The sequence below is a fragment of the Prunus dulcis genome, chromosome 3 (assembly GCF_902201215.1).
Source record: "Prunus dulcis chromosome 3, ALMONDv2, whole genome shotgun sequence".
NCBI lineage: Eukaryota > Viridiplantae > Streptophyta > Magnoliopsida > Rosales > Rosaceae > Prunus > Prunus dulcis.
The window spans coordinates 12,993,321-13,065,409 of NC_047652.1; the positions used below are offsets into that span (position 1 = coordinate 12,993,321).

The 72,089-nt window shown below is 37.9% G+C and overlaps 4 protein-coding genes across 4 annotated transcripts; 1 reads left to right on the forward strand and 3 right to left on the reverse strand.

Annotated features, from left to right (window-relative positions):
• Positions 1-24,267: 24,267 nt before the first annotated feature.
• Positions 24,268-25,436, reverse strand: LOC117622513 (tryptophan synthase alpha chain-like). The gene has a single exon (XM_034353206.1). The coding sequence runs from the start codon at positions 25,393-25,395 to the stop codon at positions 24,445-24,447; it is 951 nt and encodes a 316-aa protein (XP_034209097.1). The 5' UTR covers positions 25,396-25,436; the 3' UTR covers positions 24,268-24,444.
• Positions 25,437-27,179: 1,743 nt separating this feature from the next.
• On the reverse strand, positions 27,180-28,175 carry LOC117621783 (zinc finger MYM-type protein 1-like). Its single transcript, XM_034352333.1, has one exon. The coding sequence runs from the start codon at positions 28,173-28,175 to the stop codon at positions 27,180-27,182; it is 996 nt and encodes a 331-aa protein (XP_034208224.1).
• Positions 28,176-57,359: 29,184 nt separating this feature from the next.
• LOC117622230 (plastidic glucose transporter 4) lies at positions 57,360-64,250 on the forward strand. Its single transcript, XM_034352827.1, has 14 exons — positions 57,360-57,672; positions 57,973-58,243; positions 58,905-59,019; positions 59,240-59,307; positions 59,678-59,810; positions 59,895-59,994; positions 60,086-60,198; positions 61,328-61,421; positions 61,564-61,717; positions 61,798-61,944; positions 62,040-62,113; positions 62,996-63,084; positions 63,188-63,302; positions 63,817-64,250. The coding sequence occupies exons 2-14, from the start codon at positions 57,979-57,981 to the stop codon at positions 63,997-63,999; spliced, it is 1,650 nt and encodes a 549-aa protein (XP_034208718.1). The 5' UTR covers positions 57,360-57,672; positions 57,973-57,978; the 3' UTR covers positions 64,000-64,250.
• Positions 64,251-66,817: 2,567 nt separating this feature from the next.
• LOC117623537 lies at positions 66,818-70,165 on the reverse strand. Its single transcript, XM_034354554.1, has 4 exons — positions 70,000-70,165; positions 69,252-69,312; positions 68,976-69,165; positions 66,818-67,837 (listed from the first exon to the last, which is right to left on the reverse strand). Exons 1-4 carry the CDS (start codon positions 70,117-70,119, stop codon positions 67,795-67,797), a joined length of 414 nt encoding a protein of 137 aa, XP_034210445.1. The 5' UTR covers positions 70,120-70,165; the 3' UTR covers positions 66,818-67,794.
• Between the last annotated feature and the right edge of the window lie 1,924 nt (positions 70,166-72,089).

Sequence of the window (72,089 nt, forward strand, 5' to 3'; positions counted from 1 at the left end):
CAATATCGCCCGCGAAAAACGAAATCCCAAATTTGGGCGGACTGCCAACATTGCGCGACGAAGTGCCTGTCCATGCGTCGCGCAAGGTTTCAATATCGCTCGCTAAACCCTAAATGTCAAATTTGGGGGGAGTGCCAACATTGCGCGACGACGGTATTTTTCGTCGCGTAATACCCATTTAAAATTTCTTGCGCGACGTATTGTTTATCACTGCGTCGCGCAAGATTTCATTATCGCCCGCTAAACCCTAATTCCCAAATTTGGGCGGACTGCCAACATTGCGCGACGGAATAAACGTATTTTTCGTCGTGCAATACCCATTTAAAATTTCTTGCGCGACGTTATTATTGATTCGTCGCGCAAAAACGAATAAAATTTCAGAAACCACGCGATGGCCTCCTTCTTCCCCAGATTTCAGAAATCTTCAACGCCGCCGTCTCTTTCCCGTCACCGCCGCTGCCTCCTACCTTGGTGGATTTGGACCGCATCCGCCACATTGCTGGTGCCCTGGAGCTCCCCCGCCGTCACCATCGAGCCAGCCGCCTCAATTTCTTCGGTTTTCACCGAATCGGCACCGCCGTGATCCTCCCTCCTCCGGCAACCAATTCCGACACTTGAGGTATGGTTTCTGTCCTATTTTTCATGCTTTAGCTGATGGTTGGGTAGGATTTGTTGGATTGTTGCTCTAGGCCGCTTAATTTGAAACCCTAAGTTTCGGCCGGATTTTGAATTTCAATTCCGGCCACTTCTGGCCATTTTTCGGGCTATGTCCGAGAACAAAAGTGGCCCCAAATGATGTTTTCAACCTAGGGTAGGAACCTTGGCCCTTAGTTTTACGAATTTTCCGGCGATTGGTATCGCTTTGGGGCGGCGCGGCGCGTGGGGTACTGTAGCAGCCTGAATTAGGTCCCAGTGCAATCCTTTTGTTGTCACGAGCGCATAGGTGTTTTCGGATTGGAATTTGGTTGCCGTTTGCGTCTCGAACGGATTTTGCCTATTGTGCGATTTCCGGGGTTGTTATGTTCGGACCGTTGGATCGAACTCAAACTCACGTATGGTGTAGGTTGTATTTCTTAGATCGTCTAGGATTCGACGGATCGTGGATCGGAGTCCCGGATACTCCGAACTCGCAAACCCTAGGTCAATAATCTGAATAAAATTGTATGTGTTTTCAAATATTCGTATATTTTATTAATTTGTATGTGTATTAATGAAATTGTGCAGATGTCAGACCTGATTAGACGTCGTAGGGCGGTGACGACCACGCAGAGTTCGGAGCCCCCGACTCAGCCCACATCTGCTGCCACTGCGCCAGCACAGATGGACCACTTGGCAGTTGGACCTGCGGGGTCCCAGGCGCCTGCCTCATCAGCGTCATCAGTGGCGCAGCCTGTTAGCGCCAGGCGGCGTCATCGGCCCGCCAGCACCACCGACACCACATCCACGGATGCGTCGGGGTCACAGCCAGGTATAGCTTTCCTTTTTATCCAGTTAATTTTTATTTTTATTTCTTCTTGTTGTTTTTTAATTTTTGTGTGTGTGTATTTGATTGTTAAATTTGTTTTTTATTTAACATTCATGTCATCTTTCTTTGCAGCAAAGAAGAACACCCGAGGGCCGTGTCGGCAATTGAAGACGGCGAAGGTCACCCGGGTGACCAACAGTCGTATCAACATCGGATACGACGAGCGACATCGGGCTGCACCGACGGCGGAGTTGCATAGCTCCTTGGCCCACGACATTGGTCATGTCATTCGGAGCTATTGCCCGATGCAATGGAAGTCTTGGAAGGTGATGCCTGACGAGACCAAGACTGCGGTTCACGGCCAGTTGTCGGTATGTAGGCCTTTTCATTCTTTTTCTTTCAAACGTAGTTTTTATATTATTTAAATGTATGTAATTAATTTATTGCAGACGAACTACAACTTGGAGGACCTTGACGAAGAGTCGTTGGCGTACGTCAACAGACTCTTCTCTGAGAGGTACAAGCAATGGAAGAGCGACTTGCACCACCATTTTGAGGCGTTCGATGATCCGCAAGTCGCTCTTCAAGAGGGTTGCCCGAAAGAGCTTGAGGGGCGGGAGGATAGTTGGGCGTGGCTCTGCGCTCATTTTCAGGCGCCCGCTTTTGTGGTAATTTTTTATATTTTATTTTATTTTATTACAAATGTTTTTTTTAATTTTTTATATTTAATTTCAATTTCAACTAATACGTTTTATTTTTTGTATAACAGAATAAAGCCAAAGTCAATAAGGGCAATAGGAAGAAGAAGACTCTTCTCCATCATTCGGGTTCCAGGCCCTTCTCCTATCGGATGGATGCACGGCGTCAGGTAATAATAGAATAATTTTTATTTAATTTTTTACTTTTTCATTATTCTTAATTTATTTTGTCGTTCTAATATTTGTCTTCTTTTGTTAAATTTAGGGGGGGTCCAAATTCCCAGAGATCGACGTCTTTGGCGACGTTTATGTTCGGCCTGGGAATGAGTTGGCCGAGTCCCTTCATGTAAGTATTATTTAATTTTAGTTCTTATGTTACGATTCAACTTTAAAGTTCATTATATGAGTGTTTGAATTTATATTTTATGTTATGCTAAACAGATGATGATGGTGGAGAGGAGCCAGTTGGTTCTTCAGGAGTCCGCCTCCCAACTTCCTCCCGATACTCCGATCGAGTCTGTGGATCCTCCACAGGATGCTGGGTTTCAGATCTTGACGGAGACATTGGATCAGACTCTAGGGAGGAGACCGGGGACATATTGTCGAGGGATGGGGAATGCCAGGCAGAGGGAACCCAGACCCCGTTCATCAGCGCAGTCAAACAGTAGGTCACTGCTTTGACAGCACAGGTGGCCACTCTTCAGAGCCAGATGTCGGTCATTCTGCAGTCCCTCGCACAGTCCGGCATTCCAGTCCCGCATTTTGATGCGCCGACCTCCGAGCCCGTCCATCCCGAGCATCCACACCAGATGCCGGCCCCTGTAGACCCCCAGACCTCTGAACCGCATGTGCCAGACGATAATGTAGATTTTGGAAATTTATTCGATTAGTTTTTTTATTTTCGTAATTATTTTTTAAATCTTTCTCTTGTAGCACACATTTATTTTATAAAATAAATTTTTTGTTATTGGAATTTCATTTTGTTACCCAAAAAAAAAAAAAAACCACATTTATTTTTTTATAAAATAAAACAAAAGTAGTATTATAATTATATATTAATTATATATATTAGTTTTGCGCGACGAATGGTTTTCCATCGCGCAAATGTATATATTCCGAAAAAATAATGTTTCATTTTTTAATTACGAATAATTATTTTTGCGCGACGAAAGATTTCGTCGCTAAAATAGATTACTGCGACAACAGCATTGCGTCGCGCAAAATGTTTGGGCACGTGCCGCGCGACGAAGTTCACCGTCGCGCAAAAGATTACGCCACAACATAATTTCGTCGCGCAATACGTGTGCCAATTGCGCGACGATGAACTCCTGGTGCCGCAAATGTCTACGGGACGTCTTGCGCGACGACATCTATTCGCCGTGCATTGTTTTGGCGACGAATCAGGTTTCGTCGCGCGTAATTTTGTGCGACGAATGATTGCGTCGTCTCTGAACTTTTTCTGTAACGAAGGATAACCGTCGCACAAAATGCGCGACGAGTGGTATTATCTGTCGCGCAAAGTCTTTCTTCACGATCTTTGCGCGACAGAATATGCACGACGATCTTTCTATCGCGCTTTTATTTCTGCGACTACATGTTAGTTTGCGCGACAAAATTATGTTCGTCGCGCAAATACTAAAATGTAGTAGTGATCTAGTTCAGATTTGTGTCGCGCCAAACTTGTTTCATGTTACTCTCTGGGCTTAAGTTGCTCATCACCAAGTCTTTGCATCTTCATTTCGAATTGCTCATTTTTCTTCCTTTGCTCCTCAAGTGCTTCTCCCAAGGTATGAACCTCTCTTGAAATCCCTCTTTGCTAAATTATTATCCCATGCACATATGCCCATAACACCCCAGCTCCAAATCCTTTAATTCAATTTCGTTTCTCTGGGCCCAAACACCTCACAATACACCTCATTCATTACTATATCACTCATGTCTATTCCTTCATGAGTTCTTTTTTGAATTCGTCTATTGAAATCAGCTTAAAAACAAATTAAAAAAAATGCTTACATCAGTAGCATAAGCAGTTTTTCAAAAATAGTACGTCATTGGTTGCACGCGACTGTCAATGTCAAGCCTCGTCCACTAGTATTCAGTCTCTCCATCAGTGTGGGTTAGTTTGAAGAATGTGAACCTGTCCAGTTCCTTCCGAAGCTTCTTCCTCTGTACAATATTTTACAGATTATGGGCGTCACTCATCATTAGCCATGTTATTGCATAATGCACAAAAGATGGGACAGTAATCTTGATCAAGCCATTTGGTTACCAAAACAATCAAAATTGGATAAATATTATAGGTAGTAATCTTAACCATCATGTTATAAACTACTCCCCCACACTCATAAGTTATGATATAAACTTCTATCTGCTATCATATATTGCAATCTTGTGAAGAGAACTACTGTCATTACCAACCACCATACAAATTTATATCAATGTATATCTAAATATTATATTTCTGGTTAGCCCAGAATATAGTTGGATCGAAAAAAAATTAAAAACAAGCCCACAACATAGTTGGTTCATTGCCTATCAAATAACTGTGATGCTTGGTATATGTTTTTAATTACTAGTCCACTCGAAGTAGTTATATGAGACAATCAAATGAGTTTAAACATGTCATCACTATCACGCCCCGATTCAAGAACAAAGAATATTCCCGAATTAGGGTTTAAATCATACCAAAGTTATAAGAATAAAATTTGACCACCATGATATGATGAGAAATGAAGCCACAAATACAAATTTATTTAATAATATAAAATTAGAGTCGCAGTAGCTCGTAGTTAAATATATACTAAGATCCTTATCAAACAATTTACTACTTACAAATACTAATTATAAAATTCAACAAGAAAAGCCTAGTAGCTTGGTTGAAACCCGCTTCCTCAAACTTCGCATTGAATCTTGCACAATCTATTAGGGTATGAGCATTCTAATGCCGAGTAGAGTATCGTCAAACCCCTCAAGGTCAGCTATCACAGTTAATCAAAGTGTCATCCATCGAACAACACAAGATACATAAATTATGCAACCATACCAGATAAATAAAATTATATATGCGGTGATGCAATGAACTCACTCCCTTCTAATCCCACAAATACATACCTTAGGGCAACAAGCCTGCATGTCCCATACCATGCGTTTTACCACTGTGGCTCTGAATACCCTAAAATATGAACTAGCACCCATTCGTCCCTTAACCCCATTTTATATTTATGCATTTCTCAACTTTCACTTTTCATAAAAGGCCCTGCTCCCATAACCTAACTATATTCAGGCCCTGCTTCCATCACTTGAATATATTCCACATTTTTACCCAGCTATATCTAAAGCCTTCTCCCACCTCTTAGGTATACCTCGACCCAAACACAAACTTAAAACACAAGCGTATTTATGATGCATATGTAATGCAGCTTAAACATCATTTATGTCTGTGGAATAATAATACAGATAATATTTCAAGTTTAATTACATGAATAATAATATTCACCCAACATCAAATAAAATCCACGAAGCAACATCAATAATAATATTCATATAACATCAAATAGTATTCATCGAACATCAAATAATATTCCCCGAACAAAACAATAACAATATTCATATTTATAGTACTATATATAATCACCAAGACTAAAAGTGACATAGCCAAATCATCGGGAAATCAGGAAACCCTACCTCATGTCCAGCTAGCTAAAGTTCCAAATTACCCTTCAGAAGTTCTCGAATTTGTCGAATATACACTTTTGTTCCAATTCTTGAACAAATTCAAACCCAAATTATTATTGAGCAGTCTTGCTCTATTTCACCTAACACCAATAAACCACAACTTAACACCTTAACCTTACGCATTTCAAAGAATTTGAGTAAAAATGACAAAAATGCCCTTAGGACCAACTCGGGGTCCAAAGTGGTCAAATCTCGTCCAAACTAATCTAAAACTATGTCCTACGCCATGTTGACACCAAAACAAGGCAAACGACACCCGTTGTCCAAAAGTCACCATTTGGGTCCAGTGGGCCCCACATCAAACGACACTTCAAACAACAACCGACTCGACGCACAACCTCGATTAAATCAAAACATATACGATCAGACTCGGATCGAGAAATCAAGTCAGATGAACTAAAACTGTGGCATCAGAGGCTGTCAGAATAGCCGCCACGTGCCGCCTCTCGCTGGAGATGCGAGTGAGCGTGGCAAGGGTTACTGTTCATCATCTTTAAAAAAATTCCGAAAATTTTCCCCTTTTTTTAAGAATAAAACCCAGACTTAGTGAGACAATTTGACCAACCAAAAGTTAACGAAATTGAGCACTTGCAGTGGTTTAGAAGCTTATTACCTCTAGTTTCTGACCCAACAAACCATACTCCAAACAGAGCTGAAACGAATGAGAAACCCAGCTCCAAATTTGGGTTCGTGGCTGGTTCTCTGCATAAAACATATTGTTTTTCAAACTTTTGTAGCCGTGTTTAACACAACCAACTTAACCAAATTCGACAAAACTAATTGTGTTTTGTTCCTTGCCAAGTTTAGCTTAAAACCCGACAAATGGTTTCCTCAAACACTCAAAGGATTGACAGAAAAAGAGATTCAAAATGAGGCTCGCGGACTAAAAATTTTCAAAAAAATGTAATTTTCCAGATTTGGTTCTAAATCGTTTTCAACCATTCTATCATCCCTAGGCTGTTCCTAAGGCTTCTAAAACTCTTCTAAAGTTCATACCTATCATTAGAACTCATCAAAGACTCAAAATGAAACCAAAATCATAAACACCCACACTTGAAAAATTGCTCTATCCCCCCAACCCGAAAATGAAGATTCAAAACTCTTCTAATTCAATTTCCTTATCACTCATGTGACATCAAAATGCTCTTCAAAGGACTAGAATCAATTTAAACACAGGTTAAAAAAAATCATCACTCTATAGGGTTGATGTGTGAGATCCCACATCGACCAAACGGAGAGGGGGTGATGTGCCTTATATGGCACACCTCGCATCCATCTAGTGGGAGGCCTTTTGGGAGCTCACTGGCTTCGGGTTCGTAGGAACTCCGAAGTTAAGCGAGTTGGAGGCTGGAGCAATCCCGGGATGGGTGACCACCCTGGGAAGTTGCTTCGTGAGCTCCCAGAAACAAAACCGTGCGGGCTGGTGAGAATGTAGTCAGGCCCAAAGCGGACAATATCATGCTACGGCGGAGCCGGTCCGGGGTGTGACAGTTTGGTATCAGAGCCACTCTGCCGTGTGGTGCGAGTATGCCGACGAGAACGTCGGATCCCTTAAGGGGGGTGGATTGTGAGATCCCACATCGACCAAACGGAGAGGGGGTGATGTGCCTTATATGGCACACCTCGCATCCAAATAGTGGGAGGCCTTTTGGGAGCTCACTGGCTTTGGGTTCGTAGGAACTCCAAAGTTAAGCGGGTTGGAGGCTGGAGCAATCCCGGGATGGGTGACCACCCTGGGAAGTTGCTTCGTGAGCTCCCAGAAACAAAACCGTGCGGGCTGGTGAGAATGTAGCCAGGCCCAAAGCGGACAATATCATGCTACGGCGGAGCCGGTCCGGGGTGTGACATGATGCCCTCCATATTTCAGATTCTTTATTTTTTTTAGCCTACAAGGGTATTTTAATGGTTATTTGGTCATTTTGGCCCAAAATTCAGAAACGATTTTCTACGTGTTCGTTGAGTCAACTAATATCATACTACCTAAGAATCATAATGGTCTCACTTCAATTTATTAAATGTCCTTTGAAAAATTCATAAAATATTATGTAAGGGCATATTTATCCAACTTGAAATTAAACACAATTACTCCATTAGTCTCAATCCAAAATCACTTGATAAAATACCCATAATCATTCTTCACTATAATACTATTTTCACTAAAATACGAAGGTCCACCTTTAATTTTATGCGGTATTACAATCAAATTAATATAATATTTTCCAATTTGTTCCATTTATATGTTACTAGCATCTCGGCACACGCTTCCGCACTTGGGAGAAAAAAAATTTTTAATTTATTTTAGAATTAAAAAAGATAATGGGTAGTTGTGTTCCATAAAAATAGGATCCATTATCTAATTTTTCTTTTAATTTTAATTTTTTTAAAATATGAAAAAGTATGAATTTACCATATTATCCTCATTTAATTAATAATTTCAATTCTTAATTTTTGTATTAACCAAGGGTATTTTTTGGTATTTTGAATTTTTTACCATTCTCTGCCTTTTGGTTTATATATATAGATAAAAGTATGCATCTACTGTATATAGGAAGTAAGAATCATTGTAGTGCTTATGACTCACATAAGCATACCAGTACTGCACATAAGCATGTTATACACAAACATAGCCATCAATCCACATTACTTTGAGTTATAGGTAAAGTAGTATGCAATAGTTGACGATGCAATTGATAGGGCTGTGTATGTATATTTATGAATATACATAATTATCTTTTACAAGAGTCCTATAGGACTAAAACCAGAATTCTTATAAGATAAAACATATAACAAAGCTTGGAGATAAAGTTATGATAAATACAAGCAGATGTATATTCAGGTTGGATGTCTATAAAGAGGGCTTTGTGTGTGTGTGTATATATATATAAACAGAGGTCATGTTAAATATTAGGAAGGTATCATAAAATATAACTCGTTATTCAACTTCTTACTTGACCTTTAGTCCTATCCCAATAAAACACCAATGCATTCCAATAATCCTTGTGGACACGTTTGTCTCCACAACTAAACAGTTATTGACTCCCAACATAGGGTTCATACCAATTCCTCTATAAGGTGGCCTTAAAGTGCTTCAAACGCTCACTTAACTTCTTTTCAACATTAAATCAAATCTTGTCCTCAAGGGCTTGAGTTTGGGGATCAAACTAATCATGTGTTGCTTGAGACAACTAGTTCAAGCACATTATTGGGTTTAGTTTATTAATTGAACTACATATGAAGGTATAACTATTTAGTTGTAATAATAAAATTATAGAATGCATTACTTTTACATACTCCCAAACATCCCTTACTGCAAATCTTTTCTAAATTTTCTCTAATATACTCATTGAAATCTCAATTTCTTTAGTGCATACATCGTGATGAACCTAGAGAATTGTGCACAAGTCCTTCAAGGTGCTTCATCTTGTCATTTTGATTAATATTGTACATTCCCAAGGTTAGTTATCACGACTCAAGCTTTGCATTGTCCTTTGTGGAATTTTTGGTACTCGAACTTCTATGCTGCCCAAGCTTTGCATAGCCACTCACTCTCCCAAATACAAAGAACAACCAGCATGTCCCTCTAGTAGAATTCGTTTATGCGTGGTAGGCATGGTTTATTTGACTTCATCAAGTAGCTTAGATTCATCGCTCCCCCATGGCTTCCAATTAACCTGTAATACAAAGTGGTTAGCTTTGGATATCATACTTATTTTTGCAAAGGAAAACCTGGTTGAAGAGTAAATGTTTTGTACCAAATCATTTGGTAATTATTGCATCATGACTCTAAATTGTACCAAATCATGGTTCAAGTCTTGCTTTGAGTTTGCACCTGCCCACCTCAAAACTCATGGCCATGTGTTTAAGGTCCCGGTGGGCCTTGCTAAAGCAAAAGGCTTCAGGTATTCGCATGCCCATACCTAAAAAAATAATTATACGAATGACCAATTTAAACAAATTAGTGCGTTGTAAAGTGGGGGAGGTCCAATTCAATTAAACCAACCTCCCATGCCCATTGCCGCCGATGCTCGACCAGATACTCCAGGAACAACAATCTATTGACCTGTACAAGCACGACAATGTGGCACCACCCTAACTGTGATTATCCATTTTTGACACTATTTCAAAACTGGGGGTATACTGCAGGCACATGTATTGACTCTTATCATTTAAGAAGAATGAGCCAATGAAGCAAACTACGAATGCCCTTGCAATTTGATTCACTTCTTTATAATCTTTGGGTTTCTTTTTCCAGTACATGGTAAAAATGCTTTCACAAAGCACCTTCCTTACTCATGCCACTGGGTCAACAATTGGTTTCCCACACAATTCAACTAGCTTTTTTTTTTTTTTTTTTTTTTTTTTTTTTTTTTTGGGCACCCATGTCTACCTTTAATCGCTTGCCACCCACACGCAATGTTGTGATTAAAGTGAAGTTTGTGGGAGTCATTGTCATCTCCCCAACCTCATCAAAGTGGAATGTATGGGCAGTATCTCACCATTTCTCTACCAAGGCCACAAGTAATGGCCTATCCATTTTCTTTCCCTCGCCCAAAATTGAGACAAAGGGAAAAAATCCAACTTCTTTGATCTGATCTTGGATACTCTTGTGCATTGCTCTGTGAAACCATTCAACACAGCGGTTCTGGTTTCCACAACCTCTGATCTTTTTAAAATTCTGCTACGCAAAACACAATACATCAAAGTCAATTAAGCACAGTCAGGTTTACATAATCTCTGATCTTGTCCCATCTAATTAACAAACGTTCACAGGATCCTATTATCTTGAACCAAGAGCAAAATACCTTGAAGGAGACATGCTCCTTCAATTCGACATGAAGCAAGGGTGAAGACTGATTTCGGTTATCTGGTATGAACACACATACACCTGACAAGCCGGTTCATTTTTGGTCGATTGTTCAACTTGGACTTTGTAAGTGCTCTCTTCACCAGCACTGAGGAACCATCATCGACCAACTCATCAGATAGTTCAACTTGGGTTGCAATCAACTTCTTCTTCGCTAATCTCTTTAACCGCATCGTCGAATTTATGTTTTAGGGCTTCGAAGATGAAATGCGAGGGTATTTGACGGAATTAGAGCAAGGGTTTTTGCAGACTCGGAAATTTTGAAGGATTTTGGGCGAGGGTTGAATAGGGTTTATGGGTCGATTTGGGGGGTTCGCTTTGGTTGAGGCATAGTGGGAAGAACAACAAGTGTTTTGTGGAGAATTTGGGGATTTTGTGTGTATTTTGGAAAATTATCAGGTATTTAGATTTTTTTGTTGGGTATTTGGTTTTGTTGAATAATTTTGGGCCTAATAATAGTATTGGATTTGGTCCAATTAAAAGTGTTGACACATGTGGTGGGTTTAGTGAGCTTGCGTGTATTGAATTTGGGCCAATTATTAGCTCTCTTTTTTCAGGAAAAAAAAAAAATGCATTTCCTGCCCTTTTTTGTGAAAACATTATGTTTTCCACAAATGCTTTTTCAGAAAAATTATGTAATTGTTTCCCACTTTTTACAAAAAATTATGCATTTGAAAATAAATTTTAACCAAAAATAAATTTGTTCTCAAAATATATATATTGCTTCCTTCCCATAATTTAGAGTAAAAATGTATCTCAAAAATAAGTTTTTTCAGATTTTATTAAGTTGACATAACCAATTTGGGCGGGAAACTCATTTTAGTCTTTTTCTTAAAATATGCATTTCAAGTAGACAATAAATTTATTTCTAACTAGATTATTTAAGTTGACACAACCAATATATAATTTTTTAAATAAAGAAGACCTTAACATGATCAACTGCATTCTTAATGTTTTATTAAACTGTAATGACCCAAACCCAAAATTCATATTTAATTAGTAATTTATTATGAGGAAAGACAATTTTGCCATTCGAATAATTTATTAATAAAAAGTTGACTTTTTGAACAAAAAGGAATTTGACAATTCCACTTACGCCGTTGCGTAGAGCGCGACGAAACGAGTCCGTAAACATTGAGTGAGCTCAAATCGGAGCTGTAACGAAGAAAATACGGTTAAAATACCATTAGGGGCAAAACGGTAATTTGGAAAAATCAGATTTTTATCCCTTTCTCTCTCTCTTCTCCCTCAATTTTCCTCTCTCTCTCTCTCTCTCTCTCTCTCTCTCTCTCTCTCTCTCTCCTCTCCCGCTGCTCCCTTCCCGTCACCTTCCAGCCGCCAAACCGCCACCAGCCACGGCTGTGGACGGGGCCGGTACCAAAATGACCGAGGCATCGTCCTATTCCAGCCCCAGCCAGCTCCCGCCTCCAGCCGCCGTGATTTCGACGGAAAATGGAGAAGAAGCAGCCGATGTCGTCCGATCTTCACAGTCGTCGATCTCCCTCCTCCGGCCACCGTTTTCGTCAAGTCAGGCATCCGAGGCCAGGCAAACCCGAAGGAGGGACCTTCAGGAGGTCTAGCTATCTCGGACCAGGAGTGAGTGGACTTTTATTTTATATGTGATTTTATGCAAATAAATTCCATTATTTGATCTTAAATAAGTTTTATTGATTGTGGTTTTCCTAGCATGTATTGTTGAAGTTAAACCTCTTTATTTATATGTTGCCTAGTTAAAATGCTAAAACGAGATGGAAAGTAGAGATTGAGATTTATATCAGATAAAATGGCAGCAGAGTTCCAGATTTAACAAAACAATTCAGTTATTTATCAGATTTTTCAGAAATCTTATATTTTCGTAAGCCACCATGGGTACCCAGTTACAGAAACAGTTTGCATTCGGTATATGTTGCCTTCGGATATGATGATGTCCACGGACATCCAGTTTGCCTTCAGTTTTGTCAGTGCACTTGACATTTGCCTCACTAGTTTCGGGGACGCCCAGACCGTGAGAGCCAGGAATGCGGATCAGGCTGACTACGGTCCCCTGAATCCTGCCAGTTTGCTGCTCGGGTTGACTTTGTGTCACCGAGACCTGCCAGGGGAATTGACGGATATCAGAAATTGACGGAATTAAAGTGGTACACCTATGTGGTAGTTTTAAATTGATTACAGTGCTTTTATGCGAGTTTTATTGATCTTGAATATGATTTGCATATGCGTATATAAATATGTGAATGCATTGATTTCAGTACGAATATAATGAATAGGAAAATTTAGTTTTTACATAACTGTTTTCACAGTGGGGTTAGTATGTTCTTATGCTATTTTCTAGACCTTTATTTTTTTTGTCCACTCACATTTTTGAATGTTTTGCGCCCCCAGGCTGTAGACGTGCACAAGAATCCACCACCGGGCCATTTTTTCGTCTTCCACGTCTTTCCTTCTATAAAGAAGCTTTGTTTTGTAAAAGGATTAAACTCTTAGTAATTGCTCTGATATGTTGCCCTAGATTGAGAACTGAACTGTTGGATTGTATATTTAAGTACTGGCAGTTGGTTGTATAAATATACATGCTCGTTTTGACATGTGTAACTTTGGGATTGAACAAATTACAGGGGAGACTCTGCAGAATTTTCGGTAGAAGTCAAGGCTAATTTAAATTAAGTCTGTCACTAGAAGGGCATATTGGTCATTTATGCCCGACATTCGCCAAGTGTCAGACACGCACAGGATTCGATTCGAATTCCAAAGCGGATTTTTTGGATCGGGTCCTGTCATAAACAACCCTTCACCTCCACAACTCCATCAACCTATCAATCTCACTCCAATTATCATAGTTCTCTTAGTAGTAGATATAGTTGCTGGCCAGTGATTTTGGTGACATATAACCTTCCTCCAGAGTTGTGCATGAAGAGGAAGTTTATTATGTTAACATTGTCAATTTTTGGCTCTAAACAACCTGGCAATGATATAGACATCTACTTGGAACCATTAGTTGATGATTTAGCATTACTATGGGATGGGGTGGAGGGAGTCTATGATGCTTTCCGGCAAGAGTCATTCATTTTGAAAACTATCCTTTTATGGACAATCAATGATTTTCCGGCATATGGTAACTTCTCTGGGTGCAGTACGAAAGGGTATTATGCATGTCCAATATGAGATGATCGGACATATGCGGAAAGGTTGGAACATGTGGAAATAAAATGGCATTCACTGGCCATCGAAGATTCTTATCACGTTATCATCCTTATAGAAAATTAACTGAAGAATTTAATGGTAAGGAAGAACTTGACCCGACACCAACACCTCTAATCGAGGAGCAAGTATGGAAAGAAGTCTAGTCCATAAATTATGAGTGGGGGAAAAGAACTGGGAAGCGGAAAGATGTAGGTTGTACTAATTGTTACAAGAAAAGATCAATTTTCTTTAATCTTCCTTATTGTAAATCACACTATGTTTGACATTGCCTCGATGTTATGCACATTGAGAAAAATGTATGCGAGAGTATTTTCAGTACATTGTTGAACATTCACGAGAAAACAAAAGACGGTGGGGTAGCCCGTGAGGGTCTTGTTAAATTGGGGGTAAGAATTCGTTTGGCGCCACAAGTTGGGGAGAATAGAACTTTTTTGCCTCCATCAATGTGTACATTGAATCAAAAGGAGAAAATTTCAATGTACAAAGCATTGATGGGTATAAAAGTGCCTGAAGGCTACTCTTCAAATATAAGAAACCTTGTGTGCAAGAAAGAGTTGAAATTACTTGGTCTTAATTCACATGACTGCCACATATTGTGGTAACATTGTGTTTGCGTGAACAATTTTTTCCTCCATTTCTCTTTGATGTAATAGTTCATCTAACTGTGCACCTTATTAAAGAGGTTCATTTGTGTGGACCGATTTTTTATAAATGGATGTACCTTTTTGAAAGATACATGAAGGTATTAAAGGGATAAGTACACAATCTTGTGTATCTGGAGGGTTGTATTGCTGAATGCTTCCATGTGGAAGAATCTGTACTATTTTGCTCACAGTACATGGCTAATTTAAGTGCAATTTGGGGTCGCAATTAGATCTAGCAAATACTAGCACTGGTTTATCAAGCGCTGTTATAGAATCAGTGTTGCATGACAAATGGGAGCAAGCTCATCAAACTATCTTGGATAATACAACGGAAGTTTATCCTACATAAAGTAAGTTATCTTTGAAAACAACTCTCTACTTTTTTTATTTTTTATTTTATTTTTACTTTTGTTATTAAGTCAGCTTAACATTAGATTATTATTTGTGCATTGTAATGTTTTATAGTGAACATAAGCACCATTTGAAGGAGACTAATCCTAGGAAAGCAAAAGATGAAAAATGGATACAAGACATGCACAACCAAAGGTTTATTGGCTGGTTTCATCATTGACAGTTGTGTTTATAGTACTAATTTGTGTTGAAATATTTAATTGGTACCACAAACGAATTTATTTTATTTTATGGGGTTATTGAAGAAATATGGGAGCTTAAATATCATCAGTTTTAGGTGCCCATATTTAAGTGTGCATGGGTTGAGAATGAGAAAGGTATCAAATATGACAATGACACCGGGTTGACTATGGTGAACCTTAATAGGCGAGGTTATAAAAAGGATGAATTTGTTATAGCCACTCACGTGAGTCAAGTACTTTACATTGATGACCTTGAAAAATGATGGTTGGTCAATTGTGCTTCCAATGCCGAATAGAGTCTATGCTCATGGTGATGAGTTAGAAGACACCGTACTTGAACACCAATCCTTTACCAATGGACTACCACCGGTTGAAGAATTTAATGAGGGAGATGCGAAGTACATTCGAACATATTGCAAGGGTATATGGTCACTAATCGAAAAAAATGAGCATAGATGTTGGTTTATGCGTGTGTAGAATTCCAAAAGTACTGCTCCATGAATTTAAGACTGCTCCATGAATTTTCTTAAGTGAGAATTTTCTTTCTTGACATCATATTAGAATGCATTTATAATCTGATTTTTTATTTTTTTATTTTTTTATTTAATTTTTTTTTTACTGTTACCACCATGAGTGAAGCTAAAAGAAAGCGTGGTCCAACAGAAATGTATAAAACTAAAAAGAAAAAAAAAAGAAGGGAAAAAGTTAGTAGTTGAGTTTAACCCAAAATGAGAAGCAATGGGGAATGTGGGCAAACAATATGAATCATACATGGGTGCAACAGCTGGAACCATAATCCCAATTCATTTAAGCAATTGGGCAGTAGTGGATGACCATTTGAAGGAGAAAATCTAGACAGAAATGACAGTAATATTAATTTATGTATATTGAATAATTCTTCTATACTAATTTTACTCATTTCTCATAGGATCAAGCTTTCTAGTTTCTCTCATCTTCTATTGCATTTCTCTGGGCAGCATATTTGAAGAAGAAAATTGTGGCATTGAATCAAAGTCTTCCTTTTTTTTTTTTTTTTTTTGTGCAATCCGTCTTTGAATTACCACCCAAAAGCAAACAGTCTACTTTGCAATCTACTTCAATCAAATGGAGGCAATTTAAGTGTACATTAACATGGGAGTACGTACTTCCACATAGAAATGACTGAGAAGCCTTGAAGGAGCCTCCTGAAATGTATGACTTCATTGAATTATCAGATTGGCAAAGTTTTGTAATCTCAAGATTAAGTGAAAGTTGGCAAGTATGATTAGATTGGTAAATACCATCATAGGACTGTAAATATGACATAAACTTTCATAGATTTGTAAATATGACATAAACTTTTTGTTTATAATGTAGGAAATCCATGAACTCCAAAAGGAAAGGTGCAATAAATTGTTGAAGGAGAAAGAAGAAGGCCTTATAACCGTATCTGGTTATCATGATGTCTTGGCTATGGCTTTGGGGACCCCTGAACATGCTAGAAAGGTGAGGGGTGAGGGAGGCTTTGTGAAGCCAAGTGTGTTCTTCAACGTTCCTAGGAAAAAGAGGGAGTTTGTGTCAAAGGGAATGTTGAAACAACGAGGAGCTTTGTTGGATGAGACAAAAAAGATGATGGAAGAACACAAAAAGCATGAAGCTACGTAAGAACTTCTTAAAAAACAAATAGAGATGCTGAAGGTGGCAATTTCCTCTCAACCCTATAATGTGTCTACCTCACCCCATAATCCAATATTTATCCCATGTTCGAGAAAGCATCAACAAACATACCGTTAAAATTTGTGGATGTCGCTGCTGGTAAAGATGTTTCTGAGGATGGTTGTGCTGATGTGGTGGAGCAAACTAAAGTTGAGGCAAACAAGGTAATGTTTATTTGAATTTACTTTGATATTATGCACTTATTAATATTGCAGTATTAGATTTAGCCACTACAAAGTAAAAAACAGATTTTGAATTTGATACAAAGACTGAATATATGCTTGATGATTTTCATTTAGTTTTATCATATGCATATGCTTAATTTAGTTTAACGCTAGGATATAAGTAAGGCTAGGGTATGTTTGATTGTATTTTTTTTTTTTTTTTTTTTACATATCTTTTATATGTGTATTAGGGTCAGGATTGCAAATTGGCTTTTGGCTCAAAGGACAATATTGTTGTGACATCAATGTGCTTGGCTAGTTGCTTCATAATGTTCCTTTAGGAGAGGGAAGTATAAGAGTCTTTGTTTATTGTGCCATAAATGCAGCTTCTCCACTACCAATACCAGTGAAAAGAGTGTTGAAAACTGTTGAGGATGCCGTTGAGTCTCAAGTAGCTTGGCTTGAGGATCTTATTGTTTTTAAAGATGATATAGTGGTAACAATCTTACTTTTGAACTTGTTTTATTTCTCATTATCCCTAATATATATGTGACCTTTTGGTATATGCAATAATTGTAAAAGAAGAAAACTACGAAGGAAAAATTAGCAAAGTCATTGTTTCAGTCTATCTCGGAAACAATACCAAAGTCTTACAAGATTTTATATGGCTTTGCACAAAAATTGATGTCCCAAGGTTAGACTCTCGCTTCATATTGATGAGACATATTTGGGGTAGAAAGTATGATATACGTCCTAAAAGAAGATGTTATCAGCTTTGTTCAAACGAACGAAATAGGACAAGCTATAATAACCGCTTACATTAGGTAATAGTCACTTTGTGTTTTATAATTTTATGTTTATATTTGGATATTAATCATGTGTTTTAGTTTGCTGACTCTATGATAATGGATAACAGCTATTTATATAAGTTGGTAGAAGACCAAGAATGGGAACAAATGATTGCATTTATGGACCCAAGTCGTACCGCACGTGATCCAATGTCACCGGATGAGGCAGGGAGGGTTCAATATATTGTGAAATCTTTGAACCAAGCTAGTATTGACAGTATCTTTTTGATCCCATACAATCCTGGGTAAGTAAAGTGGTTTGTTTTTTAGAATAAATATTTATGACTATTACTAATGTATTTCCAAATAACATGTAGGGGTTATGGGATCTTTACAATCATTGACGAAGAGAGAGACAATGTGTATATCATGGATCCTCTTGGGGTTCTTCACCCTCATAATGTGTGGAAACCTATTGTAAACGAGTAAGTCGTTCTTTTTTAGTTATTTCCTTAATATGTCAACGTTTTCATTTGTTTTACGACCTACAACAAGTGTTTCGGTATGTATGTATTTGACAATTTTAGTAAGATTAATTTTAGGAAACACAAGTACTAAATGTTGAATTGTGTTGTGTGCATATGTAGGGTGCTCCTAGGCAAGCTGATGGAAAGACATGTGGTTATTGTGTGATGCGTTACATGAAGTTAGTGAAGATTCATCCTTTGCATTTCGAACTAAGGTACTTATACAACTTCTGTTTATAGCATGACGTAATATGATTATTGAATGTGGATATTATTGCAATTGTTGCCCTGTTGGGTGATTATTTGTCTTGCTGAGAGATTCTTTGAAGGTATGGTTGTGGTTAGGCAATTAGTATATGGAAGGTTCTTTTATAATATGGAAATTGAAAATTTTTCAATGATAACTGGTTAATTGATTATAGTCTTCACTTTGGACTTCAATTTCTTTAGATTTTAGAGATCTCTGTTTAGGTTTATTTGGTTTGACTGGAAAGCTGGTATTTGATAGATTCCTGGTGAAAGTAATTTATACAGTTATTCTTAATCTTATATTCTCTTTTCATTTAATTTCAGTATGCGAGAAGTGGGAAAAAGAAGGGATTTTACACCCAATGCAATTGGATGAGGTTCGAGATGAATGGGCATGTCATGTGCTAGGGTGGATTTGAGTTTGAACATTCCCCTTCTTGTTTTGTAGTATTTTGCTTATATATGTATGGATGATGGATGGATTTTGGTTTAATGGCAGAACTCTTAAGTTTACCTATATATGTATGTTATTCGATGTTGCAATGGCAATATATATGAAATGGATGTGATGCCTCTATATTTTGAGACAGAAACTAAGTAAAATGTGATGTGAAACGTAGAAATTGCTTACCATAACAACTTAAGTTAAAAATTTAAAACAACATCAGCACTTCATGGGAACCAAAGCATATAATCAAAAGGGTCAATAATATTTGTAGAAAGTTAAACTATTTGTAGGCTTTCCACTTCAGCATAAGCACAAAAAACGAAGGCATAGACCATAATTTGCCACAGCAATAGCATCTTTTTTGAAGTGGTAAGTCATAACATGCTTCAGTATAATCAAAACCCTTGATGCTATAATGAGTATTTAGCATCAGTGGTAACATATTCCCTGATGCTATTAAAGGTTTAGGTAGGGGTGGAATAGGTTCAATAATCGACCCGATGGGCTCCAACTGATAACCGACCGAGGGTAGTCGGTATACCCAAAATTGAAACCGGTGCCGACTCCGACTTTGTCGGTTTACCGGATTTCGGTTGAACCGAAACCATAGGTTGGAATGGTTCGATGATGATAAGAAACTTGATAGATCGATAGATAGAGAAAAAAGAAGGAGAAGAAGAAAGATGAGGAGTCATTAAATTCAATGTATCTGAAGCTAAAAGTCAATTTTCGCATAGCGATTAGTCATTAAATTCACTGTATTTGTGACCATTATTCATGTGGTCACAGGGAAATTGGTCACTACTGACCTTTTTTCTTGTAGTGTCAACATCACCCATGGCCATTTACGTTTGCAGCATCTGAAGTTAGATCATCTAATTAATGTTAGAAGGATAATAGTTTCTAAAGTTCTTTATTAAAAAAATCAATACACAACCACCAGAGACTGTTTTGGTGAATTAGAAAAATTTTGTTTTGGAGAAGATGATTACTTCTCAATGCTTGACTGCTGCATATTGCTAAACTATGAATATGGTTTGAATACTTTAGGTTAGTTGTATTTTTCTCTATAAAGAGGTATATATATAGGAGTTTACAAGGGTGCTTTTCAAGGAAATAGATACAATAAATCACCATGGTATACAAGGTGAATTAGAGACAAAAATGATTTTGGAGAAGATGATTACTTCTCAATGCTTCAGGGCTGCATATGACCCTATTTTGTGAAGAAGGTGAACATGAAAAGGCTTCTCTTTTTTTTTTTTTTTGCCGAGATTCCTGGTGTGTTTAGGTAATAAATAATTGATACTAAAGAGGGAGGAGAGAGAAATATAAAATTAATGTGTTTATTAAAAAAAATAAAAAAAACTAAACTTCACATGTCAAATTTAATCTCATTCATCGATAGCAAGCTAATCCAATAGTATGAAACCTATGTCAAAATTTGTGTAAAGAACATAATGTCACAGATATTATATATATGTCAAAATTTTGATATTATATGTTAGCTCCTTTCACTAAGAAAAATATCTGTTAAAACTCTAACAAAAATGGCGTTTTTATAATAAATATCATCATGGTTTGTTAGAAGAATTTTCAAAGAACACATGGTCATGCTTGTGGGCATCTCACCTAGTCATAATTATAAGAAAGTTGTACTTTCCACAATGTTGCAATGAGGAAAACAAATAAGTGTTTAATTTCGTGGCCTGTTTTTCTAGGCAAGTCTTGTTTTTAGGTTTGTTCAATTTTATGGGACCCACTTTTTATCATGGTAATTTTTCTTTGGGAGTTGTTTTTGGAGCCTAAACCCCCTTTTGCTATGGCAAAGGGCAAGGGCAAGTAAGGGCGGTTACTATAGATTGATATGAACATCATGAGTTGTCCTGTAATAAAATCCGTTGTTGTTGATACTTTCTTCTTGGTTCCTTCTTCTCCTTCTTATTCACGTGAATAGTATATGCCTAGCAATATTTTTGTTGCTTTTTCACCCATTGCCATGGCAACCCAAAGCCAATTATTATTTACATGGGATTAATTTTCTTTTTATTTATATGTATGATATTAATAATAAATAAAAAATTGCTAGGTATGTATAAAAAAAAATATTATGTATTTTTTGATAATTTTTCAACAACAAAAAATCGATTTTTTTGAAATTATTTTGATCGTTGACGCTAGTGCCCTCAAACAACAACTCGGGTTGTTCTTGCCTTCGGGGTTGCCCAGCGTTGATGGAGCCCACCATCTGCCGGGCTGGATATGATCGCTGGAGTGGGTTTCTTTGGCCTTGAGGGCCTTTTGCCCTGGCAAATCCAACTGGTGGACTTGCTCTAAAGAGCGCCAAGAAACTCTAGTTTGCCAATATGAGACTAATTTCAACTCCAACATAGCTTGCAATGCCTTGCTTAGCCAACAATTTCTGTTTTAATTTGCAAATGGTCGTTTCATGGTTTTGGAGGCATTCCTATTAATTCTTGTGCTATGTATGAACCAAACGACGGATTTCTCAATTTTTTCACCCCTTCATAACATTTCAAGCCAAACCAACATATAGAGTTGAAATATGTCTCCTTGTGTTTGTCTATCCATCGCTTTTGCAGGTCCATTTTTCAAACTATTCTCACACAGCACAGCATCCTTCCCAAATACCCTTTCTGTTGAATTTTAATTTTCTTAATTACTTTCCAAACAATAGATAAAATTACAATAACCCCCTCGACAAACAAATTAAACTCTTTCGATCGTAGACAAGATGTGTGGGCAAAGTGATTTGCCATTCGCATGAATATATCTTTTCTTTCAAATGGTTGGTGTGTTTCATACGAGCAACGACAAATATTTGTTTCTCTAGCTCTAGCTGGATTAGAGGAGGGGAACCTGGAGAAGTAGATAACAGAAGGATGTTATGAAATGTCCCATCTTGATGAGCAATCTTTTCACCACATATTATGTTTCAACATCATTTTTTAAAGATCCTTTTCTGATTTTAATTCGCTACTAACTGAACAAAATATTTGGACTATGCTATGCACTATGATAAAGAATTTCAGTCTTGGTTCATATTTAAATCAATGTGTTGCTACCATATATATCTTAATTTTTTTAGACAATATTTTCACATGATTCGATTTGATTTTAGTAATTTCAACAAGTATTTAATTTTACTACTGGGCCGAGGCCTTTGGTGTGCCTAGAGATGACAATGGGCCGGGTATGGCAATACCATCTCCGTGTCCATTCCCTATAATAATTTTTGAGGAATCCCCATTCCTATCCCCTGTCGGAGGCCTATCTCCTAAAACCCACCCCGAATCCCCGAATATTATTATTATTTTTAGATTTTGCTTTCAGAATCAAATTATCTTTAATGATATTCCTTGCAAATTTTAAGCTCGAGATTAACTGAAACCATTTTCCACAAACTCAAATCAAACCCACCCAACTACATACAACCAAGAAATACACAAACAAAGGCAAAATCCATTTAGCAAAACCATTATAATTTTTTTTTTTTTTTTTAAAAAGAATCAAGAAAGTGACAAATTTCCCAAGCATGCGAAGGAGATTGAGCTTTTGAGTTTGGTTATGAAACAAAGCATGTGAAGAAGATTGAGAGAGCAGAGGGGAGGTGAGTTTGTTGTGTTAGAGCGCGATAGGATAACAGCATATGAGATTATACGTTTATTATAATTATATATATTATATATTTATTAATTTAAACCTAAGTATATAATATTTTTAGGCTGGGTTCAAAGGACGGGGTCACGGGGACGTCATTATCATCCTTAGTCATATCCGATGTTTTTAATTGAAAAAAACACTTAAATAGGTCTATTTGTACACATGCAAAAAATAAATAAAACATGTAGAGAATCCTTATATAAGTTTCGTTCAACATGGGGGCCCGTTCCTGGCCTATATGTGAATCATGTTTTCTTAACCAACGGCATGCGTATTATGACAGTTTTATCTCTCACTCAGAATTCCCAAAAATCATGTGATCATTCAAGCCAAGATGCCAACAAAATTTAAAGACCCAATCCAACTGAAGCAACAACGAAATCATAGAAGACAAAACAATATCCCAAGTAGGTAGAACATTCAATCACAATAATGCAGGACAAATAAATATTAGCCTACTACTTCATAGCCGCACATAGTACATTTTTTTTTTCTGAGTCAACAGAAAGGTACACGATCAGACAAACATAACTTACAAAAAGAATAAAAAAGAAAAAGAAAAGTAAAACATTAGAACATTAAAATAACAAAATACTTTTTTTCTTGCCCCATTACTGTTTATTGTTGGTCAAACTCAAATACAACATTAATATCTTAGAACATCATTAAATCAATGGTACCAAGCTCCAAATCTTCCCCAATCTGCATGCAATCTAAGATTGTACATCACCTTTATTTCTCAAGTTTCTGATTTTTATTCATTGGTTGTTTGTTTGCTAATTAATTAGCTCTAATTTTTAGTTCTACTAATTAGTGTTTTTTTTTTTTGGGTTTTGGTTGTACATATTTGTGTTAGTGTTTGAAAAATGAACTAGGCCCTAAATAAATTCTTGGTTCCGCCATTGGCAGCTGCTGTTTGTATATGTAATAATTTTACAATATAGAAAAGTGAAAGCCAAGGATTTGATGGAGTTTCTGATCATGGTGAAGGATCATTGACTGGCGGAGAAACACCATTATTGATTGTTGAAAGGAAGGGAAGAGAAGGAAAGGGGATTTATAGGGTATCTGATTCTCTTTCTGATTGTTCTCGCTGCCCTGAGAAGAATATCTGTGGTTGTTATGGTGATGTCTTGTTTTCCTTCAAATATAGGGTTCTTCAAGTCTAGCTAGTCTCAATTCAAATTGTAGTTTGAATTTGAAAGCTCAGTATATATCTCGAAATTCCGACCTTTTGGTTGGAAACCCAGCTGAGGTGTTGTACTCTAAACTGTAAAATTGTTACAAATACAAATTTATAGTACAAAGTTTCTTGTTTGTATTTATTTTGGTTATTTGTGATAGTGGGAACGATACGAACACAAGTTGGGTTTTGATTAATTAAATTTTAAGTTTTATCCTAATTCAGGTTGAAATTGGTTAATTAAATATTTATGTCATGGCATGTGTATGCATATCACTTGAGACTCAAAATTTGGTGCATCAATTTGGTGTAGCTAGAATTACTGGAAATCAATAACACAAATTTTTTTTCTTATGAAATTATCACAAAATAATATCACAACTAAATCCAAACATACGTGGTACATAGTACAGTCGAATGCTGCTATAAGCATGCATGTTGCGGCATAACACGAAGTTAGTTACTACGCTCTATTACTGCTTCACTAAAAATTTCATAATTAAATGTCATCCAAGGAGTGCAGATGTGAAAGACTTGGTGAAAGTTTCAAGTGCTTTCAACCCTTCTTTAGGAGACTTGGCTTCCCCCAACACCTTCACAATGGCACTACCAACAATAACACCGTCAGCTCCCCACTCTGCTACTTGTTTCACATGTTCAGGCTTGGATAGCCCAAAACCAACTGCCACAGGCTTGGTTGTTGCCTCTCTAATTTCCCTTAAAAGCCTCGGAACTTGTTCGTTCACCGATTCACGGGCACCGGTAACTCCCACCGTGCTCACAAGGTATACAAATCCATCTGAAGCTTCAACTATGTCCTTCATTCGATCTATTGGCGTATTGGGTGTAGTTAGTAATACCAACTCAATCTTATTCTTCACAGCCTCCTTTCTCAAGCCTTTTGTCTCTTCAAATGAAGCATCTGGAACCACAAGACCATGTACCCCAACGTCGCTAATTGTGGACATGAAGTTTTCAATACCATGCTTTATAATTGGGTTATGGTACGAAAATAGAACGATCGGACAAGACAATTGTGGGACCACGTCCTTTAACATTGACATAATAGAATTGAAATTGGTCCCTCTAGCTAAGGAACGAGTGGCTGAAGCCTGTATAACTGGACCGTCTAGTATTGGATCAGAGTGTGGCACACCTAACTCGATCACGTCTGCTCCACTAGAATTGAGCACCTTGAGCGCTTGAGCAGTGGTTGAAAGGTCAGGATCACCAGCAGTGATGTAAGGGATAAATGCTACTTTGCGTTGGTTCTTCAATTTTGTGAAAGTTTGAGAGAGATTGATGGTAGGGGTCATGGTGAGAGCAGCCATTGGTGTTAGAAGACGTGTCTTTACGGAAACGGTTGATGCTTGGGATGGAGAATGATGAAGAAATGGGTTTTGAGGTTTCTTAAGTTGAAGAAAGCCAGTAGAAGTGGATTTCAGAGAAGTAGCCATTAATGTTGTATTACACGATGAAGAATTTAGGGTTTAATACTTTGGAGGGATGCTTGTTAATGTTTGACACAAATACAAGCCAATACTTATAAGAGTTCCCAGGAAGTTTGGGACATAGAAAAGTTGCACTGACAAGTACTTATGAAATTTAAACGTGGAACAGGTTTCTTTTCCTACAAAAGTAGCGTGTAATGTTTGGGACACTAGTGTTTCTGAGACCACCGAGTCATGTCAGTGTCACCGCGTGAGAAAACAGAGTCAAAGGTACAAGGAACATATGTGGCCTTCCAAACTATAAAAAAAAAAATCAAACAATAATAGACAGTAGACAACGAAAGAAAGAAAACTACGTACAAAATGTCAGGTTTTTTAGATTTATCTTCTTTCTTCTTTTAACATGTTTTCTCTATGACTAATATGTGAAGGTCGCACGAATGACATATCAGTACTGGGAAGGTTGGACATTCAAATTAAATTATTGGGCTGACATTTAAAAAGTAATTTAATATAGTGTACCCAACTAAAGCCAAGGAAATGTATGCCGATACTATTGTTATGTGCTGGCAAGATAATAACCATCCATCAGTGCAGAGCTCTTTTGGAAAGGAAATAGCAGTGATAAGGCTGTCAAGATGAACAGAAGATCATTTGAATACTTGAAAAAAACAGACTCTGGGATTGCTACTTGGGATTGCTACTTGAAAAAGCCAGACCGCTTTCTGAAGTTAGTTATCATATTGTTCAATTTGTAATATTAAAATCCTCAAGGTTATGTAATTGTCTTGAATGAAATAGTCTATATTTCATAACTTTTTACTTGTTTTTTTATTTAGAGAAAAGTGATAATTGTATTCATAAATTAGGCACAAAGACTATTAGCTAAAAGAGAAAATATAAATATTCATAAAGGGGTAATATAAATATGGAAGCATAGTAATCACATCGGGTTAATCCAAATCCAGGCCACATAATAACAGAGATATTTCGGCATAAAAGCCACATACCTAAACAAACCAGACGTAAATCGCAACGCTCAAATATACCAATACAATTATAAATTTTAAACTATCACAAGTACAAAAAAAACAAGTAGTGACTAGAACAATTAAACACTCAACTCACAAGGAGTTGATGTAATTATTACCAAACAACAAAACAAGAAGCACACAACAACCAAAAGCGAACAAATCCACTATCACCGCTTTTGCCTCCTCCACTACAGCCGACGTCGCCACCTTTGAGATAGAGAACACCATCGAGATTACAGCCAAGAGCCAAAACAAATTTAACCACCAAAACCACATATCCAAGCATATATGAGTAAAATACCAAAATCCATAACACATCTAGGCACAAATAACCTCCCCCCAATTAAAATCCCAAATCCAGAAGATGAGGAAGGCGAAGAAGGAGGGAGGGAATGAGATAGAGAGGGAGAGAGGAGAAGGAGTGCCCTCATTCCCCCTCCCCCTTTGGAAACACACAGAGCTGCTTAGATAGATAGGCTTGAGAGAGATTTTTAGGGTTTTAAGCCCCTTTTTTTCCATTGCAGATGTTATAATAGTGTGATAGTCTACTTTTTAGACAGTAGCGTTTAAAGCTAATTGAAGGCGATGAGCAAAGCAATGAATATAATATGCATATGGACAATCATTGAGAAATAATGCTTGTAAGCCACTCCATTCACCACACATATTGCTAGCACCATCATATCATTGACCATGCATATTGCTTACTAAAAGACTATGCTTACTGAACACTTTACAAATATCACTTTTAAGAGTTTAGGAATTAGTGTTATGAACACTCACAATATCAAAAAACCTTTCTCGAATATGCCCATCACAACTAACAAACCTTATGATAATAGCCATTTGTTCCTTCTTAGAATCGTCAAGTGCTTCATCAACGAGAATACAAAATTTCTCATCTTCCCCAATTTCATCGCGTATCCTTTTCCTCACTTTATTAGCATAGATATTTAGGATCTCCTTTTGTATCTTATGTGAAATATATTGGGCATTTAGAGGAGCATTTTGTAACACAACTTTTTCAACTTCTTCGTTCATTCTTGCAAAAACCTTTACCAACTCAATAAAATTACCCCGATTAAAGGAGTCATGAGATTCATCATCACCTCTAAAAGCCATTCCTTGATTTGCTAAATACCTAACGGCCTCTATTGTGGTTGTAAGCCTCAACCTATTTTTCGAAACTTCTTGTTGGGGTTGCACAACTCTATCAATATGGTGAGTCGGGTTCTTTAAATCCATCCACTTTTGGATAGCAAAATGATGTGGTGAATTTATAATGCCTACATGAGTAAGGAAAGCACACTCTTTGCCACCAACTCTTCTCCAATTTCTAAATCCATCTACAGTGAATGCCTTATGTGAGTGATCAATGTCAAAAAGAAAGCATGGAAAACAAAAAACTTTATCTTTATGAACATAATACTCAAGCCAAGGATAATGGTTATACCAATTACCATTAAATCGACGCATTTGTTTCCCTTCTAAATGAGATGGATATTCCTTTAGTTTTGGTTGACATGGTCCTAAGAGAATATATGCTCTTCGAACATTATCACGTTGATTAGGCGGAAATGTGTCTATTTGAGGACGTAATCCTGGATCACGCTCAAGAGAATTGGTATCAACTTCTTGATCAAAATTGGCTCTTTGAGACTCATCTCTTAAACTTTTAGATTCAACTCTTTGAGATTCAGAATGAGGTTGCTCCTCACAAATTGGAGGAAGTAGAGGAGGGTTGGAACCCATGCTAGTTGATTCTTCATTATTTCTTTAAAAAAAAATCCCGAATAGTCTTTGATCTCTTAGGATTTGGATGATGATCCGACATTATAAAGTTAAAGTATAACCTATTGGATAAGCAAGAACACCAAAATCAACTACAAATCCTATTTGATAATTCATAAATAAATCATAAGTCTCAATTGCAAATATGTAATTGATACTAAATAAAATCCAAAAAAATTCTCAAATTTTAACATCAACAAATTGAGAGAAGCTTACCGTACCTGAAAAATATAGGAGCTTGGTTCGCTTCTTGAATTAAGCCTTGAAGGTGAGTGCAACAACAACAAGAGTGTTCCTTTAAGTATGCAAGGGTGCAATATGAGTTTGGTGACAAAGTCCACCACTCTAAGAACAGTTAAAAAATTTCTTTTTTTTTTCCTTTCTTTTTTTCCACCGGTTGTGTGCATTACTTTTTTTTTTTTCTCTCCTATGTGTTGTTTCTGCAGCTTTCCCTTTTATTCCTCACATGCAAGCAGTGTAAGCAAAGGAATCCTAAGAAGAGTAGGATTAGGATATTCACTTGGTGGCTGGGCTATAAAAAAAATTTGGGCTGGGATTTTAAAAGCCACCTGGGCTGTAGCCCAGGTTAGCCAAAGCCAAGTACCGTCCCTGGTGATAGATGCAGTATTTCATAACCTTTTACTGCAAATATTTCATAACCTTCCAATATTTCTTAACTACTCTCCAAAAAAAACTTTTATTGCAGATGCATGTTTCATACTATCATTGTTTTACATACTAGGCCAACATTTACATATACTTGGCCGCTACTTATATTCGAAAGGTGGTTCTAACTATTCACCATGAAGCAACCTAACTTCCAAAACACTTCACATGGATTTCTCACATTTTCCCAATTTCTAACCCACAAACAACAACATTTTAGAATGCAGCAGTATTTCAACACCCATTTAAATTTTCAAGTGAGGCAAAACATCAACGGATCCATTTAGATTTCTCACGTTGCGAAGGGCTTCTAATACTACTACCAAATCTCAGAAACCAGCATCCTGCATTGTGGAGTTAATCTCCAGGACCGAAGTTACTTGCACCTTATCCGTGAAAGATGCATCTAGTTCAGCTTTGTGCCGTATGAAACTTCTTTCATGTTACTCCCTGAGCTTAAGTTGCTCCTCACCAAGCCACTGCATCTCCAATTCGAATTGCAAAACATTAACGGATCCTTTTAGATTTCACACGTTGCGAAGGGTTTCTAATGCTGCTACCAAATCTCAGAAACCAACATCCTGCATCACAGAGTTAATCTCCATGACCATAGTTGCTTGCACCTTATCTGTGAAAGATGCATCTAGTTTAGCTTTGTGTCGCGCCAAACTTGTTTCATGTTACTCCATAGGCTTAAGTTGCTCATCACCAAGCCTCTATATCTCCATTTCTAATTGCTCATTTTCTTCACTTGCTCCTCAAGTGCTTCTCCCAGGGTATGAACCTCTCTTGAAATCCCTCTTTGCTCAATTATTATCTCATGCACATATATACCCATGACACCCCAACTCCAAATCCTGTAACTCAATTTCGTTTCTATGGGCCCAACACCTCACAATACACCTCATTCATTACTATATCACTCATGTCTATTCCTTCATTAGTTCTTTTTGAATTCATCTATTGGAATCAGCTTGAAAACAACTTTAAAAAAATGCTTATATGAGTTGCATAAGCAGTTTTTCAAAAATAGCACATCATTGGTTGCACGTGATTACAATGTCAAGCCTTGTCCACTGGTATTCATTCTCTCCACAAGTGTGGGTTAGATTGAAGAATGTGAAGTCCTGTTTGTTTATACCATAATGAACCGAGCAGACCCAGCATCAAAGCGACTAGCACCAAGGCAGCCACGCCTTCTCCTGTGCCGAAGGAAGACACACTTCCGAGGTGCCAGACACCTGCCGAAGCTCCCAGCTGCCAAACCTAATCTCCAAGACACGTGTCGCCACCACAATGGCTTGCACAAAGTCCCACATTGGAACTTTGTGCAAAGCTCCCACTTTCACTTCCCTATAAATAGGGAACAGTACCCAGGTAAAAACAGAACTATTCTCCCACTTTTACTGTTACTCTGCCAGAATTACTACCCGTAACTGATTTAGGCATCGGAGAGCCTTCGACCGGCACCACACCGATGTCCGAAGCTTAACGATTGCTTCTCCTACTTTATCTTCTGCAGGTCTCACCAACCTATTTCACCAAGGGCCTCAGCCCTCTTCCCTGCTGAAGACCCAGCACACCTAATCACTAAGTTGGACTCAATATTGGCTGGGCCATTTTGAGCATCAACAGTTTGGCGCCGTCTGTGGGAAAACGACACTTGAATCCCCTCTTTCTCTATCAGCCCAGCTGGCTCCTTCACCCATCAGGCCTCGTCGCCTCTTCTTCACCCCACATTCTGCTATGCCGACCGAGGATAGCCGCGATACCCAGCACCATACCCCCCGCGAGGGTACTTTCCGAAGGAAATCTCCGGGAGATGCCACTCTCCGGGCAGAGGTGGAGCGTCTCCGCAACAGTGTTACTAAGATGTCGGAGAAGTACGAGCATCTTCATTGCCGGAATGCTGAGCTAGAGCACGACTATCGTGCTCTAAAGCGGAACCAAGAGAGGACTCGCGCCCAGGACGCCCAACAAGACCTCACCCAGAACGTTGGGCATACTCAGCCGAACCAGCCAGCACATTCCAGCCACAGCGCCCCAGCCCAATCTAGGCTACGCAAGGGTAAAGACCACCTTCATCAGGAGCTAACCCAGTCACGACTCCTTTGCGTTCCCCCATCGAGGGACAGGCCCCATGAGCCAGTCAGGATCTACCAAGATTGTAGGGATCGCATCTCGGACCGTCAGCCGGAACCGATCCCTAGCCCTGTCAACCTCCTGGACCCGCGGGTGACGCACCTGGGCCCTTCGCCAGGCCCCGTCCGCGTACCCAACGGAGAAGGTGTCGGGGACTCGGATAGTTGGGAATTCTATAACTCAGAGACCTGGCCAACTTACCACACTGAGACGCTGGAAGATTGGGAACATTCCCCAGCCCCTGTCTATCCCCCCCCCGGGCCTTTGGCACTTGAAACTCTTCCTCATGCCGACCCGGCTATGAGGCTTCTCTTCGAAAAGGTCCGGCGCCTGGAGAGCGAACAACATCGCAGCCATCAACCCCTCTGGGCAAAACCAACCAGGGCCCTTTACTGAGCTTATCCTCCACTACCACCAGGAGAAAGATATCCAGCCACTCCGCATCGCTTTCTACACTGGCACGGAGGACCCTCTCACCCATATCCACTCCTTCCAGTCTGCCCTTGGGTGCAAAGGCCTCACTGATGAAGGCATGTGCCTCCTCTTCCCTTCCACCCTCAGCGGCGCGGCCCTGAATTGGTTCTATAGCCTCAACCCTCGCACCATCAACTCCTTCGATAGTCTCAAGCAGACGTTCTTGGATCATTTTATGATCCAGACTGATCGCCTATACTCTGCCGACGACTTGTACATGCTTAAGCAGGCTGAGGACGAACCCCTTCGGGAATATGCAACTCGGTTCAGTCACGAATACTCCCGCTGCCCAGACACTGACGATCGCGCTGCCTTCGGCGCATTTAAGAGCGGCCTCCGCGAATCCAACTTCCGCTACCTGGTTCATAGCAATAGTTGGAACACATACACAGAGCTAATGAAACAGGCGGCGATCCATGCTAAGGCTGAATACTTCAATTCCAAGCGTGGCCCAGCCAACCTGGCGCGCAACACTTTCGCCGACCCTCCACCTGCTTCAGCACCTGCCCCAGCCCCACCTCAGCATTCTACCCCAGCCCCGAGTGCCCAGGACAACCAACAACATAAGCGGAAGGATAGCTACCCGCATCCCTTCGGCAATAACAAATGTGGCAGACATGGCAACCACCACCACTCTAGCGGAGGCAACCCTCCTAAGACTGCTGATCGGGCCCCTCTTCCCTTCACACCCAGACCCAGGTTCGAGGTTTGTACGACCCTTAACACCACCTATGAGAACGTCCTGGTGCGTGAAGCCCTCATCATCCCCAAGCCGCCCCCCGGAGACCATCCAATAAGCCTATGCCAAACACGGGGGTCTTCTGCCGCTTTCATCAATTCAGCGGCCATGACACCGAGTCGTGCTCCTCCTTATGATGCCAGCCACTGTCAACACAAACAAAACAATTACATTAGTCACTCACAAAAGGCTCAGCACACAACCAAAAACGATAACCCAGGTACTTACTTCCTTGAAGCAGTCCGGACTCAAACAAATTCTTCTGCGTGACTAAATTCCCGCACTCACGCTCAGTCTCTGATAGCTGCGCCCTCACCCACTCAACCTCGTCTTCTTGCTCCTTGGAGATTGGGCCCCACTTCACTGACCCTGCATCAAGAGTTAGAAACTACTTAGCCATTTACACTGGCACAGACAAAGTACAGAACCAAAAATAAGAGCCAAAACAACACAATCAAGCATTAGACAATCTTAAGGGATGGGGCCAAGGACCTATAGACTGGAAGTGGGTAGGAATGTGCTGGACAACGCTCTTCCATGGAGGACTCTCCCAGTCCCCATAGGCCATGCACCACCTGTTCCTCCAGGACTTTTGCGTTGTGGGCTTGTGTCCAATAAAATAGCCCCTCTCCCTCGCCTTTCGGCAATTAGCCTGTACCTAGCCAAAATTCCCCTGCTGCTTCAAAATGGAGTACAGGTACATGAACTGCTCAAACGTTGGCTCTCCTAACCCAGCCAACCACCAAGCTATATACATCCCATGAAGAAGAATCCAAAAGTTGGGATTATACTGCCCCGGTGCATACCCCAACTTGGCCAACATCATCTGCACCCACGGATGAAAGGGTAGTCTGAAGCCGTGCCGATACATATCTGTAAAAATCATCACGGAGCCATCCGAGGGATATCTGACTACATCAGCCTCAGTAGGTAACCTCAAGCCCACATAGGCTGGCACACAAAAATCTATCCGCAGCTGGGCCAATTTCGCTTCTGTAAGCGTATTCCACCTCGGTAACGGGACACCGACCCGAATGTCTAATCCCTCTGAAACCGAAGCCACGGCTATACCCACAGACCCTGATGGTGATGCCTGGTTGCTCGAACCCACCTCTTGCGTTTGGGGCAAGGCCAGAACCCGGTTCGCTATAGCCTCAACTCTATATAATTCCTCTGCATCTCCCTATATGCAGCTGACCCAGAGTCTTCGGATGGCTCACCCCTCTCACCCCCAGGCCCTATCATCCTACTTTCTATAGTGCCTTCTACCATACCCTCTGTCTCTGAACTCTCATCTTCAGAACATATATATTGGCTTGGCTCTTCACTCTCAGTATCATCCCCACCATAGGCAAGGGGGTCAGGACTTTCCCTATCAGAACTTTCAGACATCTACAATACGTAAAAATAAGAAACGGAACTAATGCACATGCAAGGAGGATCGAACCACAACAACAGAAATTTGCCAAATCTTCATGCCAAGCAAGAATTCAACATGTTCATACATATGTTCAACGTGTTCATGATGTTCATGCTCATGTTCAATGTGTTCTTCCTAGCCTTCAACATGTTCATGCAAAACAAGACATTTCAATTCAAAAGTTCAAGCGAAATAAGGTCTAACCTTGTTCATAGCACCACGAAAGGATCGCCGGAAATCACCTCAGCCGCAAGCACCACCACAAACTTGTTGCCGGAAATCGCCTCCACTCCTTCAAATTCTCACAATTTTTCTCAACTCAACTCAAGTGTGGTGCCTTCACCAACCCAAGTTCCTATTAAATAGCCAACTAAGGGTACCACGCCTCGATTCATGGGCAAACCCTAGCACCCTTTCATCTTCCCTCTTATATCCCTTGTACCTACACACCATTTGAAATTCAATTTTCAAAAAACAACAAAACAAACAAACAAAAAATTGAGGGAAATTTAGGGGTCTTGCCGAACGGCAAGGCCCGTGCAAACACAAAATGAAGCGCCCAAAATCCCAAAGTGTGCTAGACTACTCCTTATGCCCAATTCTAATACTAAGCTAGGGCTCAAAATTGATCAAGACACCCAAGCCAATTCCACCATATATTTTAGATGGACTTGCCAAACGGCAAGGCCCGGGAAACAACAAATAGGGGACTCACCTGCCTTATGGACGGTCTAGCTCGAGAGGCTAAGCAACAGCACAAAAACCCAGCTCTTTTTCGGCCCAAACCACTCTCCACACCCAGCTCGTGAAGCCCACTCGTCCAGCTCCAAAAACTGCCCAGCCCCTTCGCCCGAAGCGGAGCTCACAACTGCCCGACGTCGCCAAGCTCCCTGCCGAACGGCAAGAGCCGAAGAGATCCAATCTTCTACCCTCTTGTCGAAGCGTGAAAACAGCCAACACCACCCTTGCCGATCGGCAAGGGTTCAACAGGTAATTCAACACTTACTCTTCGGATAGCAGCAGCCTGCCGAAGCCGTGCTCACCAAAACTGCCCAGCCCCGTCGCCCGAAGCCGTGCACACAACTGCCAGCCGTCGCGAAGCCCCCTGCCGAACGGCAAGCCCAGTCGCAGCTCCAATTTAATCTCAGCAGCTCCTTTGCTCGACCCCTAGACCTGCCCACCCGTCGCCAACACCTTGCCGAACGGCAAGATCAATTGCCGAATCCCACTACTACTCGCAAGGAAAGACTTGCTCGACACTCCTTGCCGAAGGAAACTCAGCCAATTCCGAAGGAAACTAAGCCTTTGTCGAAGGACCCCAAGCCATTGCTACCACAACCCTAGCTCTTTGTTTGCCGAACGGCACCCTCAATATCCTAGCTCTAATTATGCCAAACGGCATCACCCAGCACTTTTAAAACAAACACCCTAGATCTTTCTGAGTGGCCCAAGCCCACATCAAAATACCCAACCTTCTTGCTCCTAGCCCAACAACACCCATGGCCCAAGCCTCATTTTTTATCTCTCCCTTGCCGAACGGCAAGGGCCATGGACAAATTTTGGAGAGTCGAAAATTTTCACTCGACCCGGCTCCCTCAAAGGCCTACCTCCCGAGCTCAAAAAAAAAAACAAAACAAAACAAAAAAGGAGCTAGACCCTTGCCGAACGGCAAGGGCCATGGAGGAATTATGGAGTCCCAAATTTTTTCAAAAGACCCGGCTCCCTCGAAGGCCCGGCCATGAAAAATATATATAAAAAAAAGGAGCTAGACCCTTGCCGAACGGCAAGGGCCATGGACATTGTGGGGAGTCCAAATTTTTCAAGACCCGGCTCCCTCGAAGGCCCGGCCATAAAAAAATAAAAAAAATAAAAAAAAAAGGAGCTAGACCCTTGCCGAACGGTAAGGGCCATGGACAAATTGTGGGGAGTCCAAATTTTTCAAGACCCGGCTCCCTCGAAGGTCTGGCTCTCCAACGAACGCAGCTCCCATCCTATCTGCAACATGCCCAAGTACCCAGGTACCCAGCTACTATGTGTTGACGCAACTCCTAGCTTGCCAACTTGGGGGAGTAGGGAGTGCCCTACGACTCCCAACGAAGCTGGAATGCTTGGTTACAATTACAAGAAACTCACAAGTTCCCAACCCAGAAGTTGCTTCTCGACCGCGAACTTGGGGGACTACTGTTTACACCATAGTGAACCGAGCAGACCCAGCATCAAAGCGACTAGCACCAAGGCAGCCACGCCTTCTCCCATGCCGAAGGAAGACACACTTCCGAGGTGCCAGACACCTACCGAAGCTCCCAGCTGCCAAACCTAATCTCCAGGACACGTGTCGCCACCACAACGGCTTGCACAAAGTCCCACATTGGAACTTTGTGCAAAGTTCCCACTTTCACTTCCCTATAAATAGGGAACAGTACCCAGGTAAAAAGCAGAACTATTCTCCCACTTTTACTGTTACTCTGCCAGAATTACTACCTGTAACTGACTTAGGCATCGGAGAGCCTTCGGCCGGCACCACACCGGTGTCCGAAGCTTAACGATTGCTTCTCCTACTTTATCTTATGCAGGTCTCACCAACCTATTTCACCAAGGGCCTCAGCCCTCTTCCCTGCTGAAGACCCAGCACACCTAATCACTAAGTTGGATTCAATATTGGCCGGGCCATTTTGAGCATCAACACAGTTCCTTCCCAAGCTTCTTCCTCTGTACAATATTTTACAGATTATGGGCGTCGCTCATCATTAGGCATGTTATTGAATAATGCACAAAAGATAGGACAATAATCTTGATCAAGCCATTTGGTTACAAAAATAATCAAAATTGGATACATATTATAGATAGTAATCTTAACCATCATGTTATAAACTCCTCCCCCACACGCATAAGTTATGAATTAAACTTCTATCTTCTATCATATATTGCAATCTTGTGAAGAGAACTACTATCATTACCAACACCATACAAATTTATATCAATTTATATCTAAATATTATATTTTTGGTTAGCCCATAATATAGTTGGATTGAAAAAAAATTAAAAACAAGCCCACAACATAGTTGGTTCATTGCCTATCAAATAATTGAGATGCTTGGTATATGTTGTTAATTACTAGTCCACTCAGAGTAATTATATGAGACAATCAAATGAGTGTAAACATGGCATCACTGTCACGCCCCGCTTCGAGAATAAAGAATATTCTTGAATTAGGGTGTGAATCATACCATAATTATAAGAATAAAATCTACTAACCATGATATGACGAGAAATGGAGCAACAAATAATACAACTTTACTTAATAATACAAAATCAGAGTTGCAATAGCTCGTAGTTAAATACAAAGAAAGATCCTTATCAAACGGTTTACTACTCAGAAATACTAATTATACAATTCAACAACAAATGCCTAGTAGCTTAGTTGAAACCCACTTCCTCAAATTTCGCATTGAATCCTGCACAATCTATTAGGATATGAGCATTTTAATGCCCAGTAAAGTACCGTCGAACCCCTCAAGGTCAGCTATCATAGTTAATCAAAGTGTCATACATCAAACAATACAAGATACATAAATTATGCAACCACACCAGATAAATAAATTTGCATATGCGATGATCCCATGAACTCACTCCCTTCTAATCCCACTAATACATACCTTAGGACAACAATCCTGCATATCCCATACCATGTGTTTTACCACTGTGGCTCCAAATACCCTAAAATATAAACTAGCGCTCATTTGTCCCTTAACCCCATTTTGTATTTATGCATTTATCTACTTTCACTTTTCATTAAAGGCCCTGCTTCTATCACCTAATGATATTTAGCCCTGATCCCATCACTTAGACAATGTTGAATGTCGAGGCTTGTCTTTATGTTTAGTTGATCAGGTTACTCGGCAATAAGTATCAAATTTTAGACTAATTAACTTTGGGCCAATGTCTAATTTTTTAAAGCATAGGTTCCATTATAAATGACAGAATAACATGGGTTAAATTTGATGTTGTTCACCCGTTTTGATTTTGATCCTGTGATGGTAGGATAAAGTTCCACATTGTCTCGAAAACCATTTGTGGTCAACAAGTCAACTTTCTTTTGTGTATGAGCGTCCCACTGCTAGCAGTAAAAAAACCCTAGCAGACTTCTTTAAAATGAATAACTTGCGCCCCAAGTTACTGATTTATAAACAAGCGATTGTGAATTGGGTGAGGAATATCTCCCAAGTAAGTTCTTTTATTGCCTCAGACTGGTGAGGACTTCACAATTTTTCACAGTACAAAACTGTTAGTTCTGGCCAGAATGAATGATAAAAAAGTGAACTATTTTCAGGCAGAACTGCCTTTTACAAAGCTCAAAAGGAAAGACCAACTCTACAAGAGACAAAAGAGCATTAGACTTCAATTTCTGCTTGGATAGCTACTTTTGATATGGGTTGGATTGGATTATCAACACCTTCAACTGTCAAGTTTCAACTGTAAATCGATGTCAAAGTTCGAGTTCGGCAGAGCTTTAATTTGTTTCAAGCCCTGGAAGGCTTTTTGAACTGGCAAAATTGGAACCTCTTCAGTCTGGAAGGGGCAGAAGTGGCTGGATTTGATGATCACTGACCTGGAACTACACTGTAGTACCTATTCTACTTGATCAGGGCTCTCCATAAATTTTTGAGGTTTTCGTATTTGTAAAAACCCGGACTCTTCTTGAGTTGGCTTATGCTGAACTAAATTTGTAACGAGAGAAATCTCGCTTTGAATGACTATTTCTCTGAACTGGACTGAAATCAGAGATTCTGAATTATAGCTGACTTGTTTCTTGTGGCTTAATGAGCTTTGGTTGCTTCAATGTTTTGAAGGTTTTTTTAGATCAAATGATCATTTTGAGTTTTTGTTGTTTATTGATATTTTAGATGTCCTTTGATCTGTTCACCTCCTCTCATATTTATAGAAAATGCCGGAATGAGATCTCTAATCTTTTAATAATGGGTGGCAGATTTTCTAAAAGCAAGATCTTTTATTTTAAATGTCAAGAAAAATGGGATTTTATCTATTCTGTTAGAAAGGCCATCAACAGTCAGTTCTTCTGTTGATCACTTCTCTGTTTTTGAAAGAAAACCTAATCCCTATTTTTAACCTTTAACTACTCATTGTAAGAATTCAATTTGCCGTGATAGTGAGTTTGCTTTTCCAGATGAACAACTCCTTGCTGTTTGGGCCTAATTTGACACACACAATCAAAGAGATCAAAAGCCCATATCAATTTTGGACAACCACCAGCGTTCCCTTATAATTGGGCCAAAAATATATACTCAGCCCAACACTGGAGGCCCAGAAGGATGAGGCAAAGTCCGACCCAGGCAGTATGGACTAAAATTGGAATTGATAGCCCAAATTCAAAGAAAGCCCAGGCCAGAACCTATCCCACCACGAGGATGACTCGGGCTTGGCATGTTCAAAGTGAAGAAAAATGAAGCCCAAGAAAAGAACTAGATCCACTCGACTTCTTGACTTTGAAAAGTCAGCAATTTCAACTAGGTTGCTAAGGAGTTAATAACAGCAGGTCTTAAAACAGGCAAAAGTCTCCAGCTTTTTCAGGCAAAAGAAGATCACAATCCCTTTTCTACATTCAGAAAAATTCTGCTCCAGAGCAGGTACCATTTCCAAGAGATAAGCAGACTATATTTTCTAAAGAGATAAGTAGGGTGCAGGGAGTTGTTAAAACTGAAAAATCAAACTAACCATCACAGTTTGAGTTCTTGTAGAGGGCAGTTAAATTGGAAGAAGGGTTAGGTTTTCTTTCAAGAAATACAGAGAAGTGATTGGCCTTGGAGCTGACTATTGAGAGCTTATCTGCCAGAATCCCCTTTCATTTGCATTTTTAATGAAAGATCTTTTTAGAAATTCTTGCTGCCCATTATTTTAAGAATTAGAAACCCTACTACAACATTTCCTATAAATATAAGAGAGGGTGAACAGAGCAAAAAACTAAACTCGACAATCAATCAAACAACCAAAAAATCAACCAAAGACAAAAACTCAAAATGATCATTTGATCTCTGAGAACCTTCAAACAAACCGGAGCAACCAAAAGCTCATTTGAGCCACAAAAGAAGCTAGCTGTAGCCAGAACTTCCAAGTTCAGACTTAGAGGAATAAGTCATTCAAAACGAGACTCCTTTCATTACAAATTTGGTTCAGCAAAAGCCAAGACGAGCAGAGTTTGAGTTTTTTACAAACATGAAAACCTCAACAAATTTATGGAGAGCCCTGATCAAGTAGAACAGGTACTACAGTACAGTTTCAGCTCAGTAAATCCTCAAATCCAACCACTTCTACCCCTTTCAGACTAAAGTTCAAAAAGCCTTCCAGGGCTTGAAATAGATTAAAGCTCTACCAAAGTCGAACTTTGGTATCGATTCACAGCTAAAGCAAAGCAGTTAAAGTTGTTGACAGTCCAGTCCAGCACAGACATACCCAGTCCAGTCTGGATAGGAAGCTTCTGTTCAGGCAGAAATGGAATTCCAGCTATCTTTTGTCTTTCTAGAGTTGATTTTTCCCTTTCTAGTTTTGTAGAAGGCAGTTCTGCCTAAAAGAGCCCACTTTATTATCATTTATTCTGGCCAAAACTACCAATTTTGTACTGTGATAAATTATGAAGTCCTCACCAGTCTGAGGCAGGAAAAAAACTTACTTGGGAGATATTCCTCACCCAAATTCACAATTGCTTGTTTAGAAATCAGTAACTCGGGGTGTAAGAAGTCTGCTAGGTTTTTTATTGCTAGCAGTGGCACGCTCGCACACTAAAGAAAGTTGACTTGTTGACCAGACTATGGTTTTCAAGGCAATGGGGAACTTTACCCTACCATCACAGATCCCTTGGAAATGATGCCTGCTCAGATACAGAATTTTTTTGTATATAGAAAGGGATTTTGATCTTCTTCCTTGACTATAAAGATTGGAGAAGTTTTCCTGTAAAACCTGCTTTCATTAATTTCCCGTCAAGTCCCTTGTGATAGTTGAAATTGTTGACTTTTTCAAAGTCAGGTAGTCACGTGGGTTTCTTTGTGAATAGACTTTAAAAATCTGCTGACTTTGCACTCTGGGATTGAGATCAATGGTGAGAAATTTAGAAGCTAGGCCCGATCCAATTTCTTCTTAGAATTTTATCAACCTGCTTGGTGATGATTTTATTTGAGCTATTCTAAACCTCTGTCAATTTGCAAAAAGATGTGGGCCTCTGATGTTTTGGTTTGCGTTGTCCTCTCTATTTTCGAAAGCTTGAGACTGTTTATTTATCATGGGTTTGATAATTTCCGGGCTTTCTCCATTTTGGGATGCTTTCTAGTTTCTTCAAATCAAGCCCAAGCTGTGCTTATGTCTTGTGGGTTTCAAAAATGGGCTGGGCTCCTCACAATTTTTAGGCCCAAACAGATGCACAGTAATACAATTCTAATTCAACTAAATTAATACATGCAGTTCTCATCTAAAAGATGGAGAAGAAATAGAGAACGAAATACAAATATACCAATTGAGATCCAAAAAAGGTCCCTTTTCTATTCTTTATTCTATGGATTGCTATTGTTTAACTGCTTTTGTTTTCTTAGTTGTTTTTAGAATTTTTATGTCCTTAATCATGGTAATTGGTTAATGACTCATCTTTAGGAGGTGATGATGCTTCTCGTGCACATGATACGCCCGATGGACTGAAGGTTTACGATGAAGGTGAAGAGGTAGTTGGGACGCAAGTGGAAGCCAGTGACAATGAAGGTATTTTGGGAATTTTTACCTCTGTTTTTGTTTAGAATTTTAAGCTGTTTTGACTTGGACAATGTTGAATGCTGAGGCTTATCTTTATGTTCAATTGATCAGGTTACTCTCAACCCTGTGCAACAATCCCAACTCCTCCGATCGCATTGAAGAGAATCAAAAGCAGCATTTATAGATGGTTATGTGATGTTGACGAATGAGTTTAGTAGATGGGAGGCTATCTTGTCCATGTGTCATCCACACTAGTTTGATTTGATTATCAGCACCTTAACTTGATATTACGAAGCCTAAAGAGCAATGCTTTCAACCCTTACATGCGCACCTCGAGTAGTTCTCGGTTGTTCCTACAAAAATGAAGTCACATGTTTTAGGTTTAAGAAAAAAAACCAGTTTATTGCATGAAGTGTAACTAAATCTTCATCTTTGTGTAGAACCTACCGCTTCATGTAAGTCCTCATAGTGTCAATACCTTACGTACTCATCTGTGTGCTTGGCAAAGTCAGATGAGTCTGCAAGCCAATCTGAAGCTAGGTACCCATTAAGTGCTTGATTGACCTCTTCAGCCTGTCCCTCTAGTAGAATTCTTTTACGCGGGGTAGGCAAGGTTTATTTGACTTCATCAAGCAGCTTAGATTCACGCTCCCCCATGGCTTCCAATTAACCTGTAATACAAAGTGGTTAGCTTCGGATATCATACATATTTTTAGGAAGGAAAACCTGGTTAAAGAGTAAATGTTTTATACCTAATCATTTGTTAAATGTTTCATCATGACTCTAAATTGTACCAAATCATGGTTCAAGTCTCGCTTTGAGTTTGCACCTACCACCTCAAAACTTGTGGCCATGTGTTCAAGGTCTCAATGGGCTTTTCTAAAGCAAAAGGCTTCAGATATTCGCATGTCCATATCTAAAAACACAAGTATACGAATGACCAATGTAAACAAATTATTACATTGTAAAGTGGGGGAGGTCCAATTCAATTAAACTAACCTCTAATGCCCGTTGTAACATCACGACCCTAATTTAAGTAGTCGTTTAATTTAATTAATTTAATAAATTATGATATTACAATTTTGCTCTCGGGGATATGGGTATTTTGGTCACTTTTTAAGCTGGAAGGATTTTGGAAAAATGAATGGTACCGTGACGTAGATCGTGTCGAGATGAGTCCGTAGACACTTAGTGGGCTCAAATCGGAGTTGTAACGAAAAAGTTACGATCAAATGAAGTATAATGGCACAACCATAAATATTTCGAAATGGGTTTGTTAAAAATCAGATTTTCCTTCATTTCTCTCTCTCTCATGAAGTATAATGGCACAACCATAAATATTTCGAAATGGGTTTGTTAAAAATCAGATTTTCCTTCATTTCTCTCTCTCTCTCTCTCTCTCTCTCTCTCTCTCTCTCTCTCTCTCTCTCTCTCGTCTTCTTGTCCCATGTGAAACCCCATGTTATTGTTCACCGACGGCCTTTTTGGCCTCCGGCCGCCGCCACAATCCACCTCCGGCCACAAGGTCGATACCAAAAGGACCGCCTCCACCTCCTCTATTCATCCCACCCCATCTCCACTGCCGATAGCCACTGCCACCACCGAAAAATCACAAAGTTTGGCTGATTTTGACCCAAAATTTTCATCTTTCGATCCGGCGATTTCGGCCACCAATTTCTTCGTTCTAGGTATGCTTTTTCATCCTCTCGATGTGTTCTAGCTGATGTTTGGTTGATTAGGATCAATTTCCTCATTTTGGAACTCAAACTATCGCTTAAAGTTTGGCTCGTGATTCCAGCAAGTTCCGGTCATTTTTTGGCCATGTTCCAAGAACGAAAGTTGCTCAACTCGTTGTTCTGGTCATGTAGGTTTAGGTCTTGATCGGTGATTTTGGGATTTTCTGGTTGCCGTAATTTCTCTGAGCACCCGCCTGCTGTCGGCTAGTGTGGCGGCTCGTGGTCACCTTTTTTGTGATCCATTTGGTCCTAAAATGATCCTAATGTCGTCCCGTGCACGATGGTATGCTCGGATTTGAATTTGGTTATCGTTTGACTATCGATCAGATTATGCATATTAGGCATTATCCGGGTTTGATATGTTCGGACCGTTGGATCAACTCCATTTAAAAATATGTTGATCAATCTGTTTCAAAATATGTTGATCTAGATACCTCTAGTCTCAGATGCTCCGATTCAATGACTTATAGTTTGCGTTAAACGGTAACCATCCAATCGTGTGATCACGAGCGATCCAACCATTCGATTCGGACCAAACTTACAGGACATGTACAATAATCCTTGTTGGACCCGTAGGAACTTTCGGTTCAGAAATCGGAGGTCGTGGGCCTTGCCGGCCTAGTTGACCAAAATTGAGAAGTTTGATCACTCGGTTGATCGAGCATCTCCTGAGGCTATTCCATCATTTGAAACAAGTAGTTGGACCATAGGAACGTCCCGTTCGTCATATACACTTGAATCTCGGGAAACTAGGGTTTTATTTTAAAGTTCTCTTTTGAAGCGCCTTATTTTAATATTGCCCTCGTATTTTCAAATAGGTGCTCCGACTCAGCGTATGCAGCAGGCCGGACCCTCTCAGGGTCAAGCGGCGTGGGACTACTTGTGAGTAGACCTTGTTTTCAAATAATAAGCATTATTTTATGACGGAAAAACTATGCATAATGATTTATTGGTTTATTGAATTTATTATATAATTGGTAGTTGAAACTTTATATTTTTGTAAAGTAATTGCAATATATTTGGGTTTTGGCATATTGCGAGTATCTTGAGTTGATATATATTATTTTCGAGAATTTCTATCTACATTTGGTGATGTACGTGGGGTATTGGTAATGAGACTATGGAAAGAGAGTGGATTATAGTTTATGTCATTTTGAAGTGCTATAAGCATTACCCTATGTAGCTCCTCGGATTTGGAAATTATGGATTGGAAATTGGGAATGATTGATACCTGGATATTTCGGAACCCGGGCACCCTTGACGGGGTGTTTTGTAGACCCTTAGCGGGGTTAGTCTGTGTGCGTAGGACTTGTCACAGGCGTACGAGTATTGAGGATTCTGTTGTATGTGCTGGTGAGCTTAGTCCCAGTTGGACGGCTCATTCACTAGCCACATGGTCAATTGAGGATTCTTCCATCTAGACTAGTCAAACAATCCCCCGGTTGGATTGTTTCCCCAGTAAAAAATTAGTTGTGGTCGTACTTATATATATATACTTATTCTTTCATTCTTATTTGTCGGTGAGGATACTTCCTCGCTCGCCGTGCCAATGGGCACGGGTTTCGAGAGAGTGGTTTGGGGAAATGATTTTGTATGGGATGGATATTTGGATATCTTTATGAGATATGGATTTCACTATGGTTTTCACGTGGCTATATATATATATATATATATATATCTATGATGGTTTTCAGTGCATGTTTTCTGCATCGTTTTCTAAACGGTGGGGTTAATATATGTTGTTTTCAATTAATGAAACTTTGTTTTTGTCTACTCACACCTTTCTGTTTTGTGCCTCCCAGGCCATAGATAGATACAAACCGAGTGGCCAAGCCAAGATGTTCTTTCCTAACCTCGAGCTCCATAGGACACTCTTTTATGCGTTTTATTTCCGACAAACTTTATATCTTGTTTGTAGACTAGAATTCTTTATATTGCTCTGATGTCGCCCATGTTAGGGTTTGATTGTAAGGCCGGAGGCCATTGATGTTAATTGCATGATATTATCTTGTGCATACTGCCTATTGAGATGTATAACTGTGTTTTTAACAGGTTGAGAATTTTAGGAATGTCCCTTTTTCAGGGAAGACTCTTCCTAAATTTCGACAGAAAGTCTTGTCTCGTTTAGTAAGTGGCCCAATCAGTATGATGTCAGAAATACCATAGGATTCGTCTTAGATTCCGAGGAGTTCAACCCAGGTTGAATTTATGGTTCACCCGCATCATCGAATTTATGTTTTAGAGCATCAAGGTCCAGAACTTCCAAATATGCTTCATCTTCTGGGTCTGGGATATGGAGTAAGTTTTAACTCCTGTGGTTCTGGAACATGTGGTAAGTCTATCCCTAGTGGCGGCCAAATATCAGCAGCTATAATCGCAACATCTTCTAACACTTGTCAAAAGAGTGTGCTTCAATATTTAATTGATATTGACTCCTAATATTGTTGGCCTGTAACCGATGTCTAAGAACCAGCCTCTGCAACTCTGGTGTATAAAACATTCTTCTATCCTGTATCTATAACTTCATTAACTACATCCACATAAGCTTGGTTGCGTAGATGGTTGTGGTATACTTATTCATCCACTGGGATGAGGCCATCGGGTCCCATTTGGAACCCTCCCCATGTATCATTACGTTGATCGGGTTGCATCCTAAACATTAATTTAACAAGTCAGTGAATAACAAAACAATTTAATGAGACCGTAAAACTATGCTCTGATACCAACTTGTCATGCCCCAACCCACGGATTTACATAACCTTGTGTTAAGACGTGATTCACACCTTAATTATAGAATTTAATAAAAACTATAACTAAAATGTGAAGAAAATATTTAAATAAATAAAATAAATATTTCACATAGAATATTCAGCGGAAATGACAACATCTGAAATCTTAAAATTTTTATATTATTTTACAAGTTAGAACTACTCGAGAGTTTATTGAAAGAGTAGTTCATTATTCATCAACAAACTATGTACACAATACACTCTATAGATATGCCAAAATCATCACAAGCTCTAAATTTCAGGTTCGGTACCTGCAAAATCTGTTAGGGGGTGAGCGAAACCATAGTTCAGTAGGGACATAAACCTTTTTTTTTTTACAGGAAATTGATATAACTAAATTAAGTGACATACAATTACAAAACCAAATATCACATTATTAATAATAATGCATGAATGCTCTTCATCTAATCTTGTTAATTCATATAACTGGACAAGCATACCTGCACGTCCCATACCATGCTTATACCACTTGGTCCCGAATGCCCATTTAGATGAACTAACACCCATTTCAATCATCCCATAATTCCCCTTTTGTTAGTCATCTTGTCTACCCTGTCTCCAGTCCCGAATCACCCAAAAAATCTTGTGCACTGTGGGATCCCTGAGACCTGGTTCCTGCCAAGAGTTAGACTTAACTGCACAAAAGATTATTTTCATTACCCTCTTTTCCACCATTATTTGTTCAACCCCAGAATTGTAGCCAAATTCCATGACATGATATAATTATGCCCTTCACAACAATGTATCCATTTAAAACATCACCAATGCATCTATAATTATTCCAACATTGTTCAAATAGTTAAGAGTAAGTAAACACCCAATACAAGGAACATCAATCAAATAGTACCATGCATAATATAATGCTCACGAAATTTAATTAAATCAATCTCTGTAAAATGCGCCCCCAAGAAACCCCTACCTTGATACCAAAGCTTTTGCAAGAAATGTAAGGTGTTTACCAATTTTTCACCGCATTCACAAACACAGTCTCCCACTCTTTTCCACCCCATTCCAAGGCTTAGCTCAAAATTTTAAGAAAACACAAGCTAAGCCCTATATCTCCTCCAAGAATTTCATCACTTTACTCTCTCCCTGTTTTTTTTTTCTCTTTTACATGAACTTTTATGCAAGGTTAGTTTCTTTTTTTTCAAAAGCAAAGGAAAACGTCCTATTTATAGTCATACTCAGGTGAGAACCAATTTGATCTAATTGGTGGGGAGGTGATGACCACGTGGGATAATTATTATCAAATTGCCAACACCTCATGCTAAAATAGAGCTTAGTCACCTAGGTAAAATGACACTTGAAGTGTGTTTGTCAAAAGATCTAGGCTATTGAACTTGATCAGAAAGAAACAAAGAGATAAAGTTGCCAAAAACAAAACATATATTTATTATAATATTACTATTTTTTAATAACTAATAATTTTTTTTTTGAAAATATAACACGTATAATTTTATATACACATATATACATATATACATATATATATATATATATATACATATATATATATAATATATATATACATAACTATCTATGTTATGAACTAAATATGTATAAAATAAAAAAATTAATTTCCCAAAATAATAAATATATTTATATAAAAAAAATATGGGATTTCACATAAACATGTAGTGGTTTTTGTGAGCTTACATGTATTGAATTTGGACCAATTATTAGCTCTCTTTTTTCAGGAAAAAATATGTATTTCCTCCCATCTTTTGTATTAAAAAAAAATGTTTTTCAACATATATTTTTTCAGATTTTATTAAGTTGACATAACCAATTTGGGAGGGAAACTCATTTTTGTTTTTTTTCTTAAAATATGCATTTCAAGTAGACAAATATATTTCTAAATAGATTATTTAAGTTGACACAACCAATATATAATTTATTTTTTTTAATAAAGAAGACCTTAACATGATCAACTACATTCTTAATGTTCCCATTAAACAACCCCTCACCTCCACAATTCCATCATCCTATCATTCTCACTCCAATTATCAATCTTCCACAAATTCATGAAGAAAAAAAAAAACTGTGTTGTGAAGAAAGGGTTTAGTGGTGAGGTTTCCTGTGATGTCGCTCCCCTTTAATCAATGAACTAAGTGGTAATGTCAAAACCACTGCACATGCAGTAAGCAGAAAACCATTACACATAGTTTCTCAAGTGAAACTTGCCTGCAGTCGATTCTCGTGGTACATACGGATATGTACATGCAATTACATCTAATTCCAAAAATGTTTTCCTGTGAGCAAATGGTAAACCGTCTATCTATTTGGGATCGTGTAATTCGCTTGTCTGTGATGGGACAGCAAGGGATGAACTATGCTAGGCCAACTTGTCACCACAACAAAAAACGAAATAGTCGACGAGAATTCACCATCGTGTAGTTCGGTTCTCAAACTGTTGTGAAATCAATCGACATCTTTTGATGAGTTAAACCACGACAGTAAATAATCGACGTTGTTAAGACATACAACGTTAATACCAACTACAAACTGACATCTCATACTATACAAGTTTCTATGACCTTAGATGTCTAAGTTTGTCAGTAAATCGCTGTGTAGATAAACTGTAATGACATTGGTTAAAAAGAAATGGACGTGGTTATGGATAGTATAACGTCGTCTCTTCAACGAGACGACGTGCAAAATGTTTTTCACGTCGGAAACTGTATAAAGGATGACGTTATTATTCTCTACTACGACATCATTATTTCCACAACTGTCGTGATTAGTTCTTTTCCACTTCATTTATTATATAAAAAGGAGCGTGGTAAATATTTAACACAATGCTTATTGAGGTTTTATCGTCGTGTTTGTCCTCTAAGACGTCGTTTTTTGTAATCTTAATAACGTTGACAAGATCTTTCACATCAGTATCCTGCGAAAAGAGACGTGCTACATTGTTTTAAATGTCGGTGCTTTGGGTAACTCCGTCATGATATTATTAACTATTGCACATTACCGTCATTGTTTTTTTTTTTTTTTTACATTGCTTTGAATTAAATGAGCAGTCATGTGAGTAAAGCTTTAGACGTCGGTACGTACATTGTGGTCGTTGAATGCAATGTCAATTTTATTAAAACCGACCTGTTTTGTATTCAAATTTTTGGTTTTGACACGACGTATGTTAAAAAATGACTTTTGATATCTTTTAGATGTCTGGTTTTGCAATTTTTTAACAGGACCGTTGTTTTTTGCATCTTGAACCCAGTCCTTTTAGTACTGAAAGTTTTGTGCCCAAAACTTGCATAATGAAAGTGAACAAAATACATTACAATTTATTAGAAAATTAATGTCATACACGGCCATTTAGGGCATAAATAATTTCATAAATTACAAGTATCATTCAATCCATATATCTTCACACCCATATCGAATATTTTGACTCCGAAACTCACCCGCTAGTTCATCAAATGTGTCAACATTCGGCATCCCTCTAGTAAATGGCTCACACGCAATTCTCACATCATCTATGACATCATCACCAATAACATCATTATATTCTCTATTAGGCATTGATAACACCATCGACCAACCACGATGCATTAGGTCATCAACAAAAAATACTTGTTTGACTTGAGAAGCCATAACAAATTGGTCATTCCTATGTCCAATTTTACTCAGATCTACAAGGGTAAATCCAAGTTCGTTGACTTTAAGGCTAGAAGTGCTATCTATCCAATCACACCTAAAGACTGAGATTGTAAACTTTTGGCAGTCAAGGTCCCAAATATATTGAATGACACCATAAAAACCCATATTTGAGACAATCAGGTTTTTATCCTCAGCACTAGCAACTTGTATAGTATGTGCAAGTAAATAAACTCCACTATTTTCAACTGCCCACACATCATCTTGTGCCTTGGTATTAAATTTAAGACATTTAATAAGATAGCTCTTATATGATGGCACTGCCATGCTTAGACCAGCTGCTAGCCACCTCAAATTTTCTGATATGCCATTATTGTCTTCCCCATTAAGTTCACTTTGAACCTACAAATTAATCATATCTTAATTCAATCTAACATAGAAAGAAGAAAATTAAAATTCCAATATGTTATTCAATAACATATGCCTTAAAGTGTAGTCATTGAATGAAAGTGCTATTGTGCTTATCTTGCAGCCACTTTGTTCTCTTTCTAAATTTTGGATAAGTGATCTTGATGTGAATCATATGTTCCCTACAAGACACGAAAAATTCAAGCATTACGGTCCCAAACATATAAGCTAAACATAAGGAATAATTTTAAATAGCTACTTAAAGAATAAAACTTATACTCGATATAAGATAGGACTTCCTCCGTATTCTCCAAGACATATAGATGTGCCTGGTTTAATAGGTCCCGATCAACTAAGCTCACTGTACAACTTGATAATGGCTTTGAAAGTCCTATCTTCTAGCTTGATGGCACTCCAACTGTACTAACATCAAATAAATGCTCAGTGCTAAATTCTACAGCTTCTTCAGCTATATACCGCTAAGCAATGCAACCTTCGGGAGGAGTACGGTTATGAACATACTCCTTTAGCAATTTCATATATCTTTCAAACGAATACATCCACATAAAATAAACTGGCCCACATAGACGAACTTCTCTTATAAGATGTACTACTAGATGAACCATGGTGAAGGGGGAAAGTATTTCTCAAGCAAACACAAAGTAACTACTACATCTTCTTTCCACTTATTTAGCTTGGAAACATCTACCCTCTTTGCACATATAGCATTGAAGAAGAAGTACAATCGAGTTATTTCATACATTGCAGGCTTCTCCAAAACAGAACGAATTGCCATCGGGAACAATTTTTGCATCAAGGTATGACAATCATGTGATTTAAGGCCAAGAAGTCTTGAATCTTGTAAAAATACAAGATTTTTTATATTTGAAGAATAACCTTCAGGGACCTTCACACCATAGAAAGAATTGCAAACTGCTCTCTTCTCTGCTCTTGGCAAATTCCAAGGCCCTAGAGGTAAGCAAGTACGTCTTTCTCCATACTCGGGTTGGAAATTAGTATTGACCCCCATGTTCAATAAATCTAAACGAGTAGCAATCTCATCTTTATTTTTCCAGGGATCTCCAACAACGTACCAATGATACTATCGCAAACATTTTTTTAATGTGCATAACATATGGGGCATGCCTCACAGGAAGGTATTTTCAATACTCGAGATCAAAGAATTTTGACTTCTTTTTCCAACAAACTCTGTCAACATCATTTTCACCTCCACCTCCCCCTTTTTTCGAGCCCCATTTATAATTTATATATTCAACCAATTGTAGCACTTCTTCTCCGGTTAATGGCTTTGGAGGCCTGTCATATTCAAGTTTCCCATTAAAAAAATGCACACTTCCTCCGATATGGATGATATGTTGGTAACCATTTTCTATGGCCGATATAACAGATATTGTGGCTTATTTTCAACCTATGACTAGGTGTATCATCACTGCATATTGTACAAGCTTTATATCCTTTAACAACACAACCAGATAAGTAGTATTCAATTTCACACAACGCTAATTATCACGTCGGTAGTTAATTACAAACGTGGTATAGAAATTAAAACGACGTGAATATTAAGATACCGTCGTCTTATTAAGATAAATACAAAAAACAGAGTAGTGGTTCCAGACTCAAACCTTCAGGTGAAAATATTTTAGATTTTCAATAACTACAAACAACGTTTTTTTTTTTAAAAGTTGACGTAGTATTATATTTCGTACAACGATATATTAGAACTACTGACGTAGTAGATATATATCACGTCGGTAGTCATCTAGCGTCGTAGTTTTCCATTCAAACGTCGTTTGTAATAAGATACAGTCATCTTGATAAGATGAAATACAAAAACAGAGAATTGGTTCTAGACCCTTTCGTTCTTGTTTTTATAAGATGAAAAATGTAAAATGATTTTCAAAAAAAAAAAAGTAAAAAAAAAGATTTTCAAAACAAAAACCATGGTTACAGAGAAATCAAACCTACAAGGTAAAATGTCCTAAACCCTCAAACACAAACAACGACGGTCATTTAAAAAACAACGTAGTACATGATTTCACACGATGCCAGGATCAGAATAACTGACGTAATAAAAATTTTCATGGCGGTATTTAATTACCGTCGTGATTTATGATTTCAAAATTACCGTCGTGATTTATGATTTCAAACCACGTAAATAAGAAGCCACCATCGTCTTATTTAGTTGAAATACAAAAAACAGAGTAGTGGTCCCAGACACTTTTGTTCTTTGTCTATATATTTTATCAAACTTGGAAAAATGTAAAAAGATTTTCACCAAAGAAAACTAAAAAGATTTTCAAAACAAAAACCTATAATGATATGCACATGCAAAACAGGAGCAAAAAAAGTGAGAAATGCTTACCTTTTGTGTGCAATGAAAGTTTTTTGTTTGAGTTGGGAGTTTTAGTTAAGAGACAAAGATGAACAAAAGAGGAAGATGATGAGATTCAAACATGGCGCTTTGGGAAGGAAAAATGAGAGGAGCGTGAAATTTTTTCTTGAGTTTGGAAATAGTAAAAGTGTAGGTCAGGTAAGGCAAAAAGTTTAAATTATTGACAAACCGTTTCCTAACACGATGCAATTAAAAGAAACCTCCCTAGTATTTAATTTTATTGGGTGAGATAGATTAAGTTACCGCCCTGGTACAACACTTTATACGACACCTATTTTTCCGAAAACGCCGTGTTTAGATGACATCACACGACCATTAGTTCTTCCAAAACGACGTAGCCCGCCATGTCCAGTTTCAATCACAATGACCGTATATTAAATTATACCGAAGTTAAAACCTTTATTTAGAACGACCGTTTATTTATGGAAACAACGTCTAAAATTATGTTTAATACGACGCTTAATAAAAAATAAGCGCCTTGGAGTTTGATTATTTGACAACGCAGTTAATAATGTGACTGACCTGGTTAATAAAGATTATTGTTTTAAATTGGGGCTTTTCATGCGTTCTTTCACTTAAGGTTCAAAGTTGAAATAAAATCGCATTCTTCTTGCCTTTGCTCTCTCTCACCTCTCTGGAGGAAATAATTTGGATGTTAACGATGTATTTGTTTTGGTGTATCTCAAAGACACCAAAACGCACACATCATTAACTTTCAAAAAATTGTCTTTCTCAAAAAATTGTCTTTCTCAGTTCTCTCTCTCTGGTTTAGAGGCAAATAGTTTGAATTTTGATTCGTATGTGCTTTTGTGTATCTCAAATACCAAAGACACATACGTCATCAATGTCTAAAATATTTTCTTTCTCATATTGGTGGTTCGATTATGATGAGGAACATAGCTCCCACTGGTAAGATTTCGTATCTCTAGGGATCTCATTTGCAATTGTCGGTTACGACGGTTTTCTATATAAACCGTCGTGATTTTTTTTCATTCTTGTCATTTTGTTTATCTACCGTCGTAGGCTACCAAAATCCCAAAAAAATCTTTAAAAGCAAAAAAATAAGACGATGGTTTTCAGATAAGGCAAACGTATAAAATGAATAAATACGACAGTAATTTTCACTTAACGACGTGGTAAGAAATGTTATATGACGCTATAATTGAAGAAACCGACCGTTGTGGTGTTCAAATTTAAATCATCTTTATACAGTACAAATACGACATGGATATTATGAATTTAGATGTCGTTATCTACTCTCCTAGTGTCGTGGTTCAATCTACCCTATACGAGAAGAGTTTATAAATTCCGTCGTAGTACATTAATGGTAAAACGTTGATCATTTTATCTTTACCATTGTGGTACATGGTTTGAATACGATGCAGCTTACTAGTTGTACCGACGTGGATTTTATTAAAATTATAATATGCTGATTAAAAATAGTCGGTTGTGTTGACGTAAAAGTTAACACGGCGTCTGTGTTTGTAAATCATCGTTTTTACTTTCTACGTTGGTTGTTTCTGACCTGCTGTCGTTGATTTTGAGCTTAGAATTTAAGTTAGGAGAAAACATCTTTAATAAGACGATGCTTGTTAAGTTTGATGCGTTGTGTTATTGAAATACCCAAGCGGATCTCAATTTTTTCGGTGTTTCAGTTGATGATCCATGTCGTTTTTCTTTTACCGTCGTCTTTCTAAACATAACGACGATATTATTTTCTTTCGTCGTTGTTTTTTGGTCGTCTTTTTCCTTTTTTGTAGTAGTGTGTCAAATTCTTCGTCAACAACTCAGTCAAGCGAACTCTATTACTTCCTTTAGATGCAAGTTGTTTGGGTTCTTCACCAATGATAGAGCAAAACGAACCCGCTCACTTACGAATTGGAAATGCAAATACAAAACAACCTGTCAATCCCTATTATTATTGAAAGATAAGACGAAAATTTTGAAACGATATATAGGCCGACTCACGTTGTTTTGACCGTGGCATGTGCATTCAATGTCTTCTAACCAATTCAAAATGAAGACTCCACAATCCCATCCATTTTCTCGTGTGAGGCCTTGTCACTTCGCACAATTATAAATTTTGCAAACTCCCATCCCTTTTCTAAATCGGTGACAATCTCATCATTGATGTAAATGTTGTCAAGAGCTTTCTCCTACAAAAAAAAAAAAAAAAAGACTCAGTTCACTTACAATTCGTTCCACTTATTTATAACGAGATGTGTAGTATTTAGCATTTGGGAGAGTATCCCATATTTCAACCTCTTGTTCACCAATGTACACCACTACCAAATACCAATGACTCCCAATTCGATCTAGAAACAGGGATGAACATCTAGGGGCACAATGAGTTACTTAGAAATTCATGCATATATTATATAGCGCAAAATGTTACTAAACACAACATAAATTGATTCCATATTGCACTTCTTAAGTCCTACAGTGAACTGGTTTGAGTGTTCACTTCTCACTTTGACACCTAAATAGTTGAACTTATTATCAATTGTTGCATTAACTTGATCCTACAATGAGGTATAATTTAAGCTTAAATTCATTAACTAAATGACAAACCACAACACTTTGAAATATTAATGTACCGATAGATATGTGGGGAAGTACCAATTTCTTGATCCCTTTTCGTGTAGATAACACACTTTTTCACATCAACTTGATCCTACAATGAGGTATAGTATTTGGTCATTAATCCACTGTTCAATCGTCAAGCACATCAACTCACCCCAGGCCACATCATTTCCTCATTTCATGTCAATTATAATTTCCTTACTACAATCGCAGATGAAATAAATTGTTATAATTAAATTCACATAAACAACTACATAGAGGGAGTTTTTTGGATTTTAGTATTACTATTCACAAGTCATAAATATTTACCTTGAAGTGTTATATAACAAAACAAGTCAAAATCGGAATCTTAAAAGTCACTGGGTTTCAACTTGAATGGCCCAATTTTTATTTTAGACTTCATGTTCTACATCGCCTGTCCTTTTTCAATTGTCAGGTCAACCCATGATTCTTTACATTGATTCCCTGGATGCCTTTTGCTTATACGACGTATTTTGATTCGACCTTGATCACCATGAGGCAACTTAGTGACATTTCTCTTTTCCGCGCCAATTTTCAACTGTGTGGAAAAGGAATTCGAATAATATTACATCTAGGAATAAAACACATTTAGGTAATTTACAACATAAAAACAAATTTATTTCATTTCTATTTTAATTAAAAACTATTCCATATAGTTTGTAATCGAAATAAATACGTACTTAAAACATGTAAACGACAACAAGAAACCAACTTATTGTTGATTTTCAAACTCCTAATCGCTCATCATACCTCATCTTGAATGCAACTTTGTCCGTCTGGTAATGGTGTTGATAGGTCGTTCATGTCAACTACACTTTTCTCATTTACTTAACTACATCCTTCACCTTCATTGGTCACAACATTCTCATCACCTTGTTGGGACTTTTTTAATGCCTCGTCCCCTTCATTTGCATTCACAGCTCCATGTCCCACAATTAGATGATGTCTTGCGTCTTTCATGAAGGAACTCACTACATTTATTACCTTCTCATTAAAGGTAGTCGCTTTATTCATTAACTTCTCATGAAATGAAGTCACTTCACGCATTAACTTCCCACTTATTTCCAAGACTGAAAGCTTCACCTCGGCTTGTATTGTTGGAATCAAAGTGGATGGAACTTCTTCAAAAATTCCTTCATTGTTCACTCCGGACAATTCATCCATCCTAGTGCTTCTTGAAACAACCTCAACAGTAGGACTATCAAACCCACTTTGCTTTCTGACCCCTTTAATTTATTTACACGCCAAATTATTATCCCATGACATAATGGGATGCGAAGATTTATCAACATATACTCCACTGTGGACAACTAACTTGAAGTAGAATAGCTGGAGGAAAAGCATTGACCCATTTACTTATGCACATTTATTTTTTTTTTCGAGCGACCTAACACTTTCAAGTAAGAAGTTAAATGCATGGCCAACCCAATTCTTACCCTTTATCTATCCCAGGATCCTCAAGGAAGTTAAATACTTCCAACTCACTGATCATGAAAATGTGGGGCAAAGCAGAGTACCAAGTGCAAACATTTCAAACCGGACTTTGAAGTCATCATCTGTATTTTCGCGCTTTTCCAACTTCTCAGCTAAATCACTTAATAATGATTTTTTTTATCATCTATGCAGTAAATCTTCACTAACTCCCTCACCTCTTCATCTTATACTAATCCGCCAAATTCAACATTCTCACTAGTATTCTTAAGACCCATAACACGTCCAAAGTTAGCTGCACTTATTTCAAGGACATTGTCGTGCAGTTTGAACCTTTCAATCAAAAAATTGAAAAGTGGCCGGTGACCCAATATCAATAGCTCACTTCTCCTTCAACAATTTTTCCACTGTATGATGGAATCTTCTAGGTTGCATCTAATCATCAAACATTTCACTTGTTTTGACTTATTTACTTTCCCACTCCCACCTGAAACAGGGGAACCATATGCCACCTTGTCTTTGGGGTTCAATTTTCTCCACTTTGCAACAATTTCTTGTTCTCTTGTTGTACCTGAAAATATAAACTATCATTAAAAAATTATTTTAATATACTGTGAGCCAATATGTTGCCATCTCTTCACCTCATTGTCGAACTATGCGCTGCCAACTTGACCCATTTCATCCTGTTCCTTTTTCTTGTGAATATTTTTAATAAAAAAAATCATCCTAATATTAAGCAACCCTATTTCAAATTCCAGTACTTTCCACCACAGGAGTTTCAAATTCCAACGTAGATAGAGAGGCCAAGCCACACGATGAACGAATGACGCAAGTCAAGCCCCCGCTGTCCCCACGTGCAACCTGCGACGTCTCCACCGCAACCAAATCTAATCCAAAATCCCGCGAAATTATCGTCCAAATAGGAAAGGAAAACAAAAAAGAAAATTGTAACTCATTTCAGCTAACAAATTCCCAATAATTAAATTTGTAATATTCATGGAATATATCTTGCCAAATCCAAATGCGAGAAAAAAAATATCGATAGAGTAACAGTGTTGAATTCTTCACCCACTTTGTTGTTTTTGGTGGCAACTGATCACTACGCAAATAGTGCCCCTCCCATTTTCAACTCATTTTCAGCGGACTTGCCAATATACTCTCTCTCTCTCTCTCTCTCTCTCTCTCTCTCACTCTCACTAAAAACCCAATTGCAAATCACAGCATCACAGACTGGTCGATCGCTTTCTGGGTTTTGTTTGTGATATTCTCGACTTCAATTTGGTAATTAATTTATGGGTTTCTAAATTTCCTTTCTGATAATCCATGTAATGGCATTGTTACAAATCACTACGAGCAAAATGGGTTTCTTTTGTTGATCTTCAATTATTGTTTTTTTCTTTTAATTTTGTCTGTGCTCTGTTCTTGTTCTTCAATGGCATCACCCTAATTTTGGTAATTTCTGCAATGAAATCAGTTTCATTCCATAGCTGGTTCTGGCTGGTTTTTTAGTGTTATAATCTTTAATTTTAAATGGGTTTTTGTTATCTTTGACTTTTCGGCAATGGGGCAATTAATCACCAGGTAAAAATGCAAACGTCAACTTATGGTGCACTAAAGGGGAGCATAGGATTTGGGGTCCAAAACCAAAGAAGGGTATCGGGTTTTGGTGAATTGAGAAATAGAACAAGTACAGTATCCAGAAATCTGTGCGTGACTGATAGGAGCATTTGCTGCGGTGGATTGTGCCTCAGTTCTGCGTCTATGGGAGCCAAGCTTGCAGGTCTCAGAACGGGCTTTGATGGGATTTCCATGTCCACGTTGAAAGCCAGATCGGTCCAGGCTCGGGCTTCTGGTTTGTTAATTGCTCTCTTAATCATGTTTTTTCATTTTTGCTTATTTGTTAGCTTAGAGAATAATATGGTGAGTTCTATTGGAAGATAGTATCTGTCTCTGTTTTTTCACTTTCAAGAAAGATCTTCTAGTTGTCTATTTGTTATCCATATCTGGTTAGTGATGTATGTAACTTTCTTAGTTTACTCAAATTCTAGCCTCATTCTATTGTTCGACTGCGAGGACGAGGGTTTGTTTCATACTAATTGTCACCTCCTCTTAATGGGTTCTTTCACAGCTGTTTTATGGCAATTTTGGCCGGTTGGGATTACATGAAATTCGCCGTCAAGAGTGTGATTGGAAAACTATGTTCTAAATCTGTTGTTGCTCACTCCATGAAAAAGTAATTTCAATATGTTGTTGCTCACTCCGTGAAAAAGTCATTTCAATTTGTTGTATCTTCCCAAAAAAAAAAAAAAAAAAAAAATTTCAGCAAAATCTGTTTCTATGGAACTGTATATGCTGTAACCAATCTGGATGCTTGTTGGATGGTGTTGAATGACCTTACATGTCAGTTTAGGAGGATGCATATGTTTGTTTTCTTGGGATTTCAATACTTTACTGGGCCATTATACATTGGGTTTTGATTTTATTATTGTTCTTACTAGTACTATATAATGCAGATGGCGATCTTGAGAATCTTGTTCCCTCCAAGCCTCAGGGGAAGTCTTCTGGAACAGTTTTGCCATTTGTTGGTGTTGCTTGTCTTGGAGCCATTTTATTTGGTTATCATCTGGGGTACAGTTTAATTTGATTACGAGAATACATTCTCAATTCAGTCTCACTTTCCTTAGCAAGTGACTTAGGTTGTGCATGTCAAGTAAGATATTATGTTTCAGTTGGTCACAGAATGTGTATGCAAGTCATGACATCTTGTTATTTATCTTTCTACAGTGGTTCAGCGTATAACTTAATCATGTGTGAGGCTCACTACGACATCTGCCTTTATTTTTTGCAGGGTGGTAAATGGTGCTCTTGAGTACCTATCCAAGGATCTTGGCATTGCTGAAAATGCTGTATTACAAGGCAAGTCCACTTTTTGGTCGGTTTAATCTGTGGAAAATAGCGTAACTCAAGTAACATTTCTGGTTTGTTTTCTTGTTTGTATTCTTCATATATTAGAGTCACATGAAGCAATTTTTACCATTTTCCTATTGCTTGAGGACTCCATTACAAAATTAAGGAAGGAATATATAGTCAAGTACTATCATTATTTTTCAACAAAAAACAAGTATTGTAGGTTATTTTAAAGACTCAGTGTATTTACTTAACTGCACTGCGACGCATATAATGTCGCCCAAAATTTAGGTTCTTTTTTTTTTTTTTTTTTTTTTTTTTGGCGCATACTGTTTGCTATTAATATTGCATAGTTCCAACACCATAAAATATTTTGCAGGGTGGGTGGTTAGTGCGCTTCTAGCCGGTGCCACAGTTGGATCATTTACTGGTGGAGCGTTGGCTGATAAGTTTGGAAGAACTAGGACTTTTCAATTAGATGTCATTCCTCTAGCAATTGGAGCATTTTTATGGTCTGTCTTTTTCCATCAACTATATGGTTGTGATCATTCATATGAGTGTTATAAACTAATGAATAGTTTTCTTTAATATTTCAGTGCCACATCCCAGAGTGTGCAAACAATGATAGTTGGCCGCTTACTTGCTGGCATTGGAATTGGCATCACATCTTCTATTGTCCCACTTTATATATCTGAGGTACTGGTTATGTTTATACATTCCCATTCTCAATTGTTGGCTTTTGACATGTTAACTTTACCACCTACCAACGCTATATGCTTATGTGCAGATCTCTCCAACTGAAATTCGTGGTGCGCTTGGATCTGTAAACCAGCTTTTTATATGTATTGGGATTCTTGGAGCGCTGGTGGCTGGATTACCTTTAGCAGCAAATCCATTATGGTATTTCATCATTGCACCTTTTCTTTTCTTTATGAACCATTTTGTGTGTGTGTGTGTGTGTGTGTGTGTGTGTGTGTGTTTTTTTGCGCCAGTTTATAAAACCCAACATCTGTTCAGAAAAGTTACTCATTGTTGATTGAAGTTTGACATATATAGAAGAAGGTGGAAGTAGAAATTAGGTGATAACTTGGCTAACTGGGCTCAGGTTTGGATGCTAATATTTATGGAAAATGCTAGGCTTACCACATTTTTATACCATATTGTGTACGACCTCTCTAATAGAGGTGGGCTCCACCTCTATTAGAGAGGTGGAACACCATCTGTTCAGAAAAGTTACTCATTGTTGATTGAAGTTTGACATATATAGAAGAAGGTGGAAGTAGAAATTAGGTGATAACTTGGCTAACTGGGCTCAGGTTTGGATGCTAATATTTTATGGAAAATGCTAGACTTACCACATTTTTATACCTATTGTGTACGACCTCTCTAATAGAGGTGGGCCCCATTGTATTGTTGGGCTCCACCTCTATTAGAGAGGTGGTACAAAATGTGGTATAAAAATGTGGTCATCCTAGCATTACCCATAATTTATATATGAAGCATAGATACATTTTTGGCTTTGAGTTTGATATAGAATTTTTCTGGTATAAAGCCTATTGGCTAAAGTCTAAAAACAGTAGAGATATAGAAAATTCCTTGTATTCAAATGGGTGGAAAATGAAAATAGAATCTGGTGAAACATTTACCTTTGTTGACAAGTTCAAACTTATGTCATTGGGGCTAATTTAACCTCCTGGCTAGATTGATCTATCAATTTTCTAATAATCACAATCTTTGTTACTTTATTCCAGCGAGACAGAATGTTGCACTGTAAGATTTTCATTTCATCTCGTGTAATTATTCATCATTCTCAAGTGTATATTTTGCTGCAAGCGGATGAGTTTTTGAAATTATAGTAAACACTGAATGAATTCTTGATTATGCTTTCTATTGGTAAAAATGAAAATATGAAACTCTGTTTATGGACCTTAGTAGTCTGGATAACAGTGGTATAAATCTTTCCTATTTTTAAATATCAATTTTCCTGCTCTCTCTCTCTCTCTCTCTCTCTAATTATTTTTTCTATCAGGTGGAGGACAATGTTTGGTGTTGCAATAGTACCCTCTGTTCTACTGGCACTAGGAATGGCTGCTTCACCCGAAAGTCCAAGATGGCTTTTCCAGGTTGTCAAGAATGTTCGATCAAATAGCAGCACAGATGTTATGAGTGCAATTTTTATTGTGTTCTTTTCAGCTTTTAATTGGATATGATTGTTTCCTTCAAAATTATTTTCAATGGAAGTGCTAAGCTAATCCCTTTCTGCAGCAAGGAAAAATTTCTGAAGCTGAAAAGGCTATAAAAACATTATATGGAAAAGAAAGAGTTAGTGAGGTTATGCATGACTTAACATCAGCAACTCAGGGTTCTGTAGAGCCTGAAGCCAGCTGGTTTGATCTGTTCAGTAGCCGCTATCGGAAAGGTTTTCCCAAATTTTATGGAATTCATGTTTGCGATGTTAAGCATTCTTCTTTTTCTCTGTTGACATATGCCTTTATGCAGTTGTTAGTGTTGGTGCGGCACTTTTCTTGTTCCAACAGTTGGCCGGGATAAACGCTGTGGTCTATTATTCTACTTCTGTCTTCCGCAGTGCTGGCATTACATCTGATGTTGCAGCAAGTGCTCTTGTTGGAGCAGCAAATGTCTTCGGTTTGTGTCTCACTATCTTTCTTTTTGAAGATTGGAAAATTTGTTTCGTCTTAGTCATGAAATGTTCGCTAATGCCAAGAATGGTATCTTTTCAGGAACCGCTGTCGCATCCTCATTGATGGACAGACAAGGAAGGAAAAGTCTTCTACTCACAAGCTTCGGTGGAATGGTAGCGTTCTTTTTATTATAGATCTATTTCTTTGTTTGAAGTAATTGAATACCTTATGTATAGATGCACACATGCACTCACACATGGCAGACATTAATACAAAAAGGTAAAGTTTTATTTATTTATTGGCATTGATCTAGGTTTAAATTTCAACTCTTGAATTCTAACCTAACGATTGGTGACTATGTGCTCACGGCTCTCTCTCTATATATGCAAATATACAAATACCATGCTCCCACATGTATGGGTCAGTCTGGTAGAAACGCTAACTTGAGAGTAGTACAGTAGCTGCATTGGCTTGCCGCTCTTGTCCATATACACTTGTTAACTAATCATTTGGATACGTAGTACATTGTGGCTTGGCCGTGCAGACCACTTATAGTAATGTGAGGCTGCTGGCTGCAGAAGCGGCCATGAATTCTATGGCGTGTCAGGGCATGGAGGATCCTTTTTCGGATAAGTAGAAATGTTGAGTCAATACATTGCTGATTCATTCCAACATGATTTAAAAATGATCTGTACTTAATGATTATAGATATTTCTTCTCCATTAACCCAAGTGCTCTACATGTGTGCCCTGTCAGTTTTAGATTCACTGTCTGCATAGGTAGCAGACAAAGGTCATGAGGCTTGGAACTTTCATTTAGTTGAAAAAATCATGGAAAAGTTGCACGCTATTTCTCCTTTATGTCCTGTGCATTGACCTTAAATGGCTTCCTGAGTGGACGATTTTTCTGAAAAACAAAATTATCATCCCCCAATGCATTTAAAAAAGCTTTGGCGGTGCTGTTGCTTTAATTAAAATTGTGATAAAAATGGTTTCCTGTTTTTCCCTCTCTTTCTCACGTATTACTGATAATTTTTTGTTTCTTGATTCATTAAGGCTGCTTCAATGTTGCTGCTTTCTTTGTCCTTTACATGGAAAGTCCTGGCTCCGTATTCTGGCCCCCTTGCTGTTGCTGGGACTGTTCTGTAAGTCAGAGGTTCCCTTTAAAATATAGATCCATACTCTTTATGCATTTGAAAGCTTAATATCCTATTTCAACATGGTTTTCATTTTTTTTTTTCTTTACAGCTATGTATTGTCCTTTTCACTTGGCGCTGGCCCTGTGCCTGCTCTCCTTCTTCCAGAGATATTTGCTTCAAGAATCAGAGCAAAAGCAGTTTCTTTGTCATTGGGCATGCACTGGGTAAGTGACAATAGGAAAGGTTTTTTTTTTCCAACAGCTATTAGTTATGATATCCTGCCCAACCAGTCAGTATGTTTGAAGGATTAAGACTTTCCAGTAAAGCATGGCTGTTATTGATATTTTAGATGCAGGAAGCAAGACAAATTTTTGGGTAATTAAATAATTCAAACCAGACGATTTTTTTTTTTGGTCAAGTCAAACCAAACGAACTTGATTGCAGGAAGGATATTCATTTATCTTGCCAATGACTGTGTGTTATTGTCTAGACCTGCAGTCGGATATTTATATATTCATGCCTAACTGTGTTTGCATATACATACATATCTGGTATGCCTGTTAAGTATGTAAAAACTTTACTTCTGTTTTCTGTGTGGAATGAAAACGAATGAAGAGATGGATATTATGCTTACATTGATCCTGTTTGCGCAAGGTTATTTTTGGCTGTGCTTTTATACTCCATCGGTTTACCTTTCTTATCTCATTTATTAACTGAATGTTTATGCTGTTTCACCAGATTTCAAACTTCGTCATAGGCCTCTATTTCTTGAGCTTTGTAACCAAGTTCGGGATCAGCTCAGTGTATCTCGGATTTGCTGGTGTCTGTCTTCTTGCTGTCTTGTACGTAGCTGGTAATGTTGTTGAAACGAAAGGGCGGTCATTGGAGGAAATAGAGCGTGCTCTTAGCGTTGCAACTTGATTATGATACTCAAACTACATGTAAAAATCTCACAACAGCTTTGGATTTTGGCCGAAGCATAGGCACCATCCCTCCTTTTCATGCTATGTGGACTAGGTCATTTCCACCTCTCGTGGTCTTGTATTTAGAGATTGAACTTTTGATTGTAACCGGATAAAATGGTGTCTATGGAATTCCATAGCTGTGCACAATACTACTCGGTGATGAGTGCTTTGTGAATAAAATATCTTAGTATCTACCGTGAATTTTAATACTGTTCGTAATTTGTTGTCAGATTGAATGACTTGTGTACAGGACCTTAAATGGTGAGAGAAGGCCAATATCCAGCCAAATAGGCCCAACATTTTTTTACGGTATGATTTGGAAGATTCCATAAAAAAATGTTCCGGTATTGGCTGAACACCAAAAAATATCGTGTTAGGAGCAAGTGCGTGGAAACTTTTATGCGTTTACCATAAAAAAAATGTTGGGCCTATTTGGTTTTGTTTTCAGATTACTAGGCCTATTTAGTTACTGTTTTCGAGCTTGTTTGGTAACCATTTGAGTTTTTCAATTTTCAGTTTTTAGTCTTTTTGTTTTCAAATACCCAAAAACCAAAAAATACCAAAAATAGTTACCAAATATGTTTTGTTTTATTTTCTTTTTCAGTATAAGAAAAATAATAAATTATCTTATGTATATCCACATTAGAAACTTAGGTTTAACTGTTACAAAATTACCTTAAAAAAAATATAGTACCTTGGGTTGTATCGAATCGAGAGAGATAACGAACAAAAAAAATAGCAACTTGTTCTTGGATTATGACATTTCTAGAGGCTCTCAAGTTTGTATTAGTACATAACTAACAAAAAATAGCAACTTGTTCTTTGATTATGACATATCTAGAGGCTCTCAAGATAGTATTAGTTCATAACTCTTCGCAAAATGTTATGTATACATTAATGTTCCATTCTAAAAGGCTCTTAACATTGGGATTTTTTTTTTTTAAGAAATGTCACCTAAATTTTTACCACAGTTTTAATTTGTCACCTTAAAGAAAAATTTAAAAGAAATGTCATCTTAATTTTTCAAAATTCATGATTTGTCACCTTCCCCCATCCCATGTGCATCACTGGTGGCTCTAGCCAACCCCACCCACCTTGAAATCCATTCCCCCTTCGATGTGTTTTTGGAGTGAGTGGGGTTGGGGTAGGGGAGAAAGGGAGAAAATTCCCTTTTTCTCTCTTTGTTTTCCTTGAAAATAGAAAGACTAAAATACCCTTAAAATAGATGGAAAATTGGATGTTGTTAAAATCATATGACAAATAATGGATTTTGAAAAATTAAGGTGACATTTCTCTTAAATTTTTCTTTAAGGTGACAACTTAAAATTGAGGTATAAGTTCAGGTGACATTTCTACAAAAATTCCTATAATCTACTTTCATGTTTTGGTTGATTCTAAAACATAATCATGACTAGGTGACTCTTGGGTTGCGTTCGAAGGTCATGGGTGTGAGGATCACTGGGTTGGGTCACTAGGTTGGCTTAGAAATCACTTATTTGGGTTCAAGTGTCATCGGGTCGGACAGTGGGTCACTAGGGTTGGGTCTAGTTGTTGTCATGGTAGGTTCAGTTGTCACAAGGCTAGGTTAGCGGGTCATGAAGTCGAGCCTAAAAGTCTCTTGTTTGTGCGGGGCCTATGTTTAAGGGGATGAGTTTGAGTGTTAAAATTAGTTTGTGGTCGTGGGGCTTGGGGGTGCACATGTTTTAGTGTCATGTAGGTGTAAAAAGTGGGCCCACTTTCTCAAGGTAGTGAGTCTCAGCTATGGTCTAAAATATCAATAATATTGACGAAATATCAAGGATATAATCATTTTTTCAGGTCACGGATATTTCAGAATATATCCATACACATATCGTATAAATATTGATAATATCGAAAAATATCGATGTCGATAATTTCACTCACACTTCAGCAATATTTTGTTAAAATATGTATATTTATATTGTTTAGTTTTGAACTGTTTTTGTAGGAATTAGATTCTCACAAAGCGAATGTGAGTCTTTGACCTTTCCTTTTGGGATGGAATCGAGCGACTCATGGAAAAAATTCTAGACCCAATCTTCAAATGATTTTGCTTATGGACAACGTCAACCAATCTCGGATCCATATGAGTGGCATGTTAACAATTACATGAAAAACTATTTTGGGGATTTATCATTTAATAACTACTCACAATATACTTATTCTACACATAGGGATGATGAAGATACTGAAAAATTTGAACCTCATACTCACTCATGTATCTTACCATGCAATATATAAACTGTAAAATATTGTAGTAAATCATTATATATAAATGATTATGGTGTGTTTAATTTCTTTTGTTAATTACTACATATTTTCTATCCTCACAGTGTTTGTCGGCTCGCTATATAATCAACTTAAATCAATTAAATCCATCATGCAATGAATTTCCTTCCAATTTTTTGTGATAGACTAATAGATAATTGACTAATTAAATATCCTCCAAAGTTTCAATAAAAATTTCCAAATTTTTCTTACAATTTCCGTGGTTTTTATTCAATTTTTATCGATATCGATAATATCCCGATATTTCCATATAAATTTCCATGTTTATGGACTACCGATATTTCCGATACCATTAATATTTTAGACCTTGGTCCCAGCTCATAGTTTCAATTTTGACTTAGTTGAGTTATGCAACTTTGAAGTAACACCTATTTTGATGAAACTTAAAAATGTAATTTTTCGAGCTCATAGAATGAAAGTTCATGTTACAGGAAGTGAATGTTGGAAATAATGACAATATCAGAAGGCAACAAAAAAGAAATTATTTGCTTGGTGTATCCTATGAAGATTGCCAATGGAGGTATAAATTCATCTTTGCTTGGTGTAGTCTACGAAGATTGACAAAGGTCTGAATTCAGTTTTGCTTGGTGTATTCTATGAAGATTGAAAAGGAGGTGTTTTCGTGGTTCCAAATCCAAAGTGCGTCTTTCTCTCATGTGCCTTGTGCTTGCAACAGCGTCACTAGTAGGTTAGCACGTTTTGGTCTTTGAGCCAAGCCAAGTAACCTACTAATGAGCAATTCAACTTCAATGCTTTCAAATAGTGAAGCTTCTCAGATCTGAATCTTACTCAAATCAACTTGGGCTGACTCTGTTCATGTACAACAAAGACCTCTTTTTTCTTTGGATGAATATAGCAACAAACCAGTTAAAGTTTTATAGGTAATATCATTCACTCTGCCCATGTTCAACACATTTGCACCAAAGTGTATAAAGCTGGAAACATAACGAATTATACCAGCAAAACATTTTACTTATGATGAAAACACACAAAACATATTCGGAAATAGTCTGATTCAATTACAAAAATGCCAGAAAAAGCCACCAAAAGTTTTCAATCCAACACATGCAGCTAGTGGAGACAAACATGATTGGTTTGAGCTAAAACATATTGCAAAATGATTCAGACAGAGTCTAACAATGTTAGAAATCACAAAATAAAATAGTCATCAATTTTTTTTTTCTTTATAAAATTTTTGTTTGGTCATTTCATGGTCTCTACCTAATATAGTGCACAAGAAATACAGGAATGAAGTGTTTGATAGAAAAGTTGAACATTTACCTCAACATTATAACTAACATGTGCAAGGTAGATGCTCTCTACCAATAAAAATCTAATCGCCTAGGTTAAGCAATCACCTTGCAGCCAAATATTCCGAAATCAAGAGACAATTTTGGAAACCAGCACTCAGGGGAACCATATTTCATCTTCATGGCAATATTTACATGTTTGCTTTCCTTTCCCACCTTTCCTTTGTGTCCAGCCTAACAAAATAGTAACATTAGATTAAAAAAGTACAGTACATAAATTAAAACAATAAATAAATAATGCAACACTACAATGATTAGAATGTTCATTATGAGCAGAACAGATCACCACCAAGCTACCTTCCTATGTTTCCAGTCATACATATGACATAAAATACATGGGTGCACAATACGCGGGATGCACACACATAGAAGCATGTGCGTGAACATACACACGCCATGGACATATAGAATGCTAGGCGTACCATCTTTTGGTACCACATTTTCATACCATCTAATGTCGCATCAGACTTGTGCATGCCACATCAACTAATGATTCCAACTTTATTTAAATTTTTATTCACTGGAGAAGCTGTTTAGCTTCTCCCTCCTCCGTAGCCCAAAAACTTCCCATCTCAGGCAGATATAGCATCATCAATCACCGGTGAAAAATTGACCATGCATTCTAGATCTAGATTCTGGTACACTCCTTGTTTCTCCAGTCAGATGGCTCCTATCAGCAATGGTTTATTTGAAAGGGTCAAAACTCAGGAACTATATATCGAAGGATTCTCCCATCTCGAGCACAGAGGGAGGATGGAAGTGTAAAGATAAGAAGATGAAGTTCGGCCAGTGGGTGAGGAGTCGCAGAGAGAGGATGCCAGTGTAATGATAAGAAGATGAAAAGGCTCAAAATATTGTTGGAGTCCTTAGCTGATGTGGGATGTACATGTCAGATGACACATCAGCTGGTATAAAAATGTGGTGCCAATACACCTAGCATTACTCATGGACATATGTCTGCACACCCACACCCACACCCACACACACACAACTGATACGTTCATGCGACCACACACCGAGGATGCTGCTGTAAAATTGTTGAATAAGTTACCAAAAATTTCACCAGTTTTCCCCCTCCAAATATGGTGATTTTCTATTTAATCTTTGTTTTTCGCTCAACAGATATATTGTCTCTTTCAAACTTCAAGCAAAAACACAGCAATTGGGGAATAAATTGGTGACTTCACATCCATGCAACGAGCATTTCTAATATCTACAGGTGTGCAGTGTTCTACAGATGTGCCACAGAAGTCCCATAAATATTAGTATCTAGGCATGCATACTTTCAGCTAACTAAGTAGGCATATCATACCCCCAATGCAACTTCTGGCGCTTCTGTGGTGCATGATAGGTTGCTATGCCTTCTTGCTGTACAAAGGAACTGCTTTCTTTCTGGTGGCTCTCAAAGTTGAAGTTAGTTGAATTTTCAATTGGTACAATTGAATCTTGATTTGCTGAGTGTTTGGCATTCAGGCCTTTGCTGTGAGACTTACCAGTACCACCTGTGATTCACTTGACTTGAAGATTAAACAGAAAACCAAAAACATATATGAAAGAAAAACGAACATAACCAAAGAAACCAAGGAACCTTTTGGTTTCTTTTCAATCTTTGATGTTGATTTTATCTGTAAACGTCTCCTGTGCAGTTCCTATAAGATTCAAGAGTTTAAGCCTTTATAAGTAATTAAAGCATTGAATGGAGAAAACCAAAAAGATACTTGATGGGCTTACGATGATCATTCACAAAAGAAATCCTAAACTATGTAACTTTTTAAAAAAAATATCTCCAGAACGAAAGAATGATAGCTTTCTTTTGGAAGTGGACTCCTTGTTCACTTATGTTGTCCTGTTGTATTTTATAAAGTTTCACGTTTCTTATCGAAATCTACATTTCCACATTCCTAAGCAATGACCAGCATTTGAATTCTAAACTCACACACTTGCATGGTCTTAGAAATACTAAAAGAATCAGTCCTAGGTCCTCTAAAAGTTTCCCACCCTTGTTCAGAGGTGTGTATTTGATGAAGCTTATAACATATTCAAAAGTCATTAAATCAGCAATACCCCTATTAAAACTCCAGAAGATCTTAGAACTAGTCACAGCTACAATAACCCAATTGAACGGATTATTCAAAAAGTTGAAGGATGGATCAAAATATGCACAAACAAATCAGCAACCATGTGAAAGACCCAAATACAAAAAATTGGTAATTTAAGCTTCTGGATGAAAATCATTCAAGAACAAGTTTTTCTATTTCCGTATTATCCAATGTCTGGTTCTTTAGCTAGCACAGAAAGATTTCAATTTCCGTAGAGATATGAGGTGGTAAGAGTACCTGGAACTTGGAGAGCTGGTCTTGGGTGATGCGTCTGGGCTTGTAATTGGGCTGTAAACATGGCGTTGATGCTATTGCTGCTTCCTTTCTCTCATCTTCCTTGTCTGGTTCCTTGCCCATGTCCTCCGTTTTCTTCCTCTTCCTTTTCTTTCTTCTACCCTTTGCCTACTTACGGATGCATATACCCACCGGCGCAACGCAATCGTCGTACTTTTTTTTTTTTTTTTTTTTTTTTTTTTGGGTCAAGGTAAGTTCCATTACTCACGGAATATTACAAAAGGCTCCATAACAAAAAATCAAAGTAGCCCAGGCCCAACATCATTAAAATAAAAAAATAACAAAAAATAAAAATAATAAAACTGAAACCAAGCCCAAAATCACTACAAACCCTAACCCTATCAAGTAAGGTCATCTTTAACCATCCGCCGCCACCATTGCCACCGCCAAGATCATCACCACCATGACAACCGCCTGACCCGCTCACTTCATTTCCCCCAACTTTTTATTTTTATTTTAAAACATTCCTAAGGTTGAATATAGTAAGTTACCAACTAGATCTTGATTTAGTGGTATTATCTTTTTAATATTGCATGATTCTAAATTAGAGTTCCCCTCCCAAAATGATTAAAACAAAGGGAGACTTTGGAAAAATCCAAAGGAGAGATAAATTTTTTAAAAGAAGCCAAAATGGACAAAATTGCCCTTATTTATTTTTGGATTTCCTAAGGCATCCTTTACATTTGCATGTCTTTGATTTGAAAGTTAAGAGGTTTTTCTGTCTTTTTTGAAAAAACTTTGACTTTTTCCAAAAGTGAAAGTTTTTTTGTGACTAAAACCTAAATTTACTTAAAAGAAAAATAATTTTTAAAAAACTGGAAATTATTATTCTTATCGACTTTAATCCAAAGAGTTCCAACCTTTTGCACCCTCGAATTAAATCCGACATCCAATTTGAAAGTTCTACAAAAGTTTAAATTGGATTGAAATGTATATTAAAGTTCTGAGAATTCCAATTTATGTAATTGGATTGAAATGTATATTAAAGTTCTGAGAATTCCAATTTATCTAGTATATATGGTTTTAAAGCTTGAAATATTGACCATGACTAAATTCATGTTCAAAGATGAGTTATTCCATGAAAACTAATAAAATTTGATGGCAGGTGAGTACTATTCTCACATCACTTGCGGATCCACAACCTCTTTCTCTTGTACAACGAATTCATTGGCTTCCTTACATGTGCTCTACTAATTTATTCAAATAACCTTTAGGATGTCGATGGGGTTTAGCATAGTGAAAAAAAGGTATTGACTTGCAAACCAGTTGTCTCTAGTTCTAACCCTTATGGTACCTTGGTAGTGTGTGCATGTGAGAAAACCCTAATTTTGACTATCACTTGTATTCAAAAGAATAACCTTTAGGATTTCATTATCGGTTTTCACCTTTTAGTCCTTTTTTAATTTTCAAAATTTTAGAATTATTTTTTAAAAAAAAATTTGAAATACTTTTGAAATGTGAAAAAAAAAAAAAATTTCCCTAATTTTCTGAATCGAAATGGATACTGAAATTTTGTGAATCGAAATAGATGTTGAAATTCCAACAAATTATGGAATATAATTGGGAGACAATTTTCAATGCAAATTTTTTTGAATTGTAATTGGAATGGAAAACCCCCTAATTTTAATCCTATCTATCCGAAGATGAGGTCACACTTCAATCTATTGATTCATTCATTGGTAGTTTTTGCTCATTTTAAATTGCACTATCCTTTAGTGGATGTTTTGTATAAGTAACAAGAGTTTAGCCAGCATTTTTTATTGACATGTATATCATTATTCATTCAATTTTCTATTACACTTGCTATTTTGGCTAAAAGTTTTGAGAAGCATTTGGAATTTAGAGATGCAAATAGGACCTAATTGTTACTTTTGTATGTGACATTTTTCTTTTTCTCTACACTTTTGTTACATATTCATTCAATAAGGTCCCTGCCCAATGCAAAGATTTCTAAGTGCAAAGATTGCCAAACTCTATACTTGCTCGAGATTGGAGATGTGAACTAGGGCAAGGGCTTTGGCCTCCACAAAATC

Bases quoted from the DNA above. Each gene is read 5' to 3' on its own strand.
- LOC117622513 (XM_034353206.1), bottom strand. From the start codon at position 25,395: ATGGCTACTTCTCTGAAATCCACTTCTACTGGCTTTCTTCAACTTAAG.
- LOC117621783 (XM_034352333.1), bottom strand. From the start codon at position 28,175: ATGGGTTCCAACCCTCCTCTACTTCCTCCAATTTGTGAGGAGCAACCT.
- LOC117622230 (XM_034352827.1), top strand. From the start codon at position 57,979: ATGCAAACGTCAACTTATGGTGCACTAAAGGGGAGCATAGGATTTGGG. The intron at 60,199-61,327 runs GTATTTCATCAT...TTTTTCTATCAG, and splicing joins TTAGCAGCAAATCCATTATG to GTGGAGGACAATGTTTGGTG. The intron at 63,085-63,187 runs GTAAGTCAGAGG...TTTTCTTTACAG, and splicing joins GCTGTTGCTGGGACTGTTCT to CTATGTATTGTCCTTTTCAC.
- LOC117623537 (XM_034354554.1), bottom strand. From the start codon at position 70,119: ATGGGCAAGGAACCAGACAAGGAAGATGAGAGAAAGGAAGCAGCAATA. The intron at 69,313-69,999 runs GTACTCTTACCA...TGAATCTTATAG, and splicing joins ACCAGCTCTCCAAGTTCCAG to GAACTGCACAGGAGACGTTT. The intron at 69,166-69,251 runs GTTCCTTGGTTT...AGTGAATCACAG, and splicing joins GATTGAAAAGAAACCAAAAG to GTGGTACTGGTAAGTCTCAC.